The 61,971-nt window shown below is 34.6% G+C and overlaps 8 protein-coding genes across 11 annotated transcripts in view; 4 read left to right on the top strand and 4 right to left on the bottom strand.

Annotated features, from left to right (window-relative positions):
• Positions 1-12,698: 12,698 nt before the first annotated feature.
• Positions 12,699-13,736, bottom strand: LOC108974364 (chymotrypsin-2-like). The gene is made up of 2 exons (XM_018942130.1): positions 13,035-13,736; positions 12,699-12,863 (listed from the first exon to the last, which is right to left on the bottom strand). Exons 1-2 carry the CDS (start codon positions 13,734-13,736, stop codon positions 12,699-12,701), a joined length of 867 nt encoding a protein of 288 aa, XP_018797675.1.
• A 1,064-nt stretch (positions 13,737-14,800) lies between these two features.
• Positions 14,801-15,789, bottom strand: LOC108974363 (plasma kallikrein-like). Its single transcript, XM_018942129.1, has 3 exons — positions 15,702-15,789; positions 15,073-15,620; positions 14,801-15,019 (listed from the first exon to the last, which is right to left on the bottom strand). Exons 1-3 carry the CDS (start codon positions 15,784-15,786, stop codon positions 14,840-14,842), a joined length of 813 nt encoding a protein of 270 aa, XP_018797674.1. The 5' UTR covers positions 15,787-15,789; the 3' UTR covers positions 14,801-14,839.
• Positions 15,790-22,335: 6,546 nt separating this feature from the next.
• LOC108974358 (chymotrypsin-1) lies at positions 22,336-24,013 on the top strand. Of its 2 annotated transcripts, none has more exons than XM_018942120.1 (4): positions 22,336-22,453; positions 22,535-23,136; positions 23,212-23,398; positions 23,503-24,013. In XM_018942120.1, the coding sequence occupies exons 1-3, from the start codon at positions 22,360-22,362 to the stop codon at positions 23,365-23,367; spliced, it is 852 nt and encodes a 283-aa protein (XP_018797665.1). In that variant the 5' UTR covers positions 22,336-22,359; the 3' UTR covers positions 23,368-23,398; positions 23,503-24,013. The 2 variants fall into 2 exon arrangements, with proteins under 2 accessions (XP_018797665.1, XP_018797666.1); XM_018942121.1 differs by having other exon boundaries at positions 23,472-23,525.
• Positions 24,014-24,444: 431 nt separating this feature from the next.
• On the top strand, positions 24,445-25,323 carry LOC108974307 (chymotrypsin-2). Its single transcript, XM_018942040.1, has 2 exons — positions 24,445-25,110; positions 25,162-25,323. Exons 1-2 carry the CDS (start codon positions 24,445-24,447, stop codon positions 25,321-25,323), a joined length of 828 nt encoding a protein of 275 aa, XP_018797585.1.
• Positions 25,324-25,878: 555 nt separating this feature from the next.
• Positions 25,879-28,043, bottom strand: LOC108974359 (protein TsetseEP). The gene is made up of 9 exons (XM_018942122.1): positions 27,648-28,043; positions 27,326-27,551; positions 26,951-27,261; positions 26,794-26,892; positions 26,662-26,733; positions 26,492-26,596; positions 26,396-26,434; positions 26,279-26,332; positions 25,879-26,219 (listed from the first exon to the last, which is right to left on the bottom strand). Exons 2-9 carry the CDS (start codon positions 27,507-27,509, stop codon positions 25,938-25,940), a joined length of 1,146 nt encoding a protein of 381 aa, XP_018797667.1. The 5' UTR covers positions 27,510-27,551; positions 27,648-28,043; the 3' UTR covers positions 25,879-25,937.
• A 453-nt stretch (positions 28,044-28,496) lies between these two features.
• On the top strand, positions 28,497-32,021 carry LOC108974448 (conserved oligomeric Golgi complex subunit 1). 2 transcript variants are annotated; one of them, XM_018942296.1, is made up of 6 exons: positions 28,497-28,700; positions 28,760-29,442; positions 29,502-30,568; positions 30,636-31,280; positions 31,374-31,383; positions 31,774-31,835. In XM_018942296.1, the coding sequence occupies exons 1-6, from the start codon at positions 28,564-28,566 to the stop codon at positions 31,794-31,796; spliced, it is 2,565 nt and encodes an 854-aa protein (XP_018797841.1). In that variant the 5' UTR covers positions 28,497-28,563; the 3' UTR covers positions 31,797-31,835. The 2 variants fall into 2 exon arrangements, with proteins under 2 accessions (XP_018797841.1, XP_018797840.1); XM_018942295.1 differs by lacking the exon at positions 31,374-31,383 and having other exon boundaries at positions 31,774-32,021.
• Positions 32,022-32,410: 389 nt separating this feature from the next.
• On the bottom strand, positions 32,411-33,713 carry LOC108974450 (rRNA 2'-O-methyltransferase fibrillarin). Its single transcript, XM_018942297.1, has 2 exons — positions 33,533-33,713; positions 32,411-32,987 (listed from the first exon to the last, which is right to left on the bottom strand). Exons 1-2 carry the CDS (start codon positions 33,614-33,616, stop codon positions 32,850-32,852), a joined length of 222 nt encoding a protein of 73 aa, XP_018797842.1. The 5' UTR covers positions 33,617-33,713; the 3' UTR covers positions 32,411-32,849.
• Positions 33,714-60,428: 26,715 nt separating this feature from the next.
• Positions 60,429-61,971, top strand: part of LOC108974455 — a 10,130-nt gene continuing 8,587 nt past the window's right edge. Inside the window, exons 1-2 of one of the 2 annotated variants that reach the window (XM_018942307.1) lie at positions 60,429-60,460; positions 60,548-60,709. The gene's annotated coding sequence lies outside the window, so the exon portion shown is untranslated. Of the gene's footprint in view, positions 60,710-61,971 lie in introns of both variants that reach the window. The other variant, XM_018942306.1, reaches the window with a different exon arrangement.

Raw genomic sequence — 61,971 nt, 5'->3', positions numbered from 1 at the left:
GTATGGTTTTATTAGTTGCAATATTTTCGGCATTTACTGCTTTCATATAAAGGCCATCTGCCGTCTCCTCCGATAAATTCGTCTTGATGCTAAAGAATCAAAGCTATGYATGTCCATCGTTCTTATTTAAGACTACCTGCAGTACCTGCAAAGCAGGGATATGAACACTGGATAGAAAAAAAGAAAACTTACTTTACTCGGTCATAAATGAAAAAACAGACTTACCGTGCGATTCTGTACTGTGATACAGTCTCAAGTCTCTAAATTTGAGATTTTAAGTTAGATAAAATTTTTGAGACTTGAGGCGATTTTGCTATTCTGTAAGTGACAGTCACAAAATCTATTAAATTTCATAATTCAGAGATGTTTTCAAATTTGAATGAAAATAAATATGTCGATAAAAAACATTAAATTTTTTATAAAATAGTCAAAAAACATAATTACCAATAAAAATAAAAATATATGTTGATTTTGTTTCATAATATTTACGAATTTTTTGTAAAATTGGTTTATTTTGAATCTTTTCGTGTTTGAGTTGCTTACAAAATATAAAAAAATGGCAACCGATTAATATGATCGCTATTCAGTATATTCAAAATGRCAGACAAGAGTTCTTTTTGGTTTTGTGACCCGCTAACTATATTTAGATTTTACCTCAAAATGTCTCAAATAGAGACTAGAGACTGGTTACAGAATCCCGCTATTAGACTCCTCAGTTGAAGTAATTGCAATTCTTATTTGATAAAATCAGTTTTTTTACAATTTAGGGTATTTTCCGAAAAACACATAAATATATGTTAAACCAGTACTTCAAAAAAATTATTCTATTCAAATCTCCAAGGGTTCTGAAGAATTTATGGAGGTAGAAAAAACATGTAAGCACAGATTAAGCACAATATAAGAATGTCTATTCTAAAGCTTTTTGTCTCTGAAATAGAATTCACCATGCCAAACCTWTCTGTTCAATTATTATACCCTAAACAAGGTATATTAAGTTAGCCACGAAGCTTGTAATACCTAGAACAAAACGCCGGAGATCCTAYWAAATATATGTATACAAGGTGTGTTAAAAAGTAAACAAGACTTAAAAAAAACACAACAAATGTTTTTTTCATCAAAATCAATTTATTTTATTCAAAGTAGTCTCCTTATGCTTCAATACACCCTTTTGCACGGTCCAAAAGCATGTCGAACGAGTGGTTTAGCTAGTTATGCCAGTGYAAGCCTTTTGAATGGCCTCAACGTCTGCATAACGCTTTTTTCGGTAAAAGTTTTAARTAAAATTGAATGTTGGCTTTTTGTTCGAAGCTCATTTTCACACCGATAACACAAACATACTGACACTTAAARCGCAATAACTTCACTTCCAATCAATGAAATGTCACGGAATTCTCACTGGACAATCGATAAAGATAGCAGATTCTAACGCATGAGTCGAAATATAGATGGCGCTAGATTCAAAAAGTACTATTTACTTTGSAACGCACCTTGTATATACAGTTAAACTTCCCTAAATCGGATTACCCCAATTCAAAAAAAAAACTTCGAATTAGAGAGACTTCGWGATATGGAAAGAGATTTGTATGGAATTTCACTTCTTTGCCAATTCAAGAGTTCGAGTTATGGAGTACGTCGAATTATGCAAATTCAACTGTATGTATATATGTATACTATATATGTATGTACATATATATAAATTATAAACATGCCAAACTGTGTCGATGAGTGTGTTTGAGAAATCATGCAAAAACTGTGTACATGCCGTTTTTCCCAAGAAGGTGCTCATTTGTCGGAACCGCTAATAGCTGCCATACTGAATAAATCAAGTGCTTGAGTTGAAAACTTTTTATTTCAAGAGATATCTTCCCATAATTCTTGTACTTGTGAAGGGTATTATGCCTTAGGAAAAGCGAGGAGGCTACTATTCTATTTGTTAATAATAGAGTTCTATATGTCATCTATGTACATATGTATATATAATATGTGCAAATTCTTATGTTTATGTCATAAGAAGTGGAAAGTACTTATGTTTGAMATGCAAGTGAAAGTTCGCTAATATCGTTTTTACTTAATAATAATGCATATTTTTAAGTTATTATGATAGCCTTATTATTATATTATTTTTATACTTTACTGGTAAGTTATATTAGAGGGTAGTGTGGTTATTTCAACGGTCTGATGGACGAATAATTGTAGGTATGGACACATGGCAGTACTACTAATCTTCATTACTTGAATGTGTTATAAAAACAGATTGGTTATAAGCTATTTAGAACAACGCTTAAATATTTTGAACAAAGGTATTTATGACCCGAAACGCCATATTCGGGGATCTTGAGTTTTTTTCTGATATTACGAATTATGTAAGCTATATTGTAGATAAATAAACTTGAACAGCTGGCGAAAGGGCAACCCAAACCCCAAGGATTTGCAAATGGATTGGCAAGGCCAAGGAAATCGTTGAGTCTAAGCTATGGTAACTAAAGCATGAAAATCAACTAAGCAGAAATCAAAGAACATTAGCGGACATCAATGGACAATGTGTAGAAAAATGTTTGATAAATGGATAAAATGAATTCATTGACAACACGGCTGACAAATTTTCTTATTGCTTGCTTTCCCTTCATGTTGAGTTCAGCTAAAAGGTGTTTTTAATTACTACTGTCGTTTGCTGGTGGGTTGCTTGCTGCCGCTTGACATCAATTAAAATACGCTCAAAATGAATGGAAGTGCAAATATTTGCTGAGTGGGAAAATATTTTCCAAAGCATGGTACATGTGTATATAATAATAGCAGCAAACAAACTATGAAAGACGGTTTGCTCACTGCAAATCATTAGCGCTCCAAGCACCAAAAGACTTCCATTGCCGTCGGGGAGGGTTAGTGCAGCAGCAGCGAACAGTGCTAACCGTAAGCAGGAAAGAAGCAAATTTAAAAAGATGACATTTGCGGCAATGCAACAATAAAAACATTCCGACTACTATTGAGTACGTATATAAATAAAGGCTGACTGGGTGCATTAATTTGCCAATATTTGCAAGTACATCATTAATTATAACGCTTCAACAACCCAATGTGGATACGTACATGTGAATGTATGTTTGCATGCATCTACATACAAACATATGTATATACAATACTACTGTGAAGGCAAATTAAATGTTCAACCATTTAGCTGAGACTTATTCTTCTAAATGACAATTGTTCCTTTGGCGTTTGCGTTTGAATTTAGTTAGGCGACAGTTGGTCAGCAAGATATGATAGTTGGATCCATAAGAATAGTGTTATGCAATAACAGCAGACAATTCAAGTAAACATGCTCACTTGGAATTTACACCTTTACACTGGAATTAGCTCATATATTTTATAATATACAGCTTCTAATGGAAAATAGTTAAGTAGCATTTGCAGTCGAAGCCTGCAGTTTATAGAACATTACTCTCCCCTTTTGCGCGAATTTATAAAGTTCATTCTCTCCAGCGGAAAGTTCTCTAATCAGACTGTATCTAATGCATCAKGGCTTTTATTTGTATCTATTGAAACCGTTTCAAATCGATCCGATATTGAATTGCGTTTTTTCCCCCCAAGTTTATTGGAAGAGTTATGGAAATATTCGAAATAGCTATGCCATAGAAGAATCCACATGCCGCCGTAGCACCAAAATAAACACAAAATCAGATATTTTTCTTCAATGTGATAAATATGTATAATTTAAAATATTGAAAGTGCTTTGTAATCATAAAAATTGGTGTCAAATTTTCACATGTAGGAGAAGTTCTTAATAATTAAATAGTTAGATTGGACTCGTTACAAATATTTTGGTGTTAAAAAATGAAAAAAATCGGTAAATCCGTGAGTTTTCCGTAACTAGGTTTCTTCTTTTTCATTCGCGCCTAATAATTTAGGACGTGYCCATAATATTACAATGGAGTTATACATTTTGTAAAACTCATCGTTACGTCTTATTTGATATTCGGCGTTGAAAATGTCAACTGAACTGAGGGRTAAGCTGAAATAGTTGACTCGTTCATCATCTAACATAACTTATGTACTTTTATTAATATGAACATATTTGTAATACCTCCCTCAGCCATGTGTCGGTATTTCAAAACCTGAAAGAATCAGAGAGAAGAGTCGTAAAGTGAAAAAGTAATTAAAACAAGTAAGGAAGGGCTAAGTTCGGGTGTCACCGAACATTTTATACTCTCGCATGATAAAGTGATAATCGAGATTTCAGGCGTGGTTGTGAACCGATTTCACCCATATTTGGGTGTTAAGACGGTGTTAAGAAAATATTATATACCGAATTTCATTGAAATCGGTTGAGTACTTCCTGAGATATGGTTTTTGGTCCATAAGTGGGCGACGCCACGCCCATTTTCAATTTAAAAAAAAAACCTGGATGCAGCTTCCTTCTGACATTTCTTCCGYAAAATTTAGTGTTTCTGACGTTTTWTGTTAGTCGGTTAACGCATTTTTAGTGATTTTCAACATAACCTTTGTATGGGAGGTGGGCGTGGTTATTGTCCGACTTCTTCCATTTTTGAACTGTATATGGAAATGCCTAAAAGAAACGACTCTGTACAGTTTGGTTGACATATCTATAGTAGTTTTCGAGATATATACCTGTCTCTTATACACATCTAGATGTGTATAAGAGACAGCTGTACAGTTTGGTTGACATATCTATAGTAGTTTTCGAGATATATACAAGATATATACAAAAAAGTTACTTTTCCAAAAAAATTACGTCCAAATATGCCCCTCCCTAGTGCGATCCTTTGTGCCAAATTTCATTTTAATATCTTTATTTACGGCTTAGTTATGACATTTTATAGGTTTTCGGTTTCCGCCATTTTGTGGGGGTGGCAGTGGGCCGATTTTGCCCATCTTCGAACTCCTTAACCTTCTTATAGAGCCAAGAAATACGTGTACCAAGTTTCATCATGATATCTCAATTTTTACCCAAGTTACAGCTTGCACGGACGGACGGACAGACAGACATCCGGATTTCAACTCTACTCGTCACCCTGATCACTTTGGTATATAYAACCCTATATCTGACTCTTTTAGTTTTAGGACTTACAAACAACCGTTATGTGAACAAAACTATAATACTCTCTTTAGCAACTTTGTTGCGAGAGTATAATAAAATGAATACGAGATCCAGCGTCGTTCATAACATTGCCAAAGCTTATGATTTCAATTAATGTAGTATGTCTGCGCCCACACAAAAAACCACACCAACAGCCAAAAATGGGTGTTTTGCTTTCCTTACTTCACTTGTAAATGCTGCTCAAGGTATTCAATTTGCATTCTTAAAAAGAAAGGAATGGAGCAAACAAGTCAAGAATGTAGTCGCCATGCCTCCTCGAGTGTCTTGTATGTTCGGGTGGTGGGCGATTTTCCTAGCATGAATACAACGCGATGCACTTTGAACAAAACAATTAACCCGCGAACTGCAACTCCAACAACAACAGTTGACAGTGAACTTCCAGCAAATATCTCGCGACTCGTCTCRTGGTCAGCTGTGAAAGATAGTGATAGTATGATGGCCAAATGGGATGCAATGAGTACACATGTATGGCAAATTTTTTCTGCATTTCTGTATTTATAATTTMTCAACTGATTACGAGCGTAAACCAAAAGCGAAAGATAAAGACCTAAGTTCTTTGATCCAGAGGCGATTAATTAAGTCATAACTGGCTGTCAAGCCGTTGTTTTAATCTTTAATTTGCTTAAATATTATAATATTGAAGAAAGTCAACTCATTTGAATGAAATTAAAAAATTAAAAAATTTTGGTGAAAGATGTTCAAAAATATTGTAGGTGCATTTCTGCACATGTGGATATAGACGCTTAGAAAAAGTACTGAATACCATAAATAACTCCTCCATCCGTCGGTGTGCCATTAAAAGATGTCACTGAACAACCACTACGTTCTTTCATTAGCGCTTGCTTCAATGCGAGTTGCTGGTTCAATACAAGCTCAAAAGCGCAGACAAGTAGCGTCATAGATATCGCAACAATTACCCCGAAGGCTACATATGGATGTGTTGAGAGGTGTGAAGTGTACGACACCATAAATGTGTACGCTGTGGAGCACGACAAAAGGATAAAAGCCGGAAGTTAAGAATATAAGTACTAAGTGTATCTAACTCGAAGTAGAACACTGGCAAGCGAACATGCCTATTCCTATGCAAATATCCTTGTTAGGAGTTAAATGGCATGGCTTTAATGGAAATATGACAGCAAGGATATATAGTAGTGTGCCTGTTTTATTGTTTATTCGACACGCTGCTCACACCCCCAACCACATTTGTAAGTACATGCATATGTGCGCATACGTCACAACAGCAAGARCGATAAAGGAAGTTTATCGCAGTTAAAGACGGTATGGAGCGCCCTACAGTGTTGGAAAGAATGGCTGATATATACGCAACACATTTACATATGTATAAATATGTAAGGATATGTGTGCTCAAAAATTAGTAGAAAACACCTATGCATATGCATGTACAGTTAAGAGTTTATTAGTATGTATGACGGGCGTGTTTAATTCACGAAAAATGATACCTTAAGGACAGAAGAAGGAGTCAGCGAGTAAAGGATTCCTCTGATACAACTGTGACGGCACRATTCCGTAAGAAAGCCAACAGCGTGAAGCGAAATTATTAACCATTAAGTCGTTTTATTGTTTTTGCAATACACGCTTTGAGTTGACATACGCTTAACAGCATAATGAAAGTCAAATATCATATTGCCATAAGCCACTCTTCATAAGCGATGGGGGCGGTTTGACGCCCGGATACAATTTAAATTCATTACATGTGTTGGAATGAATGCGCTTTTGGTCGATCTATGCGACGATGCCCAGAATTATACAAGCTTTGTGTGTACACGGCATATTTGCAGTGCTACAGATGGTAGCGATTAGAGAATAAATAAATTCGCGTATGTACATACATACTTATGAATGCTTGAATGTGTGTGGAGAAGTGAGCGAGTTTAAATTMAAAGAGCGTTTAAGAAATGACAGCGGGAACCCTTTAATGTGCAGACACAGCTGCGTACGTCGTGAGGACACGAAGGATACGAACTTTCAAAATTAACTGTTGTTCATTTACGTATTTGTGTGGGTGTATCTTGGCAAATAAGCAAATTGAAAGTAGCAAGACGAATGTAAATAATTGAAATGTTTAGATTTTTAATAAAAAATTAATTGGTGTACATAATGTTTGYTTTTGTTGGTTTAAGCAGCATGTCACCATATGCGAAAGATTTTTGAATGCGAAAATAAAATTAAGACCACATACTAAAGGTGCAATAGACTAACAAACCGAAGTAACCGCACGAAATAATTGAACGTCATTGAAGGCGATGGACTGCCTATGGAAMCGTGATACCACAAGGTATCGATAAAGTTCGACTACCGTTTTCATACAGTATCGGTCGACGCATGTTAAATAACATTCTTAACCATACTGCAGCAATTAAGTCACTTTCGCAACAGTTTGTTCTATTTTTTACCAAACATAGAAAGATAAAAATGGATAAAATTAGAACTAGTTATAAATATTTTCTTAAGTTTTGCAGAATATTGACAGAAAAAGCTAATTATAAAGCAAAATATTTAATATTTTTTCCATCTTTAGCACATTGTTCGCYAGTAAATGAATGATCATTTTTGAAATTGGCCGAAAATGTATAATTTGCATATCATACATTTCAATATGTGCTTCAATCAGCAATCATTGCTTACAGGTGTTCAAATTGGCTAAAAAATTAGTTCTGCTACACAAAACTCAAAGGATGAACCGTGGAAAACTCCGAAGAATTTCATTTGCAATTGTGGCAATTTTCGCAGCTGCATCCAAACCGTTTCCAACATCATACACACATATTGCCTATCTTCACAAATTTACCAAATTGGCCTCGAAAATGAAAAACACTTCTCGTAAAGACACCAAAAGAGAAACAACTGCTAGCTGCAAGTCAAAAGCCCACTGGTAAGCAGTTACCAATGCGAAAAAGAAGCGAACGCCAAAGATATTTGGGAAAGTAGTATTATCTTTGCCGGAGATCATAGTTGAGGAACGTGAGGCGAATGCGTGATTTTCTGACTTGCCGATGAGCTGTAGCTTTAGCTAAGACAACAAATCATAAAATAAAATCTACGCGTTTTGCAGTAGTATCAGTACTAAACTGCACCAGGTCAACGATGCGTAGGACCATACCGCACCTCCGCGAAAGAACAGTGGTATTAAGAAAGCCAGTAGCATCCACGTCCTCTAGCTGTTGCCCCAAAATTGCATTGGCCGTCATCAATGCGCAGGCGCACATTTTGCTATTGACATTTGTTTTTTCGCGTCTTGTGCAAGCGCATACACACACGTGTCTGCCGACACAGCACTTGGGGCTGAGCTAAGCCTTCTTTTACATACATATGTAGACACCATATGCTTTGACATTTTGAACTCACGCGTCATTGAAAATATTGGCCGAGTGTAATAATTTTGTATGTGTACATACACATATGCATTTTAATATTGCTAGTTTCTTGAAGTCGAATTTTTCTTCAATTTTTACGCTGCTTGCAGCCTGCACTCTTGATTGCATTTATAAACGTACCATACACACACACTGTCAGCTCCGCCATAATGCAATTGCGATATGTTTCTGGTTAATTATTCTTTATTACTTTTGCTTCTTATCTATAAAATATTTACAGATACCAATTGCCGCATTTAAATGAATAATAATGAAACTGTACTATATTCATAAATATTGATAAAACCAGTGGTTCAAGCTCGATTTAAGACATTTTATACATCAATGAAGTAAGAGGAAAACGGGATGGCGCCCATATTTAAAGTACTTGGCTTCAATAAGCTCAATTTCGAAATTAGAAAGCAAATATTTCGGGATGTGCAGCTAGCTTCGAAAAACGGAGAAATTACCTTTATCTCATTACTGAATCCGTCGACAAAACTTTGAATTGGAAGCAGCCGAGTGTTGATGTGCTATGACCAGTGTATTTTATTTCAACAGCTGTGATTCCCTATTGAGACTTGCACGCGAGTCCGCACGACCATTTACTGCTTTCATACTTTGCCAGTTCCAGCTTAGGCATAAATATATATATGTATATAGCTGTATATGTATATATATTATATTTTCACTTAAACAGCATTACCTACTTTTATCAAAGCGAGTATTAAATATGCTTCAAAATTTCTGTTAGACAGAATCACTTTCCACTGAAAACATAAGATAACGCGGCTTTACGCGAATAGTCCTTAMAGCACCACGTGCCTCCATATATCACATGTTTAGAGTACTTACGAAGGCATGGGTGGCCACAAATCATCGGCCCACCGTAAAGTGGCAATTGTGTGGTGGCAACGGCTTAAAGGTGTTAGACTATGCGAAAGGTTACCAACGTCATTACGCACACAAACCCAAACTTTGATGACGACAATGACATTATATAGAAAAGTACAACGCAAGCTAAGAAAATCGGTTGGCATAGACTATCGAAATGCTGCCAACTGACTGTCGCCGTTACCAGCAACGTTTTACCAACGTGTATTCACCCGAAAGGCAGTAACAGCAAACTCATATAAAACAAGGAAGGAAGCATTAAGTTCGGGGGCAACCAAACAAAAACCAAACATCAATAACAGGCAACATCGAGTGTAATCGTTACATGAAAGGTCGATTTGGCGGCATTCAACAATACGGTATAAAAAGGCAATTATTCTTCCGATGTCGATGTAATTTGTGATGGTTGATTTAGAGCAACTTAAAAAATCTCCTCAGAAACCGAAAGTCATACTCGTATACCTATACCAAATTTTCTAAAAATATCGCAATTTTTATTGAAGTTTATTTTGTTATTTATATATATATATAGCTCTATATCAATCTCATTTGGTTTCAGTTGTTACATACTCCCATTAAATGAACAAAACCATTATACTCTGAACAAGATGTTATGAGAGTATAAAAATTACAGAGAGAATTGCGTATAGCCTAAAAGCATTTTATTTGAAGCYTCGATGTTTGTGGCGATCGCGCCGAATTTTATGGCCACTACGCGCAAAAACGTTAAAATGATAAATGGTCGAACGTTGCCAGCTCGAAGTTGCCGATATTTTTTTTCTGCTATTGCATGTATCGCCGTGTGTGTGATTAATATTAGCTTTGAGTGCATTCTAAACGCTCTGCTTGAGCTGCCGATACGGTCTTATTGCATGCCACTTCTATAGGATAGAGGGCCTAATGCACAACTCTGCTGTGAACATATTGGCAGTGATGCGTTGCGGCGCGTCGAAGGCATTAGATGCACAATTTGTTTAGAGAGGCGCTCGAAGCGCCACCTCGGTGGTGGCTGCCTGACACAAGTAAAGGCCAATCGGAGACCTGTTGTGGCRGACTGACGCTGYCGGCCAAGCCAAAAAACTGCGGCCGCTGTAGTGTCTTGAGGCTACGTGTATCTATCGATTCAYAGGTTCTCGTGTTAATTGAAAATTGCTCGCTAATGTTGCTTATCTGCTTATCGCTGGCAGTATACAGTTGCACGCAATGTTTCAYGGACAACAACATGGATTGCCGTGGTAACTGTGATGGACACAATTTAAAAACTAAAACCAACGGCAGAGAAACATACAGCTATTTCAGCGGCCCAACAAAGTTCCTCCAACTGCTATCGCATACTAAGCCAGCCAAGCTCTGTGTCTACATATACCACTCCTCCGGCCAAATCAATTATCAAGAAGTACGTACGTGACTATTCTTTAAATCTATATGCATTCACGCATGTATGTGTATGCGTGCCACTACTTTTTATTTTATTTTATTTTCGTTGACAATATTCCCACCTGAAACGCACTTAAAGTTATCAACAAATAAACAATTCTCTATGTTTTTGATTCCTCTACACACCGATAATTTTCGTGGCGTGTTTATACTTGGGTGTTATCCGGTTTTGTGTCTATTTATCAGCTGACCATTTTTGAAAAAGTTTTTGTACGAGTGATTGATACGTCTTGTTCAACATGGGTTTAAAAAAACGTATTACAATCTTGCATAGTGTAAAAAGTAAAATTCCCAACACTGAGATTAGCTATTTACTATATGCCGATTTCTTAATCAGATCGTACCCACACACTGCACTTTATTGCTGGAAAACCATAATGTTTAAACTTCTGTTTTGTCAAATTCGTTTTTATAGATTTGGTAGCATACGCAAGCATGCTTGCAGTCTTCGGTATATCGGACGAAGATCTTTAAGCTCCAAAGYTTCAATCTCAAAAACTCAACTCGGCATTCAACTGGGTCGATTTTAATTTGCTTAAATGAAATACTCATTTAAATTTTATTGACAAACAAATTGAATTGATTGATTTAAATGAATTTATGTGCGCGCAGCAATGAGTAAACCGCGTTGACTGCAATTCCAGTCGACGCCGAGAGAGAAACTCTGAGCAGTTAGGTCCAAGTAACTAAGTACGCTTGGCTACTAACGAATAAACAATATGACTGCTGGTTAAGCAAAGCTCCATCATTTTCTAGGGTTCACGCGAGCAACGCGAACACAGCCAATAAGTCCCAACAATATATGGGTATTCTATATAAATGTCGTTGAGCGCRGCTGGGTCAGCCCAGCAAAGCGAACATTTCATTCTCAAATCAATCTGAATATGAGTTTGCTTGCAAGTGCATCTCAGGTTTGCTGTGCGAAAAATTAAATTTTGATTAAATATTTCAGTCAAGTCCAACAAAGGCAAGATTTCTTTCTATAGCCTAAATGCCGACAGCCACTGACTTTCTGTTATACTATGTGAGAGTTTGTGCGATACTTACAGTACGCCATTTGTGCAATTAGGCATAGTCTTAAGCTTTTGGACTCGAGGTCGGTGGGGCGCATGTACACAAATAGAATCTGCGACAAATCAGAGTCAAATTGTTTTCATTTGCATTAGGTTTGGTTGAGCTATCAGTTCTTATTCCTTTTCGTTGATGTCAGCGAGCAAGTGACTCGCGCTAAATGTCGCCGTTAGCTAAAGTAATAAATTAGCCCAACTGTTTTGCCAATTGTTCAGCACAGGCCCTTCTTTAGGAACACATGCAATTTTCAGGTTTGACGATTGTGAATGTAAAAAGAGCAAAAAACCAAATGATGGAGTGTGGAATTTGTGAAGAGGTGCCCGTGGCGAATATCGAATAAAATTTTTTAATTAGCCGTTGAGTACACTTCGGACACTTATGGTTATTCAAGTAATATTTATTGATTTACCAACGGCATTTCTGGCTGGCTTTTGGCCAAGTGGACGTTTGCATCTGGCGGGTCGCACCGTCTTCAGCGCCATAATAAGTGGTAATGAGGCATGGCAAGCAATATCCATTCGGAGCCGGCGTCAAAGAAGATAGTTGTTCTGTACTAAGTTTAAAGCAAAGGTGGACCATCTTTCGCCTCGTTCGTCATGAATGAATGTTTTGAATGTTTATCTGTTTGTTCTTATCGTCACTGTCATTGTCGCTATTGCATCATAGTTTATTTATTTATTTATGTATTTGTCCATTTAGTTTCGCGTGTTTCTTCCTTTTAAAGTTCCATTAGTTAAATTTGTAACTATCTGGTGTTTGAATACTAATTTCAAGCTTTAATTTTCACAATAGCATGTTTTACAACTTCACGGTATTTCACTGCTTATTACTCTATTAATGTATGGCAGAAAGCTTGAGACTCTTGTGTAAACATCAGGCCGACCCAGGGCGCATGTCGCCGTGCCATAGGAAACAATCCCGACCAGCTGCGGTGTGCCGTTTGATATTGTAAGTGGACCTCCGGAGTCACCCTGAAAATATGGGGATATAAGAATGAATGGAACTAAAATAACTACAATATATTGATATAAAAGAGAAATTTGATTCTGTCATAAATCCAAAATATAAAAAATACAACCACGACAATTTTAAGTGAATAGTATTACAAATAATTGTTAGATAAATGGAATCATACCACTCACCACACAAGCGCCGCGACCTCTTTCGCCGAGGGCACAAAGCTCATTGGCTGTTATRCGAAATCCACGTTGGGCACATTCCTGGTTCGATATGGTGTGATAATCTAACACTTGCAATCGTTCTGGCAAACCGGTCGATCCCGTAGGCGTCAGGGAGCCCCAGCCTGTCAAACGCACTGCCACTTTATCACCCACACGTGCTCGATTACCCAACGAAATTGTGCTTATTGATGTTCTGGCCAAATTGAATGACGGAGTTACCTTTAACACCGCAATGTCATTAATAATTAATGAACTCGATGAGAAACCCGGGTGGGAGCGCATTGCTATAACCCCATGACGATCACCACCAYTGCGCCATGTCAATGTACCGACAACAACACTGATCTCATTCGGGTTCATCTTCGTTAAGCAATGAGCGGCGGTAAGAACGTGCTGAGGACTGATAATGGAACCACTACAAAAGTGATGATARCGTCCACGTCGGAACACCTGCAACGATACCTGGTACGGAACGATTTGTTCTACCGGCCGTCCGCCATTTATACGAYTCACAGAGTCAGAGGCAAGCACATCGGTATGGTTTCCCAAGTCCCAGATATCAATTTCCTTTAAATTTAGCTTTGTAAAATTTGATTTTTCTATGAAGGAAGCATTGCCTTGAGCAATGAATATTAGTATACTGAACGCCGTTAACTTAAACATGCTGGAAGTGAGTAAGTATCCAATATCCGAACACGAATAAGAAAGTTGGGACATAATAGTAGCTATTTATAAGATTAAGGAAAATTGAAATATCATTATTATTTTATTAACGATTATGTCGTCTCACAATCTCTTATAAATAAGAGCCATGTATGTGACACAATTATGTTTTATTTATTTAATTTACTCTTTTATCGAGTTAAACAATGCGGCTTTATTTGCCTCTTGTCTTCAGTATCGGCCAAGCGTTCATTCGCCAGTTAGTTTATCAGGTGCCAGTTCGGTGAAAATTAACGAAATGTTGTATGTGTCCAGAAAACAGAGCCTACACATTCTCATTTATTTCAATACCTCATTTGTTTACAAGAACACAAGTTACCAAGTTACCATGAACCGTAATACAGTCGAGCTCAAGCATGCGCCGCAGTAGGACATAAATTATGGCTTGGCTAAGTTCGATGTCACACAGTGCGCGAAATCGCTCATGGAAGTGCTTTAAATCTGCTAAGGTGAGATATGTAGTTCCGTAACTACTGTGGATTCAATAAGTGTGGTTATTTTGGAAGATCTGCATTTTTTTGAAAAATTAGAACTCATGAATGTGTTTAAGGCATATAAAAGAGTGAAGAGTATTAGTGTATTACTCTTTTATGGGCCAATTAGGTTTGGGGAAATGCAATCGATAATTAATAAAGCAGACTGTGAACAGTTACAGCCATTTTCGCCACACAAACCTGTAGGACAACGCGATTTTCGAATGGCTCGTTAAAGCCGTATGAAATCAAAAACTTAGTCTTGTCTTTTGGCTGTTTATTTTCCACTGTTTGCCCTTAAAGAGATAAAAGCTGTAAGTGCACACAGCTTGAGTGTGGAGATTCTTGTTAATCCATAGATTTTGTTTTCAAGTTACTTATAGGTCGCGTGTGCTTGTTACTTAATTGATGACAACAGGTAGGGGCTTCTGCTGTCACAAAACAAATTGCAACATGACAATCTTCTCTTACAATTATATAAATACCCAGTTGATAATTCTGCTGTTGCCAATAAATATTGCGACATGTGAATACGTTACAAGCGTTGCGGTTACATTTATTTTCAGTACATCATGCTCGAAAATTCTGTGTGCCTACCAAATTTTCAATTTGTCCGTCTATCCAGTCAATCAAGCGAAACGTACTTGTATAGACATAGATGTGATTTCTCTTACAAAAAGACTTGCCATACGACAGCAGTCCAACCTGTTTGGTAAGATTTGCGGTAAGTAATGCACCACCAGAATCGCCCTAAATTATGAAATAACTAAGTACAAGGCTCAATATTTCGAATTCGTACATACATCGCARGCTCCACGTCCGTTGGCGCTATAAGCGCACAAATCAGTGCTGGTTACATAAGTAAAGCCTAACAACCGACAATCATTCGATTGGACCGTCGTGAAAGCAACAATCTCCAGCATTCCCTTTGTTCGACCCCAACCAATAAGATATGCTTCTAGGCTGTCTTCGACATTGCCTCCGGATCGATAATCCACCGTATCAAAATGAACACCATCCATGGGCAACGGCGAAGTTAGACTAACCAGAGCGATATCATAACCTTTTAGAGGTGCAAAGGCCTTGTGCTGGATAACTTGCGCAACGTCGTAACGTTGAACCGTGTCCTCTGAAAGATTTTGTACACCGGCAATCACCCTTAGATGTTTCGTTGGATGTTTTTGATAGAAGCAGTGCGCCGCTGTTAAGATGACTTGCTCGTGAATGATGCTGCCGCCACATAGATGCTGGTACCTCCTACCGAGTTTAACTTGTATGGAGACTTGAAAAGGTACTGGAAAAGGCAGATATCCGTTCATAGTCCTGTTGGCTTCCCTCAGCTGGTTGACCGCTAATATTTGCGAACATTATSAGTTGTTTTCTACATTTTAAAAATATATTTATATCTATGCTTATGGTTTATAAGATGTACCTTCAATGAATTTTCGATTTTCACTGATTAGTGCTACGAGGACCATCGGCAGAGTGCCTATGACGAATATTACTAAAGACTGCATTCCCTTTAGTGTACCTTATTTTTAGAGATTTAAAACCATACTGATTGGCAATAAGCCCAGCTAAAACGATTCAAAGCAAAACATTTCCGATAATCGCAATTTTACAGAGTTATACAACCACATTTAGCTTCAATGTGGATCAGGGTACCGCCAATCGTTGCCAGAAACATCAAAAAACGTGTAAATAACTGACTCCTTGGTAAGGGAGTTATTTCCTTTTTAATATATCGCATAACCTATACTGAGATTAAATTATATCCTTTAAAAGGCTGATTTTAAGTTTTAACAAAGTCTCTAATAGCTTTCATTAGCTTTTACCACTTTGTATTAACAAGCAAACACCGTAACATCACAAAGCGACGGACAACCTCAAGCATTGTGCAAAGGATTAGCTGTTTGTTGACAACATAAAGACGTGGGCAAACAAATGAGTTGCTGAAAGCGTACCAACAAGTTCACGCTACATCTGCGGGGTACGTATGTCCATACACAAAGTTATGCAATTCGAAGAATATAAACACAAAAGCGGGAACGAACAAGAAGAATCTACTCTGTAGAATGCACATGCCTCTGTGTGTGTGCCTTCTTTGTAGTTGCGGTTAATAATATTTTTTATATGCATGCATTTAGTGGGTAGATATACATATGTACATATGCGGCCCAGTTACATTTCTGGGATTAACGGATATGGCAACTTATGATTAAACGCCTCAAAGTTTTACAGTTACCCAAGTATAAAATACACAGTGGGCATTTAACAAAGACGCGAACAATACCACTACACATACATATATGTACATCCTTTGGTCGGAATTTCATAAATATTATATGTTAATTTTTGTAATCATAGGTAAGATTCATGTAAAATGACTACCATGAAGAAACTTTGACGAGATCTRACATTTTATTGCCGAAAAGGTGGTTGCAATTGTACCTAGCATCTAATTAATTTACCGATTAATTAAATTCTGTCTAGTTTCATTAAGACATCCATTATTCTCGAGTGATCCCTGCGATTAAAATCTGACGTTATATATATACATATATGTATATTATATGGCCCTGGCTGATGAATTTTGCTACATTAAGAAACTCAAATTATTATTTTTTTTTTTTCAGTGTATGGAACTCATTTTTCTTTTATTCATGTYAAAGCTCATTCAATTTTATTAAATATAGCTTAATTAGTTTTAAAAATAATGGAATTTAAATGCCCCCCACTGCTCGTTGATGCATGTGCGGCATCTTACCAAAAAGTTGTTCATTACTGCTTGGAGAGTTCAGACAGGAATAGCCGCAATTGTTTCTCGAATGGATTGCCTTAGTTAATTCAAATTTGTTGGTTTTGCTTTGAAGACTTCCTGTTTGCAATAACCCCACAAGAAAAAGTCAGGTGCAGTTAGATCAGGCGACCTGGGTAGCCAACGGAATGTGGAGTTTCTGGATATCAGCGTATTGGGAAACTTTCGTCGCAATTCTGTCATAACAGGTTGGGCTATGTGAGGAKCTRBRYCATCTTGCTGAAACCACACAGAGTTGAAAGAAATTCTCATTCGGCGTAATTCTGGATAGAAAAACTCTCTCAACATGCTCAAGTAACGGTCTCCAGTAACCGTAACGGTGTGACCGTTTTCTTCGAAGAAGTAGGGCCCGACAATGCAGCGAGATGAAACTGCACAACACACTGTGACACGAAGTGGATGCAATTCCGTCTCACGGAGTATCTGGGGGTTGGAAGCACTCCATATTCGACAATTTTGTTTGTTTATGTTCTTGTTTCAGTGTATCAGTTATCCATTTTTGTTAAATGTAAAAGTCAATCTGCAAATAAAATAAAAAATTAACCAGATTCATTAAATAGAAAAAAAGTTATTTATTTTTCTTTGGCTTTCATCAGCCACCCTGCAGATAGAYATAGGGTTACTCGAATGATTTACTATGTTTCAGTTGTGGTTTCTTTATAACAATAAGTATTAAGTTTGGAAGCGCAAACTATGCAATATACAATATAAGTATCTTTAGAATTTTGCTAGGACGTCTTCAATATAAACTTCCTTAACCTCAATTTTTTCCGATCTGCAAAATTGTTTCTCTCCACAGGTGTGTGTCCATTTTCAAAAATGTGGAATGCATAACTGAGGTCAAAAGTCAATAATAAAAGATGATTCAAATGAAGCATGAGGACAAAGAGAACTCAAAATAAATCACGAATATTAAATTTAAAAGCCAACGAATTTTATGACCTCCCGAATTATTTTTCTAATATTCTCTCCAATTCTGACAAATCATTTAACTTAAGCCAATAATTGTAAATATGTTTATGTGACGCTTGGTGATCATCGCAGGAAACTTTAATTTTCATTCTGCTCTTAATTGCTTTCGGTACATCCATATGCCCTTTTTATCGGCTCTACATGTAATTTGTGCTGTGTAATGAGTGGTATTGCGTAGGTGGAAGGTGTGAAACATTTCCGACATGAGTCAATTTAGCTTATTTGCGATCATGTGTGTAATGTCTTCAAGAAAGCTAGTTTAATTGTCCTTGATGTTTATGTACTATATGTAGACACTTATAAGACTATCCCTTCCGTAGCATTTCGTTTGTATATCATCAGCAACAATTTTTGAGGCATATGCAAATTAGTTGAATCTCATTAAATCACTGCTGTTAATACATGCGAAWACGTGTGGTCCAATTAAGTGGGAAAGCATTAAGAATCATGACACTGACCCGTGGCGAGTTGTGAATGAATAAGCAAACAAACAACACCAAAACTTTTACAATACAAATTCATTCTAAATAAAGCCATTGAGCCTTTCCTTACCTCTGTCTACGCCTGCGCCAGTGACATGATAGCATGGCATACGCCGACAGTGGCATGCAACATCCTACCCGTCAATAAGGGTATAATCAACTGGACGGGTGGGCAGGCCATACTAACAATTAACACAACAGTGCAGAGATCAAGACCCATTCTCCGTATAGGCAGAAGAACTTAAGAGGAGGTGGTTAGCCAAAAAGCGCAGCCGGCAGTAAAGCTTAAAAACTAACAAAGGTGTGCATAATTAATTCGATTAAATGCACGCAAACTCAACTCAATCGTTCTGAAAGCTCACTATAACACAGTAGCAATAATTGGAGTATTCAATTTGAGTAGCAATGGCAATTCTGTAGAAGAAACACAATGAGAATGTTTCATTAACACAGTGTAGCTAATGTTGTATGCTGCAGGGGCACTCATCAAGCCCACGCAAGATTTCACGAGAGGGCCATCGCGTAAACCAATGAATTGCGAAACAAGAAAAAGTTTGTATGGCAGTTAACCGATTTGAACAATTTCTTCGGAGATTATATTTTTGCTTTAGAAAATAACCTGTGCCAACTTWTATGGAAATACATTGTGAAATGTGCAAATTTTCCTTACAAGAACTTGATTCCGATCGTTCAGTTTGTATGGCAGCTATATGTTATAGTGGTTCGATATCGGCAGCTCCGATAAATGAGCAGCTTCTTGAAGAGAAAATGACGTTTACAAAATTTCAAAACGATATCTTAAAAACTGAGGGACTAGTACGTATATATACGGACAGACAGACGGACGTGGCTAAATCGACGCAGCTCGACATACTGATCATTTATACATATACTTTATAGGGTCTCCGACCCTTCCTTCTGGGTGTTACAAACTTCGTGACAAACTTAATATACTCTGTTCAGGGTATAAAAAGAAGAGGATATTTTCTGTTCAATAACATTATCGCAGTTCCTCCTCCTCTTCTCAATCGATGACTGAGTAAAGTATGATGCACCTATCTGTTGTCTCCAAGCGGTATCCTTTGGAGGCAAAACAAGAATGAATGAATCAGTCATCTGCGCAAATGGATGCGAACTGGTTTGGATGCTGATCTAATGATTCGACACTTCTGGCTTAGCTTGGCTTGACAGCAAACTGTTCGTACGGCTCACTTCAAGTTTGAAATTACAATATTTAAATTTTTTACAGATAAAAACTGTCAAGCTGCGGAATTAAACAACGGAGAACAGACCGAATTCATGTCCGAAAACCGTTGCCACCGACATTGCAACGATCTGTGTGAATGCATTTGCAAGAAAACATTGGACGTGAGTTGATGGGCCATCGAAAATTTTCATGATAGGAGGATAGTAGTAGGTGTTATTCCWCAGAATTTGTGCAATTGAAATGCCACCCGAAATTGATCAATTTGCAGAATTAAACTCTCACTGAATAATCATACATATGGATGTTCTCACAACGTGAGAACCAAAATTTTCTAACTATAGTAGAATATTTACAGATATGTATACTTATTATTAAAATTGAGATATACAATCGGTCAATGTATGAGTTATCTTAATGCAATTTACCAGAAATATACATATTATAATAATCTAAATTACCTTCATAAAATTCTGTGCAAATAAGTTCGTGAGTTTTGACAAAAGTTAATGCAATCAGTCAAAACCTTCCAATAAACTCGATATATTGATTTCCGACCTTAAGCCGTAAGCCCTGGCAGCTAGTGCTCTTACTCTGTAAGATAATAATGGTATTATTATTTTTCATTTAATAAATAAATAAACAAATAAATTTCCGGCCTTACACCCTAGTTTCAACATATTAAAATTAAAATTATATAATTTACCGAATTATAGTGCTGAGTGAAATCGATCTGGACCTTATATCCCCTAGATAATAATTTCCAATTCTCTTGTTGACATTTTCCTCCTATACCCAAAGCATTAAATGTACATACATATATTGTAAGCAGCTTATTTGAGACAATTACAAAAAGATCATGTCAATACATATATGTATGTAAATACGGACACGAAACAAAATGTAGTAATTAAATTAAGTAAGCCTATGACCAATAGTATAAGTTAATAAGATGCCAAATGTGATGAGAATGCTGAATTCTCACACCACAAAGGCATAGAGTATTTAAAACATCTGAAAATATTTACCCGCCTTTCATGGTAACAGTGTAAAATTCGCGGTTACAGCCGATTTAGACCCTCTAACTAGTATTTTTTAATTACAGTTAACAAATTTAATCAAATTTATTACAATTTGTAACTATAGTGTTTGTCAAATACAGTTTAAAGTTTTTGGCTTCATCAAAAAAAGATAGTTTTTGCATTTATTTCTAAATAAATATTCTACTTTAAATTTAGTAAATAAATCGTTTTGAGACGTAATGCAATATTTTCAGTCACTGCGGGAAGAGTACAAACTCATTTCAATAAATTGCTTATAATTATTTTGTAAATAATTTTTCACCAAATAAATGTGCGAAAGTGTGCCCGATTTTGGCAATTCACTAAAGTTGAAAAAGTTTTGAAAGGTGGAGTTGTGAATTGTTATGTGATAAAATCGTATGTTGATGATATGCCAGTATTTATGTGCGGGTGCAAAAACGAATTGACTACGTAATGCACAATGTGGAAGAAGTTCTTACTGTGTGTTATTGAATCGCGCTGTTGGCCAGCACCCAGCTTGATACCGCACACAACATGTGGTCCGTCGCAGTTTAAAGGCCACAACACTTAACTATAACTCTGCTCCAACATGCTCAGTATGGTTACAACTGTTGCCGTTTTTCAACGCGAATCTCCACATTCAATCGCAAAGGCCATCCCTTTTGTTGTTGCCGCCGCAGAGTGTCATCTTAAATGTTAGTATTTCTTTATATTGCTATATGAAGATTTCTTTAACCTTTCTATGTAGATATGGTATGTGTAGTGCAAATTAAGTCAAATGCAATTTTCAAATTTCGAAATGGCTAAATAAAACTATTTTAATTCAAATAGTATGACCTATTTTTTATTACTTGGATATACTAAATGCCCTTAAGAAGATTGAAAATGCTTCACTCACCACAAGCTCAGTCAAGACTTTTTAACCCGAAAGCACTMTTGGTCAAACTTAGTTATAGGAAAAAATCCAAATAGCACTGTGGCATGCTCCCAATGTGGATTATCTGTATAACTTAGAAATAAGTAAGCTTCATCCTCTCGAATTATTGGGGCTTTCTAAGAAAATAGCTGTTAAGTGTTAGTAAGAAGCAAATGGTTAGTTGCTTTACAATATATCATATTTATTTTAGAAAGCAGTATAAACTATAAATCGCACAGTCAACATACATCTATGGCTTATGAATTGTTGGTTTTATGAATTCCTTATCCAATAATTGTTAAAAGTATGAAGATATGATTAAGCTATTTKTCCACTATATGGTTCTCTTAAAAAAAGCGGGAACTGAAGGCTGCGGCTGCAAACAAGAGTAAACTGGAACTTATGTATGTAGCGATGAAAGCCCTGAAATATGCCAAACCTTTAACCAAATGAGCTCAAAAATACTTTTATTTTCCTATTACCCATACACAAACTAAAACACCATATGTATGTAAATTCGTTACCGCCTACTGTTCGCGATTAAAAATTAACAGAGGTTATTTCATGGGTGCCTTGGAAATTTCAGTATATAAACGGTATATGAATTTGGCAAGTGGCACTACATCGGAAATAGCATTATAAAGACCACATAGAAATGAGATCAGACGGAATAACCATTTTATTTATATCCTGTTTTCTGGGAACTGGTTTCACTAGTCTAAGGCGCTCTAAGGGAACCATTCTAGATTGTAAGTACTTTTGAATGGGTTTGTGAATATACATTTATATATTAATGTATATGTATAATTTTTCTATTATTAACCATAAAGTGGATGATTACTTCGAATSACATGATTTTGATTCACAAGAGCGAGTAGTTGGCGGTGCCGCAGTACCTGAGGGCGAGTACATCCCTTATCAGGTATCCATGCAATATAGGACACGAAGTGGCAAAGATAGACACTTCTGTGGTGGATCCATAATTGCTGCCAATCGCATTCTAACGGCAGCTCATTGTGTCAATGGTCAGGATGCAAAGCGAATCTCAGTTGTGGCRGGAATACGTGACCTTAACGATAGCTCTGGAATTCGATCACAGGTGTTGTCCTACGAAATCCATGAGAACTATGTGGAGTTGGTTACTAGTGATATAGCCATCTTAAAAATCGAGCCACCATTTGAGTTGGATGGCGCTAAAGTAAAACAGGTGGATGTGAGTGGAAGTGACAAAGTCGGTGGTGGTCAGGCTGTAACGCTCTCTGGATGGGGTGCTATGTGGCATGTGGGCCAAGGTCCATTGGCCATATACCCGACATTGTTGCAACGGATGTCCTACAAAACAATCACCAACGAGCAATGCAAACAAGTTATGACACAGTTGACCGACACGGAGATATGCGCATTGGAGCGCTTCGGCAAAGGAGCTTGTAATGTATGAAATGATTAAACATTGAATTTGAGTATTGGTAATTCTTAATTGCTAAATGAGAATAAATCAAATTTTCAGGGTGATTCCGGTGGTCCCCTGGTAATGGATAATGGTGGAAACTTGAAACAGGTTGGAGTCGTTTCCTATGGCACTGCATTATGTGCGTCCAATAATCCCGATGTTTACACCCGCGTATCCATGTTCGACGGCTGGGTCAAAGCGCGCTTATCTTAAGAGAAAATAACCCATGTACATACCTACATATGTATGTATGAATTTAAAGAGCAACGTTATGACATTGAAATAAGAACTTTATTAATGAAAACCGCAATTATAAGACTTAAAATTGTATCTTTTTTTATTTCACAGTAAAGAAAGGAACAATTAAGGAAGAGCTAAATTCGGGTGCAACCGAACATTTATACTCTTACAAGAATCAAACCCAGGGAAATACCTTAAGGAGTTAAATGTCAACCAGAGTATCCAAGCAATTTTATATGTTCATATTMATATATAACTCGACATATTCGACACATGGTTCCCTAAAAAAACGAAAATCATTATTATACATATGAATGTAGTATAAGTGAGTTGGCGTAGTTTCRACCCGATTTTATCTATTTTTCCCAATATTGTAGGTATATGGGAGCTTGGCTCGACACAACCCATTTTCGACTGTATTTACTCTGTATGTATTGTACTCTGCAGCAACAGGTTGCAGGAGTATGAAAACTCTCTAACTCTTTAATTTATAACGCACAATTTTGGATATATTTAGATGCATATCTGTAAGGGTATTTTTGTCATCTTGGAATAGCTACTAATTTCCCTACGGGGTGAATCTAGCTATTCAAATGTATCTCTGTATGGACAGTTTCAAATAAACACAAACGCCCTTTTGCAAATTTGTTTAATTATCTATTAACTTATATATTAAATTAAGTTTTTTGCTCGTCTAAAAAACATTTGCATGTACATACAGTTGATTGTCGAAGTCATCAAGCGTCATGCATTTCAAGTGCAGCTCTAATTCCATGACCCAACAGATAGTTATGCTAATGGCACTGATATTTGTTGGAGGTCGTGACGACTGCGAGGGCTAATTATTCGTGGTTAATTGCATTGCCTGTTTACTATGAATATGTGAATATGTGGAATATYGTGCAACTATAAATAGATCGGTGACAGTTTAATACAAATTTATTAAAATACGAAATGTTAATGGCATAACAGTCTGCTGTTAATAAAAAATGGAATTGTTTAAAGGGCTTAGTGTCCCACATTTTCTAAACACATTGCTTTGTTTCGCTCATGGTATGCTCGTGCATCGACCGTACAGACAGCCTCTTGACTTTTTCTTTGTTTTTAGCTGTGACGTCCACCACGGATTCAACGCGAATTGTTGGTGGCCACGATGTGCCGCCTGGCGAATATGTTCCCTATCAAGTATCGCTACAGTATTTTACGAGAAAAAATAAGTACCAACACTTCTGCGGTGGTTCAATAATATCACCTAATCGCATTCTCACAGCCGCCCATTGTTGTAAAGATTTCGATGTGAAGCGGATGACGGTGCTGGCTGGGGTGCGCGATCTCAATGACTCAGAAGGTGTACGAGTACAAGTTGCATCCTATGATATTCACGATAACTACGAGGAGCTCGTTACCAGTGATATAGCGATTCTGACACTTGTGGTATCACTAAATTTGGATGGAATTCGAATGTCAGCTATTGAGGTGCGTGGTTCTGATCTTGTGGATGGAGGAGTACCTGTCACATTGACTGGTTGGGGTCTGCGATTGCCCATTTCCTTACCTTTCCTGCCGCCGGAGTTGGAGAACATAAATTATCCAACCATTTTGCAAACAATGAACTACCACACCATTACTAACCAGGAATGCACAAATAGTGGAATGGAGGATCTCACAGAAACAGAAATTTGCGCACGGGGTGCCATACTTACGGGTGCTTGTTCAGTGAGTGGGTATAATTATACTTTTTAAACCAAATATATAAGTTTTTTATAGGGTGACTCTGGTGGACCATTGGTGATGAAAACAAGCGCCGGATTACATCAAGTAGGTATTGTCTCGTACGGGCTGTTTGTTTGCGGAGTCTTCACTGTCATCCCGGATGTGTACACTAGAGTATCAATATTTAATGACTGGATACAGGCGCGTATGATTTAACTATGCTTAAGGAATAAGGCATAAATACATACATATGTACATATTTAAAAAAAAGAATGTGTGTTTTTATTTCATATGTCGATACGTTCACCATACTAACATATTTCTATCTTTAACCAGGAATTTTCTGTATGAATTACTACACTCCAATGTAGTTATCCTTGTAATAAACTTAAATTATGAAGCCATTGAAAGTATGACATTTTTTCCACTTTTCAGCAAAAATTCATGACCATACCATTTTCAAGGGCATGCGATTTAAAAACTACTCATTCTACCTTCTCCACCCAACTGCTCTAGCTCGTTCTCAGACAAAACTGGAGGGTTGTAATGTGCTTGCGGACAATTTAATAATACGGTTCATAAAATAAGGCGACCGGATTTTTATTACATCGCATATGAATATACTTTGCTACCGGCATGCCATAAATAGAGGCGAAGGAAAGCAGTAAATTTCTTCAAAACATATTGGTGTTTGTGTGTGTATGCTTTCCACATGACTAAAAATTGCAGTTGGTTCTTTTTATAACGAGTTTTGAGACCCACAATGTATTCACCAAATTCTTTATAAAATCAAATTTTTTATTAAACAAACAATTAAAAGCTCCAAATTTTTAGCCTTCTGTAGGAACATCAACTTCATTTGCAGCCGCTTCAACAGCGGACTCCTCCTCAACTGCTGGGCCGTTTTCCGGAGGAGCTTCAGAATGTTCCAGCTCCTGTGAAATTGGTTCTGGTTCTACCTCCAATGTAGGTTCCGGTTCTGGCTCAGGCTCGGGTACACGAATAGGCTCATCTGCTTGTTCGGCTTCTGGTTCAGGTTCTTGTGCGACTTCCGAGATGACTTCAGCAGGTGGCTGAGATGGTTGCATTGCTTCTAAAGGCACATCCTCACCCTACCAATATTATAATTACGTAAAACTAAATGGTCAGCTTTGAAGGTAACGTTGCTTACTATTATATGCTCCTGAGGTTCTGTAATATCTTCGCCCGGTATATCGGTAGCAGTCTGAAATAATCCACAATGTAAGTATATCTATGCTTACACAAAGAGAAATTAAAAGTTACATACAACTTTAACTTCAGAGCCGGGCTCACAAATCTCACCGTCCTATAAAGAGAACTTTAATGTTTACCTTCAATTTCATTTTAAGACTTCATTGATCACCTTTTCGATTGATTTATTAGACTCCAAAGAAGACAAGTGACGGCGAAAAGCTTTTTGAATAGTAATTGCAGCTTGAGTTTTTAACTCTAGACCTTCATCTTCAAACTAAAGGTGGATAAAGATAGAAGGATCATATTCAAATTAGATTTCCAATCTTATACTATTCCCACCTCTTCTTGAGAAACTTCTTTGGGCAGTGGCTTGCCTAAATTTCTTCGTACTCTATACCCCCTGAAATTTGCCTGAAATATATATGAAGTGTTAGCTTTCAAAAGAAACATTCCATCACTGCGTATTGAAACCTGAATTTTCGTTGCAGCCAATTTTGCCTTCTCTTCTTCTTGTCGCTTATGCTCACGTTCTTTGAAATATTGGTATAGTTCTTCGGTGCCTTCAAAGTCCTTGACAAATGAAATATRTCAATTATGTCAATAGAGGATGTTTTTGGTCTTTAGTTACCTCATGTGCTTTCATGTATGCATCCACAAAGCGGCGATAAGCAACTTCGATAATTGGTTTGGAGATTTTTAACTCCTGCTCAGTGAACTTGCAGCGCTCWATCATTGCATCGAGCATATCTCTTTCCTCGAAACGCACAACTTCAATATCCTTTCGCTGTTCACAACGCATTCTGCTCAGGAAGCGTCGGAAGCATTCTTCCATATGAATTGCCATTTCTTGGGCCTTTTCCTTACTGATATCGCAAACACACATGTCCGCGATGATTTCATCCACCCCGGCTAATGCGCGATCGATAATGCCTTTGGCCACTGTAATCATATTAACATTTTTGATATGATAAATAATTCCAGACAAACAATACTTTTGTTTTACCTCTGGCTTTTTCTCTTGTTACAATTACTGAATGCAAGTAGTCAATAATGAATTGGCATAGACATTCCGTTGTTGGCTGACAACGCAATACTTCCCGTGTGATATCCGACAAGAGTTCCGGGAGTCCCTGAGGTACATTTATCATTTGATTGCGAACCTTTCCCCGTTGAATAAGATAATTCATAATGTATTTTTGCTGATTACTTCCTTTCTACTTGTGAAAATTCTGCAAAAATAAAACAAAAGATGCACTTATCGTCTTATCAATTTTATGTGGAAAACATCATATTTTTTAAATATTTGACAATTCTCCCTTTCATACCAATTTTTTTATTTAATCCAWTTAATCATTTCGGACAGCTTTGTTGTATTTCATTTGTCAAAAACTTTTAATAATTGTATKTGAATTTGAAAATTATGTTCATTATAGACAGAAGGGAAGACGAAATAAAATAAATTGTTAATAAAATAAATTGTTAATAAAATCTAAATGGCATCTCCATCGTTATTTTCGAGTAATTTAAAAATTTTACTAAGCGAAATCAAAATCCTGTTATTAGGCATAGTTTTGCAGTGATGTATGAACCGAATTCTGGAYCAATTTCACTTCTACTATAAGAAATACGCCAGTTTAGTTTCTTTAAGATATATTTCATTTTAGAAAATGTAAACAACACAAAATCAAACAAAGGACAGAAAGCCTTCCGGCTGGAGTATAACGAAATATATATTGTAGAGCGATGTTGGCATGTGGATGAAGCAATTCTGACTGTTGCCAGATTGTTAATAATTAAAATATCGGTGCCAATATATTTATTAACACATTTGAACGTTTTTAGTAAATGCCTACTCTAAATATTACATTTAAATCATTTCTGTAATAACCCCTTTAATAAATCTAAATATTAGTTAGTTCCAAAAATTTAATTTAGTTTATACATTAGTATAATAATTTTTTTATTTTATTCCATTCATTATATTGCTCTTTCAAATCATAAATAAAATTTATGGCGAAAGTATTTGAAATATTTTACAATCTTATTAGCAATTTCACGAAAGATTCTAATAACTTATATAAATAATTTTTTTCTTTCAAACTTCTCACTTAAAAAGTGTAAGTGTCCCATTTGCTAACCGCCGCTAGATGTAGCTGTAATCAATCAGCTGTCACTGACGTGTCATATTTATTTCACATTTTTCAACAATTTGGAATAATTCGTGAAACTTTTACCGGCATAATGGATGCCGCTAATTTATTGAGTGTGGACGTAGACACTCTGTTCGAGCACCACAGTGTTCCAGAAATTGATATCGTTCATAAAAAAATTCAATCGGTTGTCGAAAACAAACGGGAGGAGCTACGGTTAATGGTCGGGTACGCTTTTGTTGGATATAAATAAAATAAACATATTTATTTTAAAAAAATTTCTATAGCGAACGTTATCGTGATTTACTGCAGGCTGCAGATACTATTGTGGCTATGAAAGATACCTCACAGAGCCTCACAGAGCAAGTGGATTCAATTACCATTAACTGTCGTAATCTTAACGATCAGCAACTATTGGGATTTAAGATTAGCGAACCGGAAAATTTACTTCGCAATCGCAATGCTAATAAGCAACTAAATAACTACTTTAGCACAATGCTGCAGATAAAGCTGTTGACAACTTTACCTGAATTAATTTGGACTCACATTGATAATGACCGATTTTATAGCGCCAGTGAATTGTTTATTTTCAGTAGACATGTCAGCACTGGCTTACAGTTAGATGCAAGTAATATGTTAATGCAACATCTACCTGTTGCAAAAAAACAATGGGAAATTTTAAAGCCCTTCAATATGACGATAAAAATGCATGTACTGGCAACCTTAGAGAAGGAAGATTTGAATGTCAATGTGGCCACAGATTGTTTGCTTAGTTTGTTGATACTGGAAAAAAATTCATTGAATAGTGTTTTGAAAACGTTTCTAAATTTACGGTGCAAAACCTTTTTGACTTGCTTGAGCAATGATAAAACACGGTCTATTGAAGAGCGGGGACGAGTACAAAATATAATATTAGCGAGCTTACGCATATTAAACAACACAATTGATATTATAGAGAAATGCTTTTTAGGTTTGATGCTTATGTTATTTTCTAAATATTTGTATTTAATCTGTTTTCTGAACTTCCAGAAAATGGTTTACTATTGCAAAGACTACAAGAGCACAACGATATAAATTCATCGCCAATAATAACTTTAGTTGAGGAGGCGGATGTAGTTCATTCGTATTTGCTACCGGAGATCATTTCGAATTTTCGTGTTAGAATCGAAACACAGTCTCTTGATGATACACAAGTCCGCGAATCCCTTGAACAATGGATAATTGATATCAGACGTATTGCGGCAACGCAACTCAAGCAACTTTTTGATTACGTTTCAACAATGAGTACAATCAAAGAGATAAAAATAGAAGCTAATTCTTACAAAAATTATTTCAAATTTGATCAAGTCGTCAAAAGGCTAAAACTCACGCAAACACTGGATTTTTTCGAACAGAAATATATACCACTTATTAATCAGCGCATTCACGATATTATCCACGATAATTGGGCAAAAGCGATGCAAACAACATTTGAATCATTGGAGCAATCATTAGCGGATATAAATTTGAGTTCATTAGATATTTGGTATGAAAATATTAATGATCTTCCACCAAGTTTAGAAGTAGCTTTAAGTGATGATACGAAAATTAAAAAATTGCTAATGAAAACAAAAGGATATGATAACGACATAATATCACTTTGCGCTAAATTCGATGAGAAATTGAAAAGTATCATATCTGAAATGAACGTTCTTCTTGAAGAGCAAGCCACTCGTGCAGAAGACAAACTTTCATTGATTGTTTTTTTGAGAGAGACTTCTGAAGCACAATTAACACATTTTTTGAGTCGCGTAAAAAGCCTTCACTTAGTTCCGACACAGCGTAGTGAACTTTTATTTGTAGCACGTTGCTTTGCAGCTCTCCTTGAACTCTGCCCCAATTTGAAAACCTGCTTCTGTCAAAGAGGAAATTGGCGTCAGTGGGTGGGAAATGTTACCGCAAATAGTATTGAACATTGGAATAGAGTGTGTATGTTAATTGAAGAAGAAACCTTCATTTTTTGGCAACAAATTGTTCAAGGCATTTTACAAGAGAGCAATCGTGAAAGGAATCTTCCAAGTTCTATTACAAATGAAAACATTCTAGAAGAATTTGCTGTAAGTATAATAATAATTTAAAGTAAAAAATGAATGTTGTTGTTAATTACATTTTAATTGCTTATAGAACTGGGAAACTGTTAAAATTGACCAAAAGGATGAGGCGGAATCCACCATACATTCAACCTTTCGCATCCCCAATCAACCACGTATCTCACTACAAACGTATCTTTTCACATTAGTACACATGTTGAATTCGAATGTCCCACAAACGTTACCAACTAAAGTTCTTCACTACTACAACGTGAATATGTTGGCACAAATCTTGCAGCAATACCAAAAAATCCTAACCGACAATATATCAAGCAACCAAAATATCGCACTACAACTATATTTCGATTTAAAATTTTTACAAACTATATTTGCCGTTACTAGAGATGACAAACAGTTGAATGATCAATTCTCTGCTTTGCAAGGCACATGCAAGAGCTTCATTGATCCATTTGATTTCGAATTATTTTCTGAACCTATATCAAGTAATGTGAAAAGATCGATCGCTCGGTACCATTGTCAGTTTGGTGTGCTGACTCCACCTTTCCCAGCACACATGGCTCCTAAAGGATCTGCGAATCTGATACATGAGAAAGATCCAAATATTTTGTGTTTAAGTTCAATTGGCTCATCAACAGCATGGTTTCCTCTCCTACCCATTGTAACTCCAGCATTCGTCGAGTATTCGGAGCRTAAAAACGTTATTGTGAACAGTGAAAAGGTAAATCACACATTTTGTTTTACTACACTTGCTTATAACAGTTACAGTATATACGTTCAAATTTTCTTCAAGAATATTTTCTTTGATTTGTAGCTAAATCCGCGTAAGCTAAATCTATTTTGGGACCGATAAGTATATTTCTCAACTTAAACTGATTTTTATCTTTGTTTTCTGTTAAAATCTCCATTCCAACGAAATTGAAACTACTGATTGCATTTAATATAAAAAAAATTAACTACCAAAATTCCTAAGTTCTGTGTTTGGCTACGTTTGCACCAAATTGGTATAATATCTTATTTTGCCACTGAACTAATGTTAATTCTTGTTTTGTGGAGTTTCATTTTGCTTAAATCAATTTTGCGAGTTTAAATGCTTGGTACCTACCGTTATCAGATATAATGTTTGATATACCATTAACCATGCAAACATATATTTTACACAACCACTTCTTCATGCTTACGTTTTTTTCTTCTTGAATTACCTTCCCTTTCAGCCTGCTTCGACAGCGGCGCATAAAGCGAGCTCTTTAACTTCAACTGTGACTAATGAAGGCATTAAAGTTAAGTTCGATTCCAAAACTAAATCAGGAGCTGCCTCTTTCTTTGGGGCGATGTCACAAGATTGGTTTCGCTAGTTGAGGGGCTGTTCTAACAACTGGGACATCTCTTACGTTTTGAAGAACATTTCTTATTTATAACAAAATCCGTAGAACATTATAAATAAATTTTATCAATAAGTTTAGCATAATGTCTTGCAATTATTTAAAAAAAAATAGTATTTTGCCGAGTTGTGAGAAAAATTTAACGAAATGCGTACACGAAACGAAAGTTTGGCATAATTATACAATGGCAGTKGAAATAAAGTTTAGGCTGAATAGTGGTTGAATGCTCAGTGCCTATATGCAGGCTAAATATTCAGTTTCAGTGATGGATTTCCACCTAGGTCCCTGAGCAAAATTGTCGGAATGTTAAAATTTTAGAGCCGGAAAAATATACCAAAATTTTATTCTAATATTAGTTCCAATTTATTATATAATTGTAAGGGAGCGTGAGACTCAGTTTTCTTCGTGCCATTAAAGAATTGCATTATTTTTTTGAATCAGGTCTTTTCTAATTTGTCGAGAATCTTAATTTAATTTTTTCTATTARCAATGAGTAACAATGAAAAAAATAGTGGTGCAGAATATCATAAATGAAAAGCAAAAGAATCTTGATTGGGGATAAGGTTTTTAGGGTAAAAAAAGACTTTCTTGTGAATTTATTTCTTAAATATGCAATGCATTTGCATTGCTGTCTATTGGAACTCAACCAGTTCTTGAAATTCGTTATTACTGACATGGTAGATATTTTTACACGARTAAGAAAAATACTTATTATTATCTTTTGTAAGAGCTTAATAAATGTTTCCCATTAAACAATAATTATAACAACAATTATATTTCAAATAAAAAAAAATAAACTTTAAACTTTTATTAACTTTTATTAATTTTACTGGCAAAAACTGTTTTTTATACAATATAGTTTTTAATATACAAATAAATTGAGGAAGTGAACACCTAATCTTTCTTGGTTACTTCTTGTTTCCTTTTTTTCCTACTCCACTTCCGCCAACCTTCTGTTCTTGCCCCTTTTTCCCACCAGCTTTTTCTGCAACCCCACCACCCTTATTTTTGTTCCCACTCTTATCGCCACTGCCACCACCTTTTTTCTGAAAATGAAAGGTAAGCCAAATTTCTTGATTAGTACAGATTTAAGGGTTCTTGAGTTTCTTTGAGTTAAGTCGCCATACATAGTCATCAATCCCTGTCAAAATTGATATCGGATGTGTGCAAAATTTTTGGCCGATATCTTAAAAACTATGGAATTAGTTTGCAAACGGAAAGACGGGTATGGATAAATCTACTCCACTCGTCTCGCTTATTATTTATATGTATAGTTGAACTCCCATAATTTGAAATTCGAAATTATTTTGTGAATTATGGCGATTCGAAAATAAGGATGTTCAACTGTATATTCCGTGACGATTCCTTCTTTTTGTTCCCTTTTATATATAAATTTATATTCATCTTTAGTAAAATTAACTTYCTAATGTATACCTAGTTTTTAAAATATGTGACACAAGATTAGAAAAATCTATGTGTGTGCATATCTAGATCATATATTAAATATTTATACCATATATTTGAAGTCAATCTATCGGTCTACTTACAATTACAATAAACATTTCGCTTGCATAACACAAATTTTGCTTACATTTCCACCACCGCCACCACCTCCACTGTTATCGCCGCCACCACCCCCTTTACCTGCTCCACTCCCTCCTTTATTTTTTCCCATGACTATTAATTCTTTTTATMAAAAATGTGGTTAAAAATTAAGAAAGAATGCCCTGCGATAATGTCATCCGSTCGTATCAACGCCACACTTACGAACCCGAAACTAAAGCAAAACATAATTAGAAACAATTTCAAAAATATTTTCAAGTGCAAGTGCCCTACGAATAACGTAGGAGAAACAAACAACTGCAAAAAAACCCAAAATGTAAATAAATAGGAAAAGGCTAAGGTCTGCCAAAACCGAATTCCTACACACTTATTTTGCCTACTTTTTTTTGAAAACATCATATCATAATAAAACAAGACAGTTAACTATGAGTATCCGTTAATTAAAATTTAAGTCAAAGATATGAACCGAATTTGATATTTTCGGGAATTCATTATACTCATAGAAAAACTGTTAGATTAATAAAATCATAGAGCTTTATGAAACATATTGCACCCGGGTACAAAGAGTGACGCAAAAAATCAAGTGCAGAATATGTAAGTMTGTGCCATCCATGAGGAAATGAACAATAATCGTCGCTGTTGTGGCCTTGCCTTGTGGTTTGTGAAATGSTTGTTGTGCCTGCTCAGTGACACAGAATGAATTCATGAAAGCAAGAACGATACAATTAAATACGTTTAATATAGCATTATCTCACCCCAATTCAAGAAGGAAGAGAGTCTATTCRCTGTGGCAAGCAAAGCGGTACCCATGATCACACTAATTCTTTTAGTATWGTGAGTAATATTATATAATGTTTCGATGACTTCTTTTCAATACCTAGGTTGGATTGGACTATTGGGTTGAAGCAACTGTAAACATTATCGAAATGTGAATTCGATGCATTGCAAATTTAATAACATACTTTTTTTCAATATATACCCCGCTATTAAAAGTAATTTTATTAATCTCCGCCGAACTCTCAACGCGGTTAAACTCTTAGATTRCCATATGTATTGTATATATATTTATAAGGACTCAGGTTCTTAATGTAATTAATTTCGACAGTATGATTGACTTTATACCAAACCGCGAATATTATTAGTTCGAATATGAAGCCGAAAGTATGGAAATGAAATTAGATTTCACAAATGATTGTCCAAATGGCAAGAAGCGGTAGAGCTTAAAACTTTAAGTACTTCCAATTTTTAAAGGGTGTACAACTAAAAAAAAGCTTGGATCTACCAATGTAATAAAGTTCTGGTGCACGCAATTTGAAAGAATGTCTTATTTTAAAGAATGTTATATTTGGAATAAATGGATGTTGTTTGTAGCACAAGGATATTTTTTTTAAATTAAAGTTAATGTTTAACAACATTAATCCCTCAAGAGCAATTTTAATTCCGATGCTTTTGTTTGTTGTGCTTTTATTTCTATTGATAGAAGTGATTTTTCGACGAAACTTTCTCTTCTCTCTGAACTACCTTTCTAAAAATTGAGTGTGAATCTGCTAGTTTTCTAACTATTTGATTCTCGCGAAATCCTATATGAAAACTGATATTTTCCAGTTTAGTTTCGCAGAAATATATAATAATAACACCTTCCTCTCTACCATCTACTTTCTACTCAAGATTTTTCTGTATGGCTATACATACATATCTATGTACATATAGTAAATGAAGTATTTTATTTTGCAGCTTTATTATATATACTCGTAAACATCTTCTTTCGAAAACAGATTAGATATAGCGTTGAASAGTCCCGCTGTAGTTTTATTTATATATGTCCAGTTATTTATGTTATGAACTCAATGATTTGTTGAAATTTTCGTCTGTGCTGCAATTCCTCGCAGTCACTTGCACTGACAAGTGGCAATAACTTTTCATTTCTGAAGTCGCAGCCAATAAATTGTGAAGAAGCGCTTMTTTCAATAGTGAATAAAAGGTTAACGAGGCAATAAACAGACAATTCATTTATATTTAAAAATACTCAGCTTTAATTTGAAGTCGATCGGTCAATTTCTCGTTGACTTATGATGTCAGCAGTTTTGAAAAATGTCGTTTCGAGAAAAACGCGTTTAAAGTTTCACTTATATGTATATGTTTGCACCCCCGAGCGGTCGCTCTCTAGAACGCTGCCATCCAAAAACTATTTCAGGAAGGTCGTATTCCCGATTTCACTGAATATTTATGGAAATATAAGCTATCGAAAAAGCAAATAAATAACAGCTCTTCTCCGAAAAAATCCCACAAAATTTCGAGAATTGCTGTTGTGAATTGACTAAACTGAACTATACAATGGCGTTCTCCTTTTCTTTCGTAATATTGTATGTAACAAGTGGATAAGTGCGCTTGATGCAAATAGAACTACATATATCCTTTAAAAAATGGYTGTTGTAACTATCTTTTTCAACTATCTTATTTTCCTTAAGCCTTAAAGTTTAAGGACCACTTTTAGATCTCTTTCATATCTTTATAATTCTTCTTCGACCAACCAACGAATGTACCAATGTGCAATTTTAAATATTTACTAATTTCTWATTCTTTCTAATTCAAGAATTGTGCTATTTTTCTTTTACTCGTCTGTTATTACCTTCTGAAAAATTGGTTCGATGTTACTGTGCGAAGAAATATTTATTAAGAATTTCAGAACGGTCAACATAAGAATAAAAAAGAATAACATATTTTAATATGACTTTTTTTACTTTCCGTGTCACACTTCTATCTTTTAGTGCCAATTATTCCACGACTATCTGCGAACTCGTTCCTATAATGAGGATCGACGATCTGTGAGTACTCCAAAATTAACCCAAATTTGTTTAATTAAAATTTAACACACGTGTATTCATTAAAATGAGACAAAAAAATCCAAAATTTGTAAAATGAGAGGAATSAGCAGGTGCAGAACCATAAGCATTTTCTAGAGTACTTCAATATCGTACAAGTGGACCAAGTAAATAAATAGAAAATTTTTCATRCGCCAAAATGGACACTCCCCGTACAAAGTTACAATTATGTTTTMGAAACATATTCACAATTCTGCACCCATACATATAGGATAGCAGTTATGATCATTTGTTCAGCCACAGTAATAAATTGTAAATGTTTTCAGATAAGTTGCTAAAAATCTTCACCATCGGGGAGGGAAAGCTCCTTATCTATCACACAATTGTAAATAGTAATTGCAGTTGCAATGACGCTCCAAAGTAACTAACAAAATGAAGTACATAAGAGAAATAAGTTGAACAAAGTAGGGAGCGCCACATTGCCAAAATAATAAATGTGCGCGATATCAACAAGTCGAACAATTGCCGTTACATGGTATAGGAAACCGGTTTACCACTGGGTGTAATAAGGAACTTTAGTGACCAAAATAACTTACCTTTAATATTTCATTTGCAACAAATACTTGTTACAGTTACGAATGCGCATAGTATACTAGGACATTGGAGAACAATAGTAGCTGCAAAGAACATTTAAATTTGTATGTAATCAAGTATTTCTTTATTATGTTCTTGATGGGGCTTTATTTCTCCCATATTTAAATATGAATTGTCTACAAATTATTCATTAATTGCTGGCGAAAGGCTCTTAAAAGGGTCTTCCAACGATGGTAACAGCAGTTCAAGCTCTCAAACTCAACAACTTTATATGAAAAATATCCGTTGCTTATTATTTTTTCACTCCGCGTTTTTCTCTCTTTGCTTTCTTAAAAAGTTAATATTCGTATTATGGAATTGCTTACAGAATAATTGCATTGCTCACGGCGTGAACATGGCCGAACATGTGTTGCCACAAAATGTTGATTTTCCTTTTGTTTCGGCTTTATTCCCAAAGAAATTTAATGTATTTTTAACGAAMTTCAACATGCTAGTGATTTACAATGAGATCCTTTTTATGCTTACTCATGTTCGAATMTCAAATCGAATGAAACTCAAAACAATTCAAATCATTTATTGTTTTAAGAAGTTAGGAGTGCAATGCCGCTAACGGCTTTTTGACAACTAGTCTAGGTCTTTCAGTTCAGAAATCTAATATGATCGTATTACCATCCATTTTAGCGGGCTTTATTGGTCGAAATTAGTAAACTAAGATGCATTCGGTAAACAAATATACATAAGTATGACCACCTCACCTAATTTCCATAGAGTTATTTGGAGTAAAGCAAAACCAGAAAATGATCGAGACTTATTATTTGCAAACCAAAAGACTACACAACTTCAACGGAGTAGCAGTAATTCGTTTCCACTTTGCAAGCCATTGGCTGACACAGCCTCAGCTTATTTTAACTCTACGTTGTGTGAAACTATTCCATTCACACTGTGCAACACATCAGGCTCTGTCATAACAAAGTGATAAACGATCACACGTACAGAATTGTGGTAGAAACTTTAACAGATGCTGATAAGCTTAAGGGAAAGGAATATTAAGAACAAATAATAATCTGAATCATTCATAGATTTCAGTTTAAACTTTTATAATTATATTTCTCCCACTTTCACTTTCAAATTCTTTGATATTGATGTAAATATAAATACATATTTACTAAATTATCATCGTTAGTGGCATTAAAAACATACGAAAATACCTCTGGTCCATACATCTCACAACTGGTAGTTCCCCAGAAGAGATGAAGGTTTAAAATTTTCAGATTATATAAGTATTGCAAGTACTAGTACTTCAGTTATTATACGAGTATAACTAGGAGATCAGCAGTACATAATTCGTTTTTAGAAATCATCGTTCAATAACAGATTCTCCATGGAACAGGTAGACAATTTTCGAAATCTACGGGATGCTGATTATAAGTAAAGGTATTAAAGGTATTAAAGATTTACGTGTCCAGTAGGCAACATGCCCATGGCAACTACAGGAAGTATCTTCTTCCCACTGTCATTGTTATGTTGATCAGCTCAAGTAGCCACGCCTACTTTCCTGATAACTTTGTGAAACACGCTGCGACAGTATAATACAATCAATTACAATTTTAAATTTCGAGTATACTTCTGTATGCTGAAAAGCATTTTTACTGTTTCCTTGAGAAATTGTGTAATCACGTCATTGATGCGTTTGTTGCACCTTTCCTCTTCCTTTTTTCAACTTTTACAACTCGAACAGTTCAATGGGAATGTTGAGAAGAAGACTTGCAAAAAAAGTCACTCGTGACCCGAAAAATTATAGAAAAGTGGTTAAGTTGAGTTAAAAATAAACTTAAATGGTCGCAAGCCAATTGGAAATCGGTAATATTTTCTAACGAGTCGAAGTTTATCCTTATCATCAAACCAAGTATTTCGGCGCAGATCAACTGTGCAGCATTCCCTCTATATAATGTTATGGGGATTCATTTGCAAATACAACTCGGAATAAAAATATTATAAAGGAAGGGGTGAAACCCAGTTTGATGCACCTAACAGAAAATGATCGAAACCGTATTTTTTGGGATAATTCCGAACCATACTTTGACCCTCGCCCGGTAAGTTAAGCAATAAAGATTTTTCACACCCGCCATCTGTTTAAGATAATTCGTCGATTTAAATTTTGAGTATTACTTTATTGGATTGGCCACCATTAAGTGTCCGAAACTCAATGCAATAGAGAACGTAAAGGTACTAATAAACGCTAAAATGTACAATAAAAACCCAAAACAATGATTGAAAGGAGGCAAATATTAGAAACTGTGTGATTTTAAATAGTAAATTGCCGACTGTTTATACGAGTCCATCCCAAAAAGGATTAAAATCGGCGTAAACGTTAAACGTTAAATGTCATCGCTATAGGTTTCAAAAAAGGCCAAAATTTTGGAAGAGACTGTATTTTTATTAAAGTAATCTACGAAAAGCTTTAAAATTAGATTTAAAACGAAGTTTTAGTGGATATTTTTCACTTTAAACATCAAAATGACAAAATATTATGAGTGAGGCTTTTTTTATTTCGTTGGGTGTATGCATATATGTACATATGTACATACATGTAAGAAAAATAATGTGTTCATGTTCACACAACATACTTTAAAGTCCATTAGTAACCGAAATGGCAAAAATATTTTGGCGTCTGACATGTGTGAACGAAGGAGTGGACATTTTAAGCAAAAGTAAACAGGATGAAGGATGCTCAGGAAAATAAGTCATCAAGTAAAGAATGACTGAATGCAATAAGCGTTAAGGAAAGAGTGGTAAGAGAAGAAACTAATGTAAAAGTTACGAGACGAAGGACTCTTACATAAAAGCATTTGAACAGAAGCAATTGTCATATATATGAGCATTTTTTAAATTTAATCCAACAACAAGACAGTGAAGAGTCCAAGGTAGTTAAATCACATGATAATGCGCTTTACCAAGAATTATAGAAGAAAGCAGTAGCGTGCTTTAGGACGTAAAGGCGGAGTGGGAGAGTTTTCCATTTTATCCAAATCTTAAAATTCGCACAGCTATGTATGAATGTATATACATACATACATAAGTATGTACTTATGTATGTATATACATATGTCTGGTTTAATGTATATACATACATACATAAGTATGTACTTATATACATATGGATATGTCGACGTAATGTATTTAAGATAAGTGGAGGATGAGTGTGTTTCAAAATACAGATATACAATATGTAGGTGAGACTCTTAAATATAAAAGGTAACTTGGTTCAAAGTTAAAGAGGGTTTTTTAATCGACAATCGTTTGAAATCCCTCACTCCAGAAAGATTTGAAAGAAAAGTGCGCTCATGTGGCGTAAATTTTGTATGCTTAAAATAAACATTTGTTGTTACAAAAACTTGAGAATAAATATGTCCAGCATGAATGTAAAAGCAGATTTGGATATCGTAAAAATTCTATTGATCACCGCACGCTCAATAGATATTTATGACACTAGGAATTGTCAGAATAAAATCATTTCAGTAACTTAACTTAACTTTGCCCTTAACAAATCTTAGCTTGCTTGACAAATGTGAAAACTTTTCGCTCCTTTTTGAGTAATATGGTAAATTCTTATTTGGTTTCACCTGCGAACAAAAATCCTGTGTTCAAATGGCACACATACTTGAGTGAAGACACTCCTATCGCTGACATGGAAATATTGATACAATTTTATAGAAATGAAACCGATCTTATAATCGTTGAATATAAGTTAAGAAAAAAGTCGTCAAGTTATTCTATTCTATTCTATTGTCCTACACTAACCAAACTGCTTAAATATTATTACAATAATACTGAAATTCGACTAGTTGCATCTCATTGGTCTTCATTTACAAGTACATAATTATCTGTAAATATTATATACATATATGTAYATGTATTGCGAGTACGTTCATTGATATTGAAAGCAAGAGCTGAATCCATTGTGTTGTCTTAAGATGGTAATAAAATGGGTTTCCTTCATTCAGACTCATTGCTTATGGTTGTCCACCAATATTGCTACAAAGCAAAATAGTTTTGTGTTATTTCGTCAATACTAAGAGTTTTCTCTTGTTTGTGTGCTTACGTCTGTAATATTTGCTAGTGCATCGGAAGCTTTATTGTTTTAGCTGTGCCACCGGTAAACTACACTGGTCTGCAAAGAAATTTTCCTTTACAGAATTATGCCGTAACAATGAAGGCTTTTATACTTGGAATCCATTCCTCATTAAAACCATTGAGATTAAAATTTGAATTATCAATAAAGACACGGTCTATCGTATAACGCTCCATTTTTACCAAGCCTAGACTGTCAGCTGTCGAATTACTTTTTTTTTAAGTTTTTCAACACTATACTAATTTCAGATTTTAAATCTTGCGCTAATTTCGGGACACCTTTTATATAAATAAAAAATATGTTTTAACGAGTTTTATGAGAAATAAGTGCCGGAACTTATTTTTATGACAGTACATACAAATGCGCATGCGCWGCATTCGTTGCAACTTTGTAAATGTTAGTTGGAAATTGGTATATTTTGGTAAGTTGCTATTATTATTTATAAATAAGAAAATTGTACTGAAAGAAATAAGAAATTTCATTCAGACTATAGAATGTCGCGAACATTACAAAATTCTACAGAATTTCTGGTAAGCTTACTCTGAAAGTACAGCGAAATGCCGCAAACCAAAAGGCAAGGGTATGAACAAAGAAGGTTTAGGCTTTCAATTTCTCAAACCAAAATATCTTCGAATCCGAGAGATTATGACGTTGAAAAAAGCAGGAAAAATTGTTAAGTTGGCTTCTGTAATAGAATGTCATCATTTTTTACATGTTAAATGTTTTCATGGTAAATTCCTTGCTATGATGAAAACTGCAAATAGTACAAACAATTGCTTGAGTTTGTAGCYCAGTGTTATTAAAAAAGGTCGTGCAAATACGCATCAATAACCGTGCGTGCGTATAAATTCTATACCCAACTAAGTATTTTCTCCGGAATGTGAATAGCTGTAGTTTCATGCTAGGCAAATTATATTGTTAGTACGTTGTACATATGTTTGTATGTACATACATAACTCTGTTTTGCACCATTCATTTACACATGGAAAATGTCATAAAGAAGTTAAGGAATCATCAATCAAGTTAAGCGGAAATTTATAGTCACAAAATATAATATTGTGCACTCCACTTCGCATAACGTTATTTCAAAAGTTTGTCTAAAGGTTGGAAATACATATACATATGTATGTATGTAAATATGTAATGCCTAATTTTTATTTTTTCTACGTGAATTAGTTACTGTTACTGCTAGTTAGTACTCCACCTGTCGGTTAAAGACTTTCATACAAAGAAGACACCAAAACTGATTGAGATTAAAGTAAATATAAAGTCTATGCAACATACGTTTGGTAATATGTAGTAACAATTTTAAATGAAGGTTAGTTATAATTGTTGTTGAGGCTTTCTTATCTAAACGATCATGTCTATGTTCACTAAGTACATATGTATTTCAATATTGGTATGCTTATATTATAAACTATATAACATAACTAAGTAACTGGTCAAAATCGAAAATAACTCGCCTTGACATACATATAATAGAAGTAAATTTCAGATTTTATTATTGTGACCAACTTGAAATAGCAAAGAAAGCACAACATTTTTACTGCTCTGTTAGTGAGTGAGCTCAACAACAGCATACCAATATGCCATGCCATAATTCCTTGGCTTTAGGAAAGCATTTCGAATATGTCCAGTTAATAAAAAATGGATAAGAGAATAGAGTGATTAAATAACTTAAGCGTGCATCTTTACATAAGTCTGCCATTAGGTATATGTACAAATGTATGTACTCGCACGTGGATTTGTTTAACTACATAAATAAATGTATTTAATTAGAAATTCAAAGTATGAACCAAACTTGCATTGACTTTCGGACTATTTGTATAAAATCGTATGTATACCGGAAATAAGAATGCCTTAGGCATCTTTTAAAGTTTTTGCAATCAAATTTTCCAATTAACTCTCTGTCTTTCTAAAATAGTTTGCCCATTACTATTTCACTTGACGGGATTTGCATAGAAATCAATCTCCATCACGTAAACACGTACTGTTAGCACCAATTCATGTGCTAAAAGATGCTTGAACTAAACAAACTGCTTTTGCAAATTAATTTAATTTCTTCTTAGGCAGCAAAGTCAAAGTACGTATTGTATTGCCTTTGCTTGAAAAATAATATCTGTGCAATTGTATTTAACAGGCTCTCTTTTCTGTTTTTATCGAAGCGAGCAAAGTAGGGAGTATGAGCGGCAGGGCATGCGCATATTTCATTTTGCTCACCATTTCCAATGTTATAACTGCAGCAAGGGACCGTAACTTGGCGGCAAATAGTTCTTTCCTACACATCGTCTATCAACTAAATAGTAATTATCCAGTTTAGCTGTTTGCAAAAAGTTTTTTACGAGTCATTGTATATACATATACATATGTATGTATTTCTAAATAAACCGCTGTCAAATTAAAAGTATTTTTCAACTGAACATGAGGGCTAGAGCAGAATATGAACCGATTTCACCATGAGGGATAAAGAAGGTGTAAAGTCAAGCGGGCAGCATTAATAGTTGTGCTAGCGCTAGCCAAATTTCACTATGCTATGATAAAATTTTATTGATATATGCGATACTAAACTTATATACATTAACGATTCTAAAGAATAAGCTGACGCGAAGTTAATGGTGATACACATATGTACATACATATCGATTTTTCAGGTTCTAATACAATTTAAGAATATGCTATAGCAATGTTTTTTATCAGATGTGTTTAAAATCGATCAATTGATTTTTAAAAGTGGGCGGTGCCACTCCTATTGTTTATCTTTCGAATCATTTTGATATATGTATGTATGTACATAACTCAATTTTTTTTTTTTTTTTTGTATTTTTTTTTTTTTTTTTTTTTTTTTTTTTTTTTTTTTTTTTTTTTTTTTTTTTTTTTTTTTTTTTGTATTTTAAATATATCAATACAACGATAATATTCTGCGCATCATTTTGAAAGAGCCTAAAATATCAAAATTTTGCAAATGTTTTTCAAGTTTGGCAATATTTTTATACAACAACAACAATCAAGAAAATAAATTATAGTATCTGATAGTATCTTCCATCAAGAACTAGCACGCCTAGCATCTATTTTTTTAAGTGGCTACACCGTTTTCATTATCACTCAACAAATTTCAGTTTGGCACAGCTGTGCTTAGATGGATTATAGAATTGGAATAATTTATCAATATTACGTGAGAAGAAATCTAATTGAAATATTTAAATAAGATTTGAAAAAAGCCACTGACAACATGATTTTTTGTTTGTTTCTGTATCCGCGCTAGGGATAGTCATCAATTTGTTTATTTGGCTTTGTTATTTACTTTATTTCAAGGTTGAAGAGTAAAGTCGGAGCTGGAGAAAAATGTAAATCCGTATAAAAGTAATTTTTAAGAAAGTCGGCCTTCGTAGAATATTTGTAGCATATGGTCTCTTCACCTTTCATTAATGGGGAAACCGAACCCTTATTTTGGGAAATTGAGCATCCGTATATATTAACACTTGCAGTTAATAGTTTTGGTTCTGCACACAAACACGCACATATCCCAACTTGCATACATCTTAAGTTAAGTAAGCTTATAGCGTGTTTTCCTTCATCTTCATCCTGTAGCAAAACGGTTTTACAGCAACATAACAAGAGGATTTCAGCTGCTCTCCAAGGTAAAGTACAAATCGGTTAGTCAACTAACGTAAGCTTTATAAGAGGAGACACAATCATGTACAGCAAGCAAATGACATGCCTTTGTCCAAAACCCTACCGACATGATGTGTACGTAACACCTGCTGTTTGCACTGTGAGGTGTTGGCGTTGTCCAGCAAAGTCTGCAGCAAAGTGCCCTTATTGCGGTGGATGTGATGATTTCACTTGATATTTGCTTTGTTACCGTATCAGTCAAGTGATTTTAGAGTTGTTACTAAATTGTAATTATGAATGTTTCCAATTAAGTATAAAAGAGGACATACTTAAAAATCTAGATCCTTAACTCAAGATATATAGTACATAATTCTTTTTGTATTGTTGCAAAATAATGTCGGTATTTATGGTATTTATTTGTCTATTCGCCCTAATATTTATGATAATTTAAGTAAACTTTATGGCGAGATTAGCTRGCAATGAAGCGTCAACAAAAAGTTCAATATACCAGTTGAAAGGAGTTGCAAAGATGAGGAATAAAAATAATAAGAAACCAATTGGAAACTGTGTCATCTTAATTTTATTTCTTTGGGTATTTGATTTGAATTAGTTACCAAAGGCAAGAAAATCGATTTTTCCTCAGAAATTGCTGACTCCTAGAATGTACAAAGAGGAAACAAATACAATCCAAACATAAAATAAATAAACGTAATGGCTATATGTGTACTCGTATCTCCTTCGTTTATATATAAACACTGAATCAGGATAGATTAGATATGATACATTTGGTGAAAAAAAAGATGAAGTGAAAATCTTTTAGGAAATTGTTCAGATATAGACGTTGTGTTAGCGACAGTTTTATTAGCAAATCTTATTTCGCATTCGTTTTAAAACAATCTCTTTAAATTCAATTCCTTTTTTTCAGCTTGAAAAGTTTCTTTTATTACCGTCGCATTATCAGAAGTTTTCACATTATAATGCAATTAGAATTATTCGAAACATAAAAAATTGCTAATCCGAATCTTAAAATCTTTACAAAATGGCTTTGTTTATTGCAGTAATGAATGGTTACATGGAGTGATAGGGAAAAGTCAGTGATGCCACAGATTCAAAGCGGCTGAAAACATCTTAACACAAGTCATTTTGACTATTTTCGAATTTCTGTTAAAAAAATAGTTTTTTAAATAATGACATAGCTTCTAATAACTTTGTGACTTTTTCTACAACATACAAATATTAATTAATCATTGTTTTTGCCCCCTCCTTCACTTCCTATGTTATGCTTGCATTCATTACCGAAAGGCAGTCATTTTCACTGCTTTCAGGCAATAGAGGAATAACTAGGCTCCCGTCTTTCTAGTGTTAATGGTGAGGTAGAGACACTTAAAACAGCATCTTTTCATTGGCGATATTTGAAATGAGATATTAACTATTATAATTCGAAACTTGGAATTGAAAAGTTCTTGCAAAATGTAATTATGTATTACTTGTATACTGCAAAAAGAAGAATAATACCTTTAACTTAGGGTATTAGTCGTTCACAGCAGTCTGTACAGTAACAGTAGACACCCACACACTCCTTGTTGTTACAGAGATGCGCCACTTGATAAAACTGTCAACTGCAGCTTTTACTCATTAATCTGCGTTTTCGATTTTCGCTTTATATTAAATTTTTGGATGGAACATCAGATTGGAGTTTTTAGTACCAGGTAAAGCTTATGACGTGACACTTGATGTGTGGGGCAAAGTACAAGGCAAAATATTAAAAATCTGTAAACATGCGTATGTTTTAGTATCCCAGTAAAAGTCGAGATCATCCTTGAGTATTATGGGAGTTGGCATTACTCTTCCATACTCTTTAGACCCCAGTTTATAGTTTGGTAATTTTGTAAAATCTCTCTTTATACTGATTCTACTTTGAGAGGAAGTGATGGAAATGAGAGATTTGAAGGATCTACCTTTAAACTTCATAAATTATTCACGGGGTTTTGGTCTTCTAATCCAGCTAGCAACAATCTAAGTCGAAGGTAGTTAATCACTAGATACTATAGGAATTTGTGGGAGTTGAAGACGAGAAACTTTCGTTATAGTTTAATTTAAGTCGTAGAATTTTAGAATAATGATTTGCTGTAAATAGGGGTTAAAAAGGGGTTAGGTCTCATTACCTTCGGCATAGACATTGTTTCTTCCTTACATGTGATTACTCAATGGGATGAGGCTGCATACAGAAGACATATTTCCCACTCCTAGCCTCTCATTCATGCTTTCCTGGGATATGTACAGATAGATATATGTACGTATAAGCAAAAGTGTGTAACAAAAATTATCAGCAACTGCAAAAGCTACAGCACCCTCTCTCTGGATCAGACGGACGTATTTCTCGGAACATTACTTTCTTCGTGGTTTGGCATTCGTTTGACATAGTAGCTTTTGTATGGTTGGTATTACTCACCTCGAAATATCTAAATGTCATCGTATGATGTACATATCAGGATTTTATAACAAAACAAGACCAACCAATAAAAAATAATTGTATAYCTGTATCTATAGAATAAGCAAAACAATAAAGCAATTCTTTTATCATCGCCTAAGCTCGCGTAATATTTCCGGACGGCATATTTTGCCCCAAAAACTGGCGTTATATATCCAAAGTTTATATAACGCATGAAATGCACAAATGGTATACATTTAAGGATGTGTGCACGGAGGGTGGTCATCAACTTGTCAGTTGCATTTTCCGGCTGCTATTGGAGTTTTCTTAATTTTTTGCGATTGGTATCTGTTTATAGCACTATTGTATATACATATATATATGTATAAATATGTATAAATATGTAAATTTACTTACACATGAGCAAAACTCCCGCAAGTTCAAAAACGCATTAGAATGCCTTAATAGGAGCCATAAGTTCAATGATATAATTAGCAGATAATTGTTTTCTGATGTTTAAGTAAAAAAAAATTCATTCAATAAATTTTTTATGGGTATTGCGTTTTACTGGCCCCAGTAATTTATAATACTGCCGAGAATACCATCGTTTTGTGCTTTAATAACACAATGATGTTTGAAAGCAGTTGAAAAAAGGTGTTATGATTTTGATAAAAGTAGATTCGTGCAATGAACATTGCATAGAAACACAATTGAAAGATGCTGCGATAAGCATATACATTCACACGAAGACCACGAATACAAATTGCACCGTAAGTGCTTACAAGTATCGAAGGGAAAAGATCGGGTATATAATACTCTGCCCCATCAATAGTTGCTGATGTGCCTCCTCTCACATTCCCACAAAAAATCCAGTATGTACCACAACAGCCTTTGACGACATCGTTGAATGGTGTTGTGCTTGTGGTTTAATTTTTTCGTGAAAAGATTGCAACAAGTTGCAGTCGTTCGCTATTTGCAATTCTTGAATAAGCACGAAAAATTACCGCAGCCAACTTGTCACGTAACAGCGTTGTACCAATGTTTTTGAAGTCTCCTCATTTTATACTAATCTGAAGTATTGCATAGAGTTTTTGCTACCCATTAGCCCTTTATTAAACTAACATTCAGTGTGAAGGGAGTGTCTATTCGTTCTCATTTCCTTAGAAATCCGTTAAAACCGGTCTTTGGAAGCTCTCACTTGTTTTTACCTATTGAAAAAATTGTGCAAACAATGATTAAACTGCTAACAGTTTTGTCAACTACAATCATTTTTTTTATTATATGAAACATGAAAGCACTTATTGCTAAAAACATATTGGATATTCTCCTGCTGGGTTCAAACTTATAAAGTTGGCGTATGTATGTATCCCATTTATTCGGAAGTAGTTTACATCAATAGGTAAGGAAACGTTAGATTTGATTACAGCCGAACATTGTATACTCTCGCAATTTGCGGGTGTTAGCAAAATATTACAATCTTTTGTAGGGTGCATGGGAGTTAGAAGAGCATATGGACCCATTTACTTAATTTTTGGCACCAACCACATTCTTACTTTATAAAATTTATTTTATGCCACTAAATTAGAAAAGTCGTGACCAATTTCATTCTTTTCTCGGCCCCTAACCAAAGTAAAAATTTCACATTGCTTATTTAAGACATCTTATATATCAACTGATATAAATATATACGGCTTCAATTCAATAGGATGGTAATATGGAAAATCATTATATTAGGTTTATGACGACCGATTTATCCATTTTTAACCACAACATGGTCAGGAATATAGTTAGTTTGTTTTAATAATGAGAGAACTATTTCTTATAGGTATTCTTTTCATATCCTCATTCATGTTTGATTCATCTATTATAAGGAAAAAAAATTTAATTTATTTTCACATAGGAAGTAGTCGTATTTGTATTTACTTTTTTCTTTAAACTTGCTTCGAACTCATTTAAGGCCAAGTTTATGGTGACGCAGATGTTGTCTCCTAAAAATTTGCAGAGAATCATTCTTAAACACGATAGACGCCAAACTCTTTTAAGAAAAAAGAAAAACCAATAGTGCATAAAATGTGCATGTAAAATTGTTTGAGTATACTTATGAAAAGCGAAAGTTTCTGAATGGATAATAAATGAATAAGAAAAAGTTGCGACAAAGCTGGAAAAGCCTATTCACGCTTCTTTCCGCAGGAAATAATTGAGGAACTTATTAAAGCCTAAGCATATTGGACAAAGGAAGGATGCAAGGGCGATTTTAAGATGCGCGTAATTGCGACAAAAGTCACAGGACATAGTTGATCCTCAATTGTTTGTACACTTCTACTAATTAATGATTCCTGTATTTAAGATATGAATAAATTTTTATCCAATGTTCAGACTTTTGTTTTGAATGTGTTTTGCATTAACATCTATTCATACTATTGTCAAATCATCAATCAATAATAACTCAAAAATCCAACACAACATACACTATTAATAAAAATAGGTAAAAAAAAACTTTTTAAGTTAAACGGTTTTATGTTAAACATACATTGCAATGTTTAAGATAAATGTACTAAAAACCAAAAAATAATAAAATAGATACAGTCGTGGGAATTATAAACATATGCATAGACTAGACTAAAATAAAACCGTGGGACACGCCAATTGTCAATGTCAATTAAAAAGTTTTTTTACCTATTTTTATTTTCTAGTTTTTAGTTTTTATTTCGCATTCTGTGCGCATTTAGTGCTTCATTATTGCAAGGTTTCTTGCCCGTTAGTTTATTGCAGTCCAACTTCTCTATACGTAGCCCCTGCAAAGATCTTACTCTACTAAGACCCACGTAGGCTTGACCTTCTTCAAACAGTTTTGCACCTAAGTATATTGACCTTTTATTTGATACCCATATTTGTGGGATTGATAAAAAATTGTTACACAGTACAACTGCTAATCTGGGGGGTGAGAAATTCCAAGTCAGGGTGATGGTGCTAGGTCAGTAAAGTAAAAACCTTAAAGGGTTTGGCGTTCGTATGTGTCAGTTTTTTTTTATGACCTTTTAAATTTTTTCACCATGTCCCCCCTTTTGTTTCACTACAGTTCGGGGTGTATGGGGAGGGAGGGGAATAAAAATTAATTTGCGAGTTAATTCACACCTGGGGCTTTCAGGACAGCATTAGCCATCTTAGATTTCAATTTTGCATAGTAAATTGTATTCTACTTCTTGAGACCTTTCATTTGATACCCATGTTGATGGGATTGATAAAACCTACGTTATCCGCCATTTTGTAGCGACCGCCATCTTGGATTTAAATTTTTTATAGCATATTGTATTCTGCTTGTTGAGCCCTTTCATTTGATACCCATATTGATGGGATTGATAAAACCTACGTTATCCGCCATTTTGTAGCGGCGGCCATCTTGAATTTATATTGCTAATGAATAAACATAATTGTATTGTCACCAAAACCCAAAGTGTATACAAAATTTCAGATTAATCGGTTGACAGGAAGAGGGTGAAATTTGAATTACTAAATTTGATCCAAGAATAAATAATAAATAATAAAACAAACGGGGTGACGTAAATAAAACCATTTAAAAAATAATAATACGAGCGGTTCAAATGCGTCATTTTAATTGTTGTCATCGTTTTCAATGCTATAAGTCAATAAAGAAGTCAAGTGGCACTCCATGCACCTGCTCTGAATCTCCGAAGGACACAGCATGAATGCTAAGGAGATATAAGGGTCCTTATTTATAGTCCTTTCCCTTTCTTTAGTTATTATTAAATTTAAGAAGAGCTATCCTTTTCATTAGATATTATACATGCATAAACACACATACATACATGTACATATTTACTATGTGTCGCACATTTAAATTGTACGAATTAACCCAGTCGTAGGATTTGGAGACACAATTAATAAAAATTTGTATGAGAATTTCGTGCACAAGTGGACGTGTAATTAATTCATAGTAATGAGAATTTCTCATAATTATGCTTCGTTCCAAGCTTTGGAAGTTAATTTGTGCTGGCATCGCGCCATTGTTTTTCTCAATTGCAACCAGCATTTGTTCGTGATAAGCACCGCACGCGCCATATTGCAACATGTGTGGGAGAGGATTTTCTGGCAGTTATTAAGTGAAGAGAAATTGATTATTATTACACCACCTCATAAGAACCCAAATAACGAAATTTTGTATTACATCCTTGTACAATTGAGTTGCTATTTGTATTCAAGATTTCATAAATTTTCATAACTATATCCGTAATAGTTAGTCGCTCTTTCTTAGTTGTACTTCATTGTCGCAAGTACTTTTATTCCGTTACTGTCATCAATCTATTCAACGTCCACTATCTTTCAACCATTTTCACTTTTTAACAAATACGAGTTCATTTATTTCCCCCACACCTTTCCTAACAATTTTTATCACCATTGCTCCTTCCCCTTGCCACTTCATAAATGGATGTAAATAAGTTTATTCCGCTCGACATGCAGAATTTTTGTTGCTTATGTTGTTTGTTGCATTGCATGGCATTTCGCGGAAGATATACTGCTATCCACTTCGTAGTTTTGTGCTGCACTTTGTGTTAAACATGTCTATGTATGCCGCATGTTTTCGTGTTCGCAATAGTAATGACGCTGATAATAGTTTACTGTAAATATTTACTCGGTTCTGGATAGCAACAACGAATAATATACATATTACATTGTCAAAACTAGTACATTGCGACTTCCTTAAATTAAAATTATCGGTAAAATCGTCGGATGTCGACGAATCCGTAATCTTTTTATTTGGTAGAGTTGAAAAATTTAAATTGGTGGAAACAAATATTATATTTTGTTGCCGCAATTAAAGGCAAAAATTTTGGAAACTTTCAAAATATATCTGACATTGGTTCATTGCATAAGTCAATTAATACTGCAGTATACACCGTTTTCCAATAAGAGTGATTCGATTTAAAAAAACAACGCACACACACACCCTAATTGTTAAGGAAATTCAAATGTTTTTCATTTAATGTGAAGTACAATCAATACAATTAAGTAATGAATACAATATCCAAATGGCCTCTGCGACTTCTTTTGCAGGAGCGAATTCGATGAACCCAAATTTCGAGTACTTTTTCCACTAAATGGAGTCGTAAGTCTTGAAAGCTTAACGGTTCATTGCGGAAATCCAATAACTTTAAATAACCGTACAAGAAATAGTCTAATGGTGTTTAATCATAACTTCTTGGAGGCCATACAATGTCACAATGTCTTGAAATAATTAGATCTCCAAAGTTTTTTCGTATCTCCAAAGTTGTTGTGCTGTTCGGCACGTAGCCCCACACCCTTGGCACCAGATGTTGTCAAGAGCGACTTCTTCCAATTGCGGACATAAAAAGTTGCCCATCATCGATCTATGCATTGACAGTAACGATGTGACCAGCTTTATTAAGAAATAAGTACGGATCAGACCAAAAACCACACCAAACTGTCAATTTAGGTGAATATAATGGTTGGTCATGAATAATTTGTGAATTTTCATTTCACCAGAATCGACAGTATTGCCAGTGAGCAAAAAAAACCACCAGAACGTTCAAAGAAGCAGATAAATTTAGAAGTTGATGAAATAAAACCATACCTGCCAACAACAAATACTATTACAATAACATTAATGCCATTACTAAAAACAAGCGAATGCAAACTACCCAAATGAACCCAACCCATTGCTTCCTTTCATTCATACAAAAATGAAAAAAGTGAACACATATTAGTATATATTGAATGAAACATATGTACATATATGTCAATCCTGTAAACTCCTGACCTGTTGCCAGAACAAAAGTCTACAACTTAGATTGGTAGAACGAAGAGAGAGAGTACGGTAAACTGTGAAACCGCTACGGCAAACTACCCACACATGTCCGACGAATCAAGGCTGGCTTAATTTATATAGCGAAGAGTTAGTCAAATAAGCTCATTTTTAATTTTACTTTTATTACTCTTCGTTTTTGCTTAAGTTACCTTGACTAGTGGAATGCATTTATTACCATAATACAACAGCTGAAATGACTACAGAAACATTATTATGCTCCGTGTTATATAGCGGGGTGGAAAAAGAACGAAGGGTTAAGCTAACAATACTAATCAGGAAATTGCATTTACAAGGAGTAGACTGAATGCCCATTGGTATAGCAATGTCCAAGAGCTTGTTTGCGGTTAGAATAGTGCAAACTTTTATCATTAGGCCTTGGGGAAATTTTACGGGTACTTGAGTTTCCCTACAGTAACTGTTGACCTCGCTCCTTTTGCCGTCACAGGTCTACAATCTGTTTGTGTTTGCTCTCTTCTTCTGTTGTTGGTTTACTTATGGTTTTTCATTTCATATTTTTTAAGATAACACTTCTGACTTACCGCGACTATCGCTGTCGCCGAGGCTCAACAATTACTTCAAATGCAATTTCTTTAGCGACAGCCAAATCAACGAGTGCCACCAAGTGCAAGATATCACTGTTGCCTTCCATTTGAGTAAAAASCAAATAATAAAACGAACACACAAGTATCTAAATATGAAGGAATGAAATTACTTTGATGAGCACTCCATTGCCTCAACTATCGTAACCAGCACCGAAAATGAAAAGGATATTTTTGTTATTTTATTCCAATTGTTTGCTTGGCTTTGGCATTTTTTATTGTATTACATTCACTATTTCTTCTGTTTTCTCTACATGTTCAGGGAAGTTGTTGCAACTCATTTTATGGTATTTTAGTTCGTATTTTCCGTGTACTACCATCTCAAGAATTTTTTTGCCACTGCTTCCACTTATTTATACTTGCGATATTTGTAACACCTAGAAGGAAACCTCGGAGACCATGTAAAATATATAGGTACAAGTATATAAATGAGTATAGTCATGCCCACCTGTCCCCCGATTTTTCCCTCCGCAAGAAGCTTGCTTTAGAACCGTCGATATCGGATCACTATGGCGGATATCAACCACACAGAGGGAAGTTCGGATTCAAGCAGTTCTGCAATTTGCGACGAAATTGCTTAAAATGGATCAATATATGCCAAAAAAAACTGCTTAATGGACAACTTTTTCATTTGAGAAGATATCTTTACCAAAATTGGTATGGAATTGACAGACCGTGACCAAGTTCTTGTATGAAATCTTTTGTATGTGAAGGGTATTATAATTCWTGTTTCTACTTTATTGTGGCCCGTCCAAAAATGGAGCTTTTCTTATTAGATATTAGAAACTTCCCCTTGATGTTTTGACTTTCATATTTAAAAGTGTAACTTAACAATTTCCACAAGTTTTAATAGCATAACAGTTGGTTGAAAACTTTTTCGATTTTACCCGAATCCCGAAATACTTTAGTTTATACATTTGTATGTACTATGTACTTGTAAGTGGGAATGTATAAGTGACATCGCTGTTGGCTTTTTAATGTATGAATTTAAGAAGTACGCCGTGTYGGATGTAATTAAAAAAGTAAATTGGGTAGTTAGCAACAGTAATAAGCAACAAATCGAACGTTGAGTGTAGAATAAAGAATATTATGTTTTTAAAACAAGTATGAACTTCTAAGCTAAGCAAATTATCTTTCTTTATATAATATAAGTAATTTGGGCTTTTACGTTGATGATTTGATTAACGATGTCAAAATTCTAAAGAGGTCACTGATTTTTTTAAATAAAAAATTACAAGTAAAACATAAAAAGAAATCCTAAGTTCGGATGTAGCCGTAAATTTTATACCCTTGCAACTGGCAAGAATCAAAACCAGAGAAATATGTAAGATATAAAACGTCAAACAGAGGATCGAAATCCAAGCAACTTTATATATACATACTATACATATATTAAATATAACTCATAAATAGACCGACATATTTGGCATAAGGCTTATTAGAAAAATGAAATTCATATGTGGTACATATATAATATTTTATTTTGGGGTGGACTCGATATTATCTATTTTTCTCAATACCACATATTGAAAAACCAATTGTATATAGTAAAGCCAATCGGCTGTTCGAAAATCATGATATTAGTTAAATAGCGGATATGGCAAATTTTTGTCCAATTATGTCTATTTTAAGCACAAATATACATTGATATCAGTAAAACACGCTATCTTCTTTTCGTTGAGATAACTGAAATATTGGCTGATATATGCGGTATAAAGTCGCCCGCAATTTCGAGAATCTTTATACTAGGTATATCGGGCTAAGAGAAGTATTCCGATTCAATCCATTTTTGACATATATAATTTCAATTATATATCTCCCACATTGACCGATATTTTCGATCAAAAGTTAACTATAGATACTGGRGTCTAAATATTCGGTACCTAGGGTCTTGAAGTTATGTCTTAACTAGGTGCTTAATTATGGCACTTTATATGTTTTCGGTTAATGGCAATTTATGGGCGTGCCATTGGTCTGATTACGCCCATCTACACTATATATGCATAACTCTATATCTATCTCGCTTTAGGTGATACGTACAACCGTTAGGTGAACAAAACTATAATATTCTGCAGCAACAGGTTGCAAGAGTATAAAAATATACMACGTACGTCAATTCCGATTATCCTAGTAGGGCTGTAAAATATGTCGGGCCAAAAGCCATGTTTATTTGCGTGCAATGTCACGCAGAAATATAATTGCAACCCTGTTTTAGCTGTCATTTTACATAAAGTCATATTTTGACGTTAAATTGTTGATTAAGGTAACTTTTAAATAGATTTTGTAATTTATTTTTAAATTATAAAGTTTTGTTATAGTTTTCTTTGTTAAAAATGTATGCAGAAGGTGCGCCAATTCACAATAGTCATTTACAATAAATTGACTGAATCAGCCGCTAGATTACGCATTGGTTGGTTGGTTGCTCTCGTGCCCTTGTATATTTCGGTATAGTATTTTTGCAACCTGCAATCTTGCAAGAGCAAGAGAATCCCCCTAATATAATACTTAAATAGTCTTTCATTTTCCAATTTACAAACATCATTGTAATTTGCAACAAATCGCTATGCATGCCTCTGAAGATAGTATTGCATAGTTTCAACTTTGTCACAAAATAAATTGCATTTAAAAATAAACAGCTGCAAAGTTCGCAAACTTTGCAATAAACGCCACAAGTTTGCGATGTTAAATGAATATCACTATTATATTTGTTTATGAGTTGCAACACCGTATTCATTAATTTAATATCTCAACTTGGTTTTGAAAGTATAACTTCGCTTGAAAATTGCCAAATTATTGAGAACAAACGTTTGCGTTTAATTTACTTCAGTTGTGTTGTTGTAAGTTTCGGTTTTTTTTTCAGTTAATAACTGTCAACCTGACAGTGTTCGCGTGACTGTGCTTCTGTGCCAAGGCGAATCCAACATCTATACCATGCAGCAATCATATCCGTGCGTTCAATGGCTTATGCAGACATTTTTTTAAATTTCTGCGATGACGGGTTATAAGATAAAGCAAGTGAATAGTATTAATTATTCGCCATTATCATTAGACATACCGCATTATCTAACTTCGAATGACTTGTACAAATATAGAGTAAAGCATCTTCGTGACATACCCAAGTCACTCACCAATTATTTTTAAAACAAATTGAAATTTAAATAAAAGACATTTGCGGGTAAAATTGCTGAAGATAACAGTAGTGTGATAAGTTTTATATACAATTAGCACCAGTATRTTTCAAGTGTTGTATAGAGATCCAGAACAAAAAATTATTATTGCTTTAGTTTTGCACCACTTTTTACAGTGTGACTGGGYTATTTTGGCAACCGTCGGAGTTTGCTGGCCAGGTGAGCAGAGTAAATATTTGTTTGACGATAAGAATAAGCTCACTTTTACTTTTTTACTTATCAAATAAAACATAATCAGAATAAAATATTCATTGTTGACTTTTAAATCAACAAAGATTTAATTTCTTTAATCCAATTTGATTCCCACTTATTCTCAAAATTTTTTACAATTTGAAGCAATAAAAGCAGTAAACAGTCAAACAGTCAAACATTTATCCACTCCTACTGCCTTCTTTTAGTTGTATTTATTTATAGCTTTTCTTTTGAATAAATTCCCAAATAATCGTAAAAAAAAATTTTATTTAAAGAGTTTAATAAATATGTTTTATGTGCGTAAGCACATTCTTTTGTTCAAGCATATGCACATAATCGGCGAGCTTGTTGACCAACTAAACCCCATGCAGCATTTTGAATCAGTGCTAGCTGCTGGATTTAAAAAAAAATTCCACGCACACTTCAACACACATAATTTCCCCCTCAGACGTGGCGTTATACTTTTTATGAGTTTTATGAGTTTTATGATTCTTTATATTTGCATACTTGCTTTATTAGAACATGTTCAGACTCAATGGCTCAGTCATTGTCTTGTTTTCACTTCGCATTTTCGCTAATTGGCCTGCAAACTTTTTTTATATCCGAAACCTAATCTATTACATTAACCCTTCTAATGCCACGCCCAAAGCGTCAGAGGGCAGGTATTGCTGTTAAGCGTTTGAAGTATATACATATTTAATATATTGTTGCGAATAATTATCTAATTCAAATTATGATGTAGTTAGTATTAAATTATACTACATTTCTCAAACATAATTYAAATACATCGAAGGAAATAAATATGTAGACACTTTTATTAAGAAATTAGAAAAAAAATGTTTAATAAAATATATGAAATCCATTGTTAGCAACAACCTCTTCCAGGCGTCTGGGCATAGAATTATTTAAAGAATAAATAACGGTTTGTTCAACTGTTGGCCGTTTTGAGACAATGGCATTTCTTAGGYATTTTACGTTATCAAATTGCCGTCTATTTCGAAAACCTCAGCTGATGGCACATACTCTAATTGCGATCTAAACGAGAAAATGTATATTCCGAGACAACAAGAAATCAACCGCTTTGTTGAAACAATAAATCTTTGCATTGCTTTCCTGGAAAATGAATTCTTTTCTAATAAATTCCTAACCGAAATCAGTAGGCACTTAATCTAGAAATTTAATGTTGTAATTCGTGTCCATTTTTGTTGTTACAAAGCAAACTGGAGTTTTTTGGTGTTTTTCGGTCAATAAAGGTTTGTCGCACTTTTTGCTATAAATACTATCTAATCCGCACGTATCTAAATATTTGTTGCAGTCGTAGTACTCCCATCTGCAAGTTAACTTTTTGTTTTATTTGTCTCGCACAGAAATTTTTATGCATAATAATCCATTTAATGCTACGTTTTATCCTTTGGACTATTTTTGGAGCCATACCACTTCTCTTATTTTTTCCATAATTGCTCCTTAATTGTAAAAAATTTCTTTCAACATCCATCAATCTATTTAATCGTATCGAAATTTTTTGGTTTGACAAACCTTCTTCGTTCTATGCCATAATTTTTCTTATCTCTTATTCTGTCAAAGCTATTCTGTAAAAAAAAATTTAATTAATATGAAATAATTCAAATGTCATGACAAATAGTTAATATTCACAATTTGTGGACACTTAATCCAATATCTCCAAAAAATAATGAAATTTGGCGGTGGCGTTAGAAATATTTATTTCTTTATATATCCAGTGTACATATGTATGTAGTTTAAATAAGAAATTCCCTTGCACTTATTTTGGTATTCATCCCGATTATTCTTGTTTTCCGTAATATTGCCTCCAACTAAGCACGAAATTAATTCAGAATGAATATATTAACTTAAACTGTTGTGAAGCAGATTACAATGAAAATACACCCTCATATGCAGTAAATGTATTTAGAGCAACGGTGAAAATGTTTTATGCAGCAGTCTGACTTATCTTAATGTAGATACAAGTATTAATGCCTGTCCATGTAGGAAATGGTCAAGTTACAACTTTTTTAACAACAACCATRCTCACAGTTACAAAGAGATGCATTCTATTAATTCAAGTGTATTTAATGAATCACACTCTCTATATGGAAGCTCCAAGCACTATGCATGAGTTCCAATCCAACAATCTGAAGTCGCTTGCTAACAATTTGTTATCATTGGYATTTTATGAATAACGTCAATAAATCGAATTTTGGTGAAAATATTGTATTTGTAAAATGCCATTTTGCTGACCACAACCATCATGCATCACATCAGCATTTAAATAGACAAACGTGTGAACACATRTTTAAAGGAATTGTTATTTATATAACAGTGACAGATGTTAGAAATTCTGTCTGTTTATATAAACATATATAGTATAAAGTAGCATGCGTACATACTAGTATGTATGGACATTGCTTGAGCTTGATTTGTGATATCTGCTGTTTGGATGTTGATTACGACGAAAATAACAGTTCTGTTTGTTTCATTTCAATTTGTTTCGTCAGCTTTGTTGGACCCATCCTTTCTGTTAAATAACCATAACGTAGAGAAAGTTAAGAGATAGAGAGAGAGAGAGAAACAGTAGATATCATAGTTTACTTTGCTTTATAAAAGCTATCTAAAGTAGAGGGTTTTTTTAACTTATTACAGTTGGTCTTCAATGTGCTGTTTTTTTTTTTTTTGTAATGGGGAAAGCTTTAGTAAAAAGCAATCGCTCATATGCAGAACAGAATGCTCGCGACAGACTGCAGCAGAACGACAGTGAACTGAAAATGGCGTTCTGAATCCTACTACATGAACGTTTGTGAGAGGGCAGCAACATAACAATGGCCGGGATGTACACAAAACAACGCAGTTGTCCATTTTGCATGTACACAATTTCGTTGTGGCCATAATAATACCGTGCACTTCAATGAAATTTTAATATTTTATTCAAAATGACATTTTTAAGCAAAGCATAAGTAAATAGGTAAAGTTATTTGTTTTAAATTATCAATTGTTATTATAAATGATTTAACAGAGCTATTTTATGCTTTTATTTGTAAAATAACGTCAACTTTGTTAGAGCTGTGAATAATTTTACATTTTACATATTAGTGGCATCACCACTCTACCTCATCTCTCTATCTTCCATTCTACTGTCAACTCTACTGTCGTCCTACTGYCGTTGGCAAATATAGGATMAAATTGAAGTTAGCGAGAACGACAACTGTCGGCCTGCAGTCGTGTAGTCGTGCAGCTRTCAAAATAGGYCCGTCCATAAGAACGTGTGTATTTTAATATTTGRCAGATGTCGTTTGCAGTCTGTCGCGAGCATTRTATTCCGCACATCACAGATTGAAGTATCTAGAGATTGGTCATAGGACAATTTTCGTCTTGTCTCTCACTGTTAACGAATTGAAACAACAAGATAAATTCTCTCATTTCCCACAGCTTTGGATGGAGTATAAAATGTGGACATCAGTGGAAACCACCGTTGAATACTATTATCAGTTAACGAGGAGCATCTCGTGCAGATGCACCGTTTCGCGCGGTAAATAACAGTCCTTGCCATACAAAAATAAATAAACTACTGATAACTGAATATATGCAAACATAGTAATTCGTCCGTAATTTTCAGTTGCTTATACGACACGTTGTCCCGTAATACTGATTGAAACTATGACCAAAGAAGCAATTAGTGTAAACATAACATCAACTGAGAGTGTGAACTTTGCGGTTTAATTAGCGAAGTGGCGTCACGAAGGCGATACATTTTTTAGCGACTATTTTGTTAAACCGAGTGCGTATAATAGCTTATCAACATTTTCTACGTTATTAAGTGTGGGTTTTAGAATTTCAAACGGTTAACTGAAACATTTTCAAAAAAGCTCTACGATTTTTTTTTTATTTTATTTTTTTTTTTTATATACTGAAAAATGTTTGTTTATACAATATTTACATATATATCCGCACAGTATCCAGAAGAAATGGTGAGAAATGATATTTTAATTATCCTAAACCATTTGAAATTATACTTACCAAAAATTTTATATTGTACTTTTGACAACCCTGTCGTATGGCAGAATCATTATGTAAGTAAACCTCTTAATCGTAAGAGGTAAAGTCGATTAACAGAAGCAAATCTGGAATGATCTCTAGAATTAAACTTTGGAGGCTATTATTTATTTGATAATTGGTTAGCTCTTTGATATGACATACATATCATTCAAGTAAGAATTTAAGTTTTAAATTTGTTAAAGTTTGTTTTTGAACGCAACCTCTTAAAAGTAGAAAATAAACACGAAAATGTATATTTTAGCAGACTTCCTCTAAGTTTCACAAATCACAAATCAATAGCATTTCCGTGAACCAATCTAGTGTAAACATAGTCTTCTCTCCGCTGCAATTAGTAAATCATTTGTACTTTTCAAAGAGAAATAAAGAAAACCACACAATAAACAAATAAGTATATAATAACAATTCTAAGACAAAGTGAATAAATTGAAAAGAATAAAATTTTCAATTAATTCCATTATTAAATAATGCGATTTATATTTGGTTGTTCTCATAAAATCCTCGAAACCCACATTGAACGAGTTTAGTAGTACACAATCATAACAGTAAAACAAAATAAACAATATGCAGAGTTACTTCGAAAATTTCGTTCTTTCGATTTATTCACAAGCAGTGATTGAATGAATTTGTGATGCGACGGATCATAAAATTAGAAATATTGCATATCAATCGTGCTCAATCTGAATTTGAGTGGAAACTATGTGAACGTTACCACCTCTTATTCTTTGATACACTATATAATGTGTAATATATCGTCACCTGAAATGCATGATAACGTAACAACATTTTCGGAAATTTACAGTGGCATGAATGAAACACGAAAAAAAGGGAGCATGAGTGAAACAAATTTTTAATATTGGTTAAAAGTGGYACATATATGAGTGCAGAACCTGAAAACGTTGAAACATATGTAATATTATGTTTGTGATTTGAAGTAGTGAAGCGTAATCAATAAGACATTCAATTTCGGATTTTTTGATGATACGT

The sequence above is a fragment of the Bactrocera latifrons genome, unplaced genomic scaffold (genome assembly GCF_001853355.1).
Source record: "Bactrocera latifrons isolate USDA-ARS-PBARC rearing strain unplaced genomic scaffold, ASM185335v1 scaffold_55, whole genome shotgun sequence".
NCBI classification, from domain to species: domain Eukaryota; kingdom Metazoa; phylum Arthropoda; class Insecta; order Diptera; family Tephritidae; genus Bactrocera; species Bactrocera latifrons.
The sequence above is the reverse complement of the archived record's forward strand: the minus strand, read 5'-3'. Positions and strand labels throughout refer to the sequence as shown.

Coding starts and splice junctions, on each gene's coding strand:
- LOC108974307 (XM_018942040.1), top strand. CDS start 24,445: ATGGTATGCTCGTGCATCGACCGTACAGACAGCCTCTTGACTTTTTCT. Junction 25,111..25,161: donor TACTTACGGGTGCTTGTTCA/GTGAGTGGGTAT, acceptor AGTTTTTTATAG/GGTGACTCTGGTGGACCATT.
- LOC108974450 (XM_018942297.1), bottom strand. CDS start 33,616: ATGGGAAAAAATAAAGGAGGGAGTGGAGCAGGTAAAGGGGGTGGTGGC. Junction 32,988..33,532: donor GTGGTGGCGGTGGTGGAAAT/GTAAGCAAAATT, acceptor TTTCATTTTCAG/AAAAAAGGTGGTGGCAGTGG.